The sequence below is a fragment of the Papaver somniferum genome, chromosome 5 (assembly GCF_003573695.1).
Source record: "Papaver somniferum cultivar HN1 chromosome 5, ASM357369v1, whole genome shotgun sequence".
Lineage (NCBI taxonomy): Eukaryota > Viridiplantae > Streptophyta > Magnoliopsida > Ranunculales > Papaveraceae > Papaver > Papaver somniferum.
The window spans coordinates 49249700-49321788 of record NC_039362.1 but is presented as its reverse complement, the minus strand read 5'-3'; the positions used below and the strand labels follow the sequence as shown (position 1 = coordinate 49321788).

The 72089-nt window shown below is 38.2% G+C and overlaps 2 protein-coding genes, 1 long non-coding RNA gene and 1 pseudogene across 4 annotated transcripts; 3 read left to right on the top strand and 1 right to left on the bottom strand.

Moving 5' to 3' along the window:
- The first annotated feature begins 22179 nt into the window (after positions 1-22179).
- LOC113277416 lies at positions 22180-24726 on the top strand. 2 transcript variants are annotated; one of them, XR_003324904.1, is made up of 6 exons: positions 22180-22402; positions 22495-22550; positions 22777-22885; positions 22967-23021; positions 23154-23223; positions 24487-24726. It is a non-coding gene; the product is annotated as an uncharacterized LOC113277416 (long non-coding RNA). The 2 variants fall into 2 exon arrangements; XR_003324903.1 differs by having other exon boundaries at positions 22495-22885.
- A 2535-nt stretch (positions 24727-27261) lies between these two features.
- LOC113279031 lies at positions 27262-29733 on the bottom strand. Its single transcript, XM_026527749.1, has 4 exons — positions 29650-29733; positions 28282-29555; positions 27665-27866; positions 27262-27465 (listed from the first exon to the last, which is right to left on the bottom strand). The coding sequence occupies exons 1-4, from the start codon at positions 29731-29733 to the stop codon at positions 27262-27264; spliced, it is 1764 nt and encodes a 587-aa protein (XP_026383534.1).
- An 18611-nt stretch (positions 29734-48344) lies between these two features.
- LOC113277415 lies at positions 48345-50451 on the top strand (annotated as a pseudogene).
- A 103-nt stretch (positions 50452-50554) lies between these two features.
- LOC113281547 (peptidyl serine alpha-galactosyltransferase-like) lies at positions 50555-54631 on the top strand. Its single transcript, XM_026530326.1, has 8 exons — positions 50555-50990; positions 51517-51687; positions 51769-52012; positions 52105-52305; positions 52389-52864; positions 52988-53152; positions 53270-53513; positions 53652-54631. The coding sequence occupies exons 1-8, from the start codon at positions 50692-50694 to the stop codon at positions 54348-54350; spliced, it is 2499 nt and encodes an 832-aa protein (XP_026386111.1). The 5' UTR covers positions 50555-50691; the 3' UTR covers positions 54351-54631.
- The last annotated feature ends 17458 nt before the right edge of the window (positions 54632-72089 follow it).

Genomic DNA, 72089 nt, shown 5'->3' with positions numbered 1-72089 from the left:
GGAGGAACCACCACCCAAGGACGGAAGTTGAACTCAGACTCATCATCTAATACGTCGATGAAGCGTGTCTTGGACTGAATTTGCTTCGTAGACCAACGCATAATCCTAGCGTTGTCTTTCTCATGGAAGATACGTCGATCATCATCAGTTTTCAGACTTTGTAAGACACTACGGGGAATGGGTGCATAGTTTCCGAAACGCTCCCACATCAGAGCTTGGAGAAACACCATGTTGGCGTAGCAATCAATCTTCATGAAGCCGTTCGAAACACTGGAGTCTACGACTAAAGAGTTCAGGTTAGAATATAAAGAGCCCAAGAATAAGCTACCTAGCGTAAGTTTTTCACCTTGAGCCAGCTTAATAGCGAAAGGAATTACAAACGGCTTCAACAAGGTACCAGCATCTTCAAACACATCCCTAGACATCCATAAGCACAAGAAAGCAGCAATAGACAACATACCGTCGGGTTCATCAAGAGGGATGTCTCGTGGCCCCCAATGTGTCAACCAATGAGCGTAACAACCTTTACCAAAAACCTTGTTGATTCTCTCCATCTCAGTTGTTAAAGTTTTGGAAACTGCTTTCTCTTCCACTGTCCAAAGTTCTTCAGGAAAGTTACCTGTAATTGGAAGATGCAATAAAGCAACTACATCTTCCAAGGTAATAGTGAACTCTCCCCAGCTGCATATAAACGTGTGAGTTGGGATGCACCAGCGAGCAAGAAGAGCTACAATACCTCATGCGTCATGAAAGATATACAAATCTCCATATGTTTGAACGACCCTGGTAATTTGTGCTCTATCCAGCATAGCTCTAACACGAGGAAATCCTAGCATGTGTCTAGACTATCCCGAGAACTTCTCTAAGGGGCGTCGAGAAAGATTGAATTCAATCATTGAAGCCTGGAATAGTCCTCGTTCAAGACAGAATCGAATAGCAGCACGAGGAGCCACCAATTTCTTTTGAGTAACCTTCCTGGGATTGATCAGAAGGCGATATACCGGGGACTTGAGACGATTTTCGGGCTCCTGAACCGCAAAGAAAGCGTCATCTATGTTTGGGACATTCTTGACTCCAGGTGTTTCGTCTTCCTCACCAACGGAAGTCTCATCCGTGCATGTTTCCTCTATGGAGATATCATCATTTGCACACCTTTCATCTCTGGAAGCGTCATTGGCTGGAGAATCAGACATCCTCGCAAAGCTACTGCGAAATCCACACAATGTTTCAGTCATCCGAGAATTCAATAAGATGATGAAATCATGCAAATTAAAAAGCCGGTGTCTACAAACGGTAAATCTTGAACTCTTACCTCTTTCAATTTCACTAACAATAGTGGTTGCAATACAAGAGTTAACACACGAAATCAATTCGTTCCTTGAAACCTGCAATAACGAACAACACTTCATTAGTTCATGAAAAATGATTTTCTCATACAATCATAGACATAATTTTCATAATGTGAACATTCACACAACTGACCTCATGAAATTTACAACAAGACACTATTTCATCGTAAATAAATTGTCTAGTTTGAAGGTTACTCAAAACCCACGTCTTGGTTTTACAAAGCAACAATTAGTGCAATTTGTTCACGTAAATTTTCAGAATTTATCTAATAAGAACAAGTCCATGTGAATAAGATACGTCGTCATGTTTCACGTAAAATATGTCACGGCTATATATATAAAAATCTATTTTCCTTCGTATTAGTGTTTTATTAGAAAAATGAAGGTTTATGCTAGTTTTGTGAAAGCTCACACCTCTTGTGATAAAATACTAGTTCACATGAAAGCTCATAAACAAATTTTTATCACTGGACATAAATTTACATACATAAAATTACATGTATCTATTTTCCTCGAATGAGCATAATCTTTTAAAACGAGGTTTGTTTCGGTTTTGTGAAAGCTCACATCTATTAGGGTAAAATCTTGGTTCACATGAAAGCTCATACACTAAGTTTTATCACTGGACCTAAATCCACATATATAAAAAAAAAATCTCTCATAAATCAGGGATTTTTATTAGTTTTCAAAACTAACGATCGAACGAACATATGTTTAATAAATAAGTGTTTTTCCACAAAAGTCACATCAACATATACCCATGTATATAATTTTAACATGATGGAAGCATGAACATCTCATGAAATCAGCAAAAAAAAAATGCACGTACCTGGTCGGCGCCGGCCGGAATTTGGCCGGACAACGAGCTAACGGCGCCGGTGGGTGGAAGACTGCCGAATTTTCTCCTGCTGCTCTTTCTCGGCGTGAAGATGAGAGGGAGGTGAAGGTGGTGGTCGGTTGTGGGAGAAATTAAAAAAAAAAGAAGGATTTAATTCCTTTTATACCTAATTTTATCTCCAAAAGCTAATTCCTTAAGGATTTCCCTTTTGGGCCTGGCCCGTGAATCCTAAACCAACCAAGGTTCCACCATCGAAACATCGGTTCTACACCAATTTATGTTCACTGGATGATGCTCTATTATGCCGCCGCGTTTCCGCTCAAACCATGGATTGCTCATTCAGTCGAAATCCGGAAATATCTTATCTTATGACTAAGTTCAATTACTTATTTTGTTTATACCTAGAAAATCACCATTCAATGCTGACTGAGGAACATGACTATTCCTCACTAAGCAGGGGACTTAATGTAGATGGTGGATTTTCGACAAAGGGTAGAATTGTAAAACTGTACTCCAAATTCGCCAATCGGATGAGTATTGAGACTCATGTCTCTCATTAAAGCATGAAAGCTCATGTCATAAATCTCTGACTGAGAAGGCTGTCTCTCAGAGTACGTGTAGATGTGTAGTCTCTCAGCTGAGGCCACGACACATCTCATGAATACTGAGAAATTTCGGTAATTACTCCGGATCCGACAATCGGATGAGTATCGAGACTCATGTCTCTGTGCATGAAAGCTCATGCCACCTCTGATGGAGAAAGTCTCTCAGAGAAGATGAAGATGTGCAGTCTCTCAGCTGAGACCACGGCACATCTCATACTGTATAGAATCGAAAGATTGGGCGGCTCCTAGACAGCATGTCTGCTAGTATAGAGCGACAACGTCTTCGGGATGTAACCAGATTTTCCTCGACTATGCAAGAGGAATATGACACTCCGGCAAGTTCATATTGCTCAACCTTCAGATAATTAATGCTCCTAGACATGAAGCCCTTCTAGCATAGAGCCGACAATTAATTATCTTAAATCGTCTGAATATCCAGCACTATTCTACGAGCCATCGTCTGAATATCCAACAATATTCTACGAGTCATCAATTAATCGCCTGAATATTCAGCAATATTCTACGATTCCTCGTTATATTTCGTTACTTCAATCTGTGGTTCTTCCCAGCAGAATTCCACAGGTTAGTAATAAATATTCAACGAAACAGGCATCTAAGCATCGAATAAGCCCTGACAAAAATGGTGCAAGTGTACTTAACAAATAATGCACAGACCAGCATTTTGAATGCGCCAACGAACATTTCGGAAAATACGAATGAACGAGGAACCTATGCAAAATAGGAAGAAAAAATAGTAAAAATATTAGCAGAGGCGCCAGGGGACTGGGCTCACCAACCGGCCGGTCATGCCGTGACCAGTCCCATGCCCAATTTTATATTTTTATCATATTTTACTAATTTTCCCTAAAATCATGAAAATTACCTAATTTCATGTATTTTTATCTAAATCACATGATTTTATCAAAAAATAATAAAATTAGGGAAAGGTGTCGCGGGACCGCCGGCCGGCCGGTCATGCCTTGGCCGTGTCCGGTCCCACACCTCATGCCCCATTATTTTATTATTTCCTCTTAAATTATGAAAATTCTCTTGATTTCATGAATTTTCCCTAAAATCACCTAATTTCATGTATTTTTCTCTAAAATCACATGATTTCATAAAAAAATAATAAAATTAGGGAAAGGTGTCGTGGGACCGAGCACCAGACGGCTGTGTCTGGGCCGTAGCCGGTCCCACACCTCACGTCCCATTATTTTATTATTTCCTCTTAAATTATGAAAATTCCCTTGATTTCATGAATTTTCCCTAAAATTACCCAATTTCATGTATTTTCTCTAAAGTTATAGAAAACATTAAAAAATTAGGGAAAACTTGTGGGACCGGGCTCTAGCCGGCCGGCCATGCCCTAGCCGGTCCCACACGCATATTATTTTATTATTATTTGGTGTTTTTTTTCCTGATTTCATGAAAACTCCCTGATTTCAACAAAATATCTTGGTTTTCAACAAATCCTTTTGATTTTGTGAAAGTTAGCTAAAATCATCAAAAATTACATAAAATTGGGAAGAGTGGCTTGGGACCCGCACTCATGGCCGACCGGCCATGCCTTAGCTATGCCGGTCCCACACTCCCATTCCCTATTTTATTTTAGTTTATCTCTCATGAGAGTTCCCTTATTTCACCAAACTCTCCAGTTTCATGAAATTTCCCTCAAATCAGAGAAAACACATAAAATCACATAAAACTGGGATAAACATGTGGGACCGCGTCTGTCAGCCGGCCGGCCATGCCTTAGCCGTGCCGGTCCCACACCTTGAAATCTCATGTTTTATTTATTATTTACATCATCTCATGTATTTTTGCCGGTTTCAGCAAAACCATGGATTTTGCATATTTTCTCCAAATGTTGCTCAAACGTGCATCAGAAAATATCAAAATTCTCAGGACTGGAGCACGGACACTATGGTGACACGGGCAATCCCCTTGACCGACCAAGGGTGACCTTGAGGCTTGCAAACAGCTGGTCCCGCATGTTTTAATGATTTTAACCTAATTTGCTCAGTTGCTCATATTAGGTTCGAACTCTTTCCAAACAATTGGAAGTTCGCTCAAACGACCATATACTGGTCCCACGACCATGAAGAGCCGGTCTCATGACCTCTTGGTCGGACCCTCATATTTTTTACATCAGGTTTTATGATTTGTTGCTCACACGAGCATTATTTCAGTAAATGATTAAACCAGCATTTAATCATTTTTCACCAACTCGTCCTCAAGAGACTTTGGTATTTTTTGCTCATTCGAGCATCTGGGCGTTATATGGTGAAACCGTCATCCCATGCAGCCGGTCCCGTGTTGATTTGCAATAAATCATCATTTCGGTAAAATTAGGGTTTTGAATCCAGAGCTCTGCAGAAACGTGATTCTGTGCAGATTCGAACACTCTGGTAATTTTATGTTGATTCCATGATTGATATTCATATTTATTTTGCTCGACCCAGCAGTCAGTAACTTAAATTAATATTTTATTTGGTCCAGCTACCAATATTCAACAATTTAGCAACACAGTTTTGTTCGTCTTAGGTTATAATGATACCTCGTCTCAGCAGACACATTAAATTCATGAGTTTCGAAACATTTGCTAATCATGTTCAACTCAGCAATACATGGACTCATCATCCCATAAAGTCAGCAACTGACTCCACAATCACGAGATTTCAATCGTGTCACATGGGGGGATATTAACTAGGGTTTTGGTCTGGCGGTCTACGGCACGTGTGTTCACCCACGATGAGAATGTGAAAAAGTCGTGCAATCAGTTGGAAGAGTCAGCAAAGTAGTGGGTGGAAAGTTAACCAAGTCTCTGCACGATGAGTAATTGGTTTTAACACGATTTCCCTATTTCCCACTCTCTGATTCCAACAAGTGTCACACTTCATGGGATCATGGTGTTTTCAACTCCGGCATCATAAAATGTCTCTGAATCCTGATTGAAGAACAGAAGTTTTCGAACATTCGAACAACATTCGCCAAAACGAGCAATTTCTCATCAAAAGTTCATACAGACAATCTTTCGTCTACACGAACTCACAGAAATTACTCTCAATTGAGAAAAATTCAATCATTCAGAGCATTCACGCTGAATTCACAACACACCTACAATCTCATATCACCATTGATCTCACGCATTTCTCAGCTTCCCTCCTACAGATCAACCCATCCTCTCTTGTGACCGAATTTACTATGGAACGACCATTTTTCTTGGTTTAGGCCGGGGTATTACAGATTGATCTCTCGAACTTAAAGCACTCCCTTCTTGCAGTGCATCTGTGTGAGGTTCAACATTTCGCTTGGTTCAAGGAGTCTCCACACGGTCGACTCTTCAATTCCGTAAAAACCAGCAAATCGTTTTTCCCCAGTCACAATATGGTTTTCGGATCATTGTGTAAGGGGGAGTGGTTTCCATGATCGATATGGAGTATTGACTAAGGGGGAGTGATACATATCACCATAGTATTATTGTTAAAGTCGTGATACAATTGGAATTTGATGTTACATAATAGTACTATGACACTGTATAATAATAATCGAGAATCTCGATTCCTCTCATTGTTATAGCTACGGATCTTCAACAACGATGGTGCTAAACTTATAACCTTTGGGATCATTGGAGTACTTGGAAGGACGAAGATTTTAAGGAACGTTGAAGACTAGACTATGGAATAGGAGCCACTAAAGTTTATCCTTTTTGTATTACATATGTATTAATAGTTTTGTCACTAAAATTGACAAAGAGGGAGATTGTTAGAGCATAGCTCGGTCAACCTTGCATGCGTTTCTATCTCAAGCATGTTTGTCAATGTTAGTGATCAAAACTACAAGACTTGATTTCTAGCCTACATAGATAAGTCTCGGACTAGGATAGAAAAGTATAGTTGAGCTCAAGGACTTCATGGATATTCATCATACAACGACGAATATCTATACAAGGAACCGTGGAACTTCATCAACAAAAAGGTATGTGGAGACCTGAACTTATCTATCACTCAAAAGTCCATCTCTTCTATCTCCTACTTCTTATGAGACAAAAGTCGTATGCTATATAGACTAGATCATACACATTTCATATTTTGAGCCGAGTATATCTCGCCTATCTATATCTCGAAATCATGTGTTGGTAAAGCGTTTCGTTTTGATCAAGTTTATCTTCACCAGTGACGAAAGTCATGAAAAGTTTCAATCACTTTGAGAATTGCTCTGATGTGAATCGGTCTGTGAATAACTGCTACATAGCGTCCTCTGAGAATGTCTCAATGATTGAAATTAGAGTTTAGATTACATAACCATGTATTCCTTGAACCGAAGTTTTCGAACTTTGTTGATCAAGAGAAATCGGGAGGATTGTGGAATTGGCTTGCCAAGTCCGCGAACCCAGTCCGCGAACTGACGGAAGTTCTCGACTGAGAATTTCTGCTGGATTTTCCAAAACTCGTTTGTGTGCTAAGTCGCGAACTCAGTCCACGAACTGGCGGAAGTTCTCTTTCCGAGAATTTCTGCAGAGTTTGGAAAACTCAACCGATTAACTTAAGTTCGTGAACTTGTTTGTGAACTTAAGAGGTTATGATCTAAATATGTGCTCTAAACATGAAACTTAAATTACTAAGGAATGCTTTATGCAAACCGTGGCTATAAAGTTCATGAGCCTATTCAATCGAATCGAATCATCTTTGTTTCAATTGTGTCTTGTGTAGTTACATAATATCTCATAGCAATTGAACAAATCTTTAACTAGTTCATTTGAGTCAATTGAACTAGTTCTGGTGGAGAAGAACAAGGATAATATGAAATGCTCATATGGTTGACCTTTTTGGGTTACTATGTTGAACCAACATACACGTACACGTTTGGGCATGGTTTTCACGAACCCAATAAACGTTTACCAAAATGTGTGTACAAGCTAGGTTTTTCGATCTAACGGTTGAGAAATATTAACTTGAATCTAAATCAGGTTTTCATCTAACGGTGAATATGGATAGCTTTGTAACTAATGCAAAACCCTAATTTGAAGGCTATATAAAGGAGACATCTAGCATTGTGCAAATCCCCACACGTCTGTGTGCTACTAGTGCGCCCGCTAGAGTTGATCTCCATTAACCTTTGATTTTCTTCTCTAAAATCAGGTTAACGACTTAAAGACTTCATTGGGATTGTGAAGCCAGACCGATACTAATTTATCGTAGTTGTGTGATCTGATCTTGCATCTTCTATCGTACGAGTACAATCGATTGATTGACTTGAGATCGTGAGAGTTCTTCGATAGGCAAGATAAAGAAGTCACAAACATCTTCGTCTCACTGTTTGTGATTCCTCGACAATCCGCTTGTATAGTCAGGAAGGATTGTAGAGAGGCGATTGATTAATCAAGGCTGTTCTTCGGAAATATAAGACCGGATTATCAATTGGTTCCTGTTCACCTTGATTTATCAAAAGAGGGAACAAAACTAGGGTTTATCTGTGGGAGACAGATTTATCTTTTGATAGACTTTTCTGTGTGAGACAGATTTGTTTATTACCAAGTCTGCGATTTTGGGTTGCAGCAACTCTTGGTTGTGGGTGAGATCATCTAAGGGAATCAAGTGCGCAGTATCCTGCTGGGATCAGAGGCGTAGGAGTGCAATTGTACCTTGAATCGGTGGGAGACTGATTGGGGTTCAACTATAGTCCAGTCCGAAGTTAGTTTGCAGTAGGCTAGTGTTTGTAGCGCCTTAATACAGTGTGTATTCAATCTGGACTAGGTCCCAGGGTTTTTCTGCATTTGCGGTTTCCTCGTTAACAAAATTTCTGGTGTCTGTGTTATTTCTTTTCCGCATTATATTTTTATAATTGAAATAATATATGTTGTGCGTTCGTGATCATCAATTGGAAATCCAAACTTTGGTTGTTGATTGATATTGATTGATCCTTGGACATTGGTCTTTGGTACCGTCCAAGTATTCCTTGTATTTGATAAAGACTCGCTATTGTTTTTAGCTTGAGTAAAAATCAAATCAAGAGAGAGATATTAACTCCTTGAGATACTTTTATCTAGATTGAGTCTGACTGTCTAGTTGATTCTCTAGCAAAGTATTTCGGAGTTAGTCCATACAGATTGCTAAGCGAAATATTGGGTAGTGTTGTTAGACCCCCGCTTTTTCACTTAGAGGACGTTATATAGTTGTTACACCATTTCTCGTCAAAGAATTTTTCAAAGTGATTGAAACATATCATGACTTTCGTCACTAGGTAAAGATAAACTTGGTCGAAGCAAAAAGCTTACCAACACATATTTCGAGATATAGATAGGCGAGGTATACTCGGCTCGAAATACCAAATGTGTGTAATCTAAGTATATATATAGCATACGACTTTTTGTCTCAAGAAGTAGGAGATAGAGTAGATAGACTTTTGAGTGACAGATAAGTTCAAGTCTTCACATACCTTTTTGTCCAGAAGTTCCACTGGTTCCTTGAGTAGTTCTTCTACTTGTATGATGAATAGCCATGAAGTCCTTGAGCTCAACTACACTTTATATCCTAGTCCGAGACTTAGCTATAGTAGACTAGAAATCAAGACTTATAGTTTTGATCACTAACATTGAAAAACATGCTTGAGATAGCAACGCATGCGAGTTCGACCGAGCAATGCTCTAACAATCTCCCCCTTTGTCAATTTTAGTGACAAAACTATCAATACATATGGAATACAAAAAAGATAAAGAAACTTAAGTAGCTCCTATTCCACATGTCTAATCTTCAACATTCCTCGAAATCTTCGTCACTTCCAAGTACTCCAATGATCCCAAAGGTTGTAAGTTTAGCATCACCGTTGTTGAAGATCCGTAGCTATAACAATGATAAAGCATCAGTCTCGATCATTGTTATACAGTGTCATAGTATTATTACACAGTGTTAAAGTTCAATTGTATCACAACTTCAACAATAATACTATGGTGATATGTATCACTCCCCTTAGTCAATACTCCATCTCACATGGAAACCACTCCCCCTTACATAATGACCCGAAGACCATATGTATTTGTAGTGTGAACTACATATTAATTCTCCCCTTTTTTGTCAATAAAATTGGCAAAGGTACAAGAACGAGATCATAATGAAATTTCTGTAAGAGATATTTCATGACTAAAAAGAAAGAACACACATCATCTTATTTAGATGCAATCATATAGCCAAAGCTAATAGCATTCATTAAGGAGTTTAAAGATACAAGATAACCCCTCTAAAAATTTCACAGCCGCACACCCCTCAAGATATGACCATTAAGCACAAGTTCAAAAGAACTCTCCCCCATTTGATGTCATTCCCGAAAAAAAAACAAGAGCGACCTTAATTTCGAAAGAAAATAAGGATTTTTGAAACAAAAATGACACTAACAAGACAAAGACAACTCTACAGAAACTGAACTAGAGTAAACCTACTGGAGTTTCAAACTCAATTGCCCAAAAGATAGAGACAAGCATAGGGGCAAGAGTTATAGAAACATTTTAATGAACCAGAACAACACCAATAGACTGCTGCAAGTGTTGAAACGTAGCAGTGTCTAATGGTTTGGTAAGAATATCAGCCAATTGTTGTTCGGAAGGCACAAATTCAATACTTATGATACCATTTTCATAGAGATCACGAATAAAATGGTACCTTATGTCAATGTGCTTTTTTCTTGAGTGCTCAACGGGATTCTCAGTGATTCGAATCGCACTAGAGTTATCACAAAATATCTTCATTATTCCAGTATCAACTCCATAGTCAGCTAGCATTTGTTTCATCCATAGGAGTTGAGTACAACATGATCCAGCAGCAATATATTCTGCCTCACATGTAGACAAGGATTGAGAATTTTGCTTCTTGCTATGCCAAGCTACAAGATTCAGTCCTACATAGTAGAAACCCCCTGATGTACTTTTTCTGTCTTCTACACATCCTGCCCAATCAGCATCTGAATAAGCAAATAGATCAGTGTTATCAAAAGTGTAAGATAAACCATACCCGGCAGTGTGATTAATATATCTAATGATCCTTTTTGCAGCTGCAAGGCGAGATTCCTTTGGATTTGCCTGAAACCTGGAACAACAACCAATACTGAAGGAAATATCAGGTCTAGTAGTTGTAAGATACAAAAGGCTGATAATAATAGGTCGATACAACTTTTGATCCACTTTTGCTCCTTTCTCATCTCTATGTAGTTTACCAGTAGTGGGCATAGGTGTTAATTTTGGGGAAGACTTATCCAGACCGAACCTTGTCACAAGGTCTCGAGCATACTTCTCTTGGGATAAGTAAATTCCATCTTATGTTGTTGAATTTGTAATCCTAAGAAGAATTTTAATTCACCAACATTGCTCATTTCAAATTCCTTACCAAGAGAGACTTGGAAGTCCTTTGCAAATTTTTCAGAAGTTGATCCATAGATGATATCATCTACATAGATTTGAGCAATAACCACATCTTTCCCACTCCATTTGGTAAACAGAGTTTTATCAACTCCGCCTCTTGAAAAACCTTTTCTAATGAGAGAAGTAGTAAGTTTTTCAAACCAGGCTCTAGGTGCTTGTTTCAACCCATACAATGCCTTTTTGAGCTTTATCACATGATCTGGGAATTCAGGATTTTCAAACCCCTTAGATTGAGCGACATAGACTTCCTCCTTTAAAATTCCATTTAGGAACGCGGATTTTATATCCATTTGAAACAGCTTAACCTTAAGAAAACAAGCATGAGCTAACAATAGACGAATGGACTTAAGACGTGCCACAAGAGCAAAGGTCTCATCAAAATCAATCCCTTTAATCTGTGAATATCCTTGAGCGACAAGTCTAGCTTTGTTTCTGACAATCGCGCCAAATTCATCAGACTTATTCTTGAATATCCATTTGGTACCAACAATATTGATATTGGAGGGACAAGGTACAATTTCCCACACATCTTGTCTTTGAAATTGATTTAACTCTTCATGCATCACATTCACCCAAAATGGATCGTTCAGAGCTTCATCAATATTCCTTGGTTCTACTTGTGAAAGATAACAACCAAAATTGCATATATTTTGAAGTTGTCCTCTTGTTTTGGCTGTAGAATCTCTTCCTCCAATAATACTGTTGGGATCATGATTCCTTTGAACCCAGAGATGTCATGGAGGGACACGTTCTTTTTCGTTAGGAATGGCTTGATCAGTGCTCTTCTCCTCGTCACTAGAAACGTCAGGATCAGTAACCGTTGGGATAACTTCAACTGATTCAGGAATTTCTTTGAATTTCTCAATTGTCTCGGTTGGAGGAAACTCAGTAGGAGGATTATCATGACGAAAGTTATTAATGTCGTTGATGATAACATTAGCAGATTCCATCATGACTTGTGTTCTGAGATTAAGCACTCAAAAACCACGACTATCAGAAGCATAACCAAGAAAGATACCTTCATCACTTTTGGTGTCAAATTTCCCTTTTTGTTCTCGATCTTTCAGAATATAGCACTTACTTCCAAACACCCTGAGATAGTGTAGGTTGGGTTTCCTTCCGTACCACAACTCATAAGGAGTGTTAAGGGTTTTAGACCGTAAATACACACGGTTGATCAAGTAACATGCTGTAAAAACAACTTCTCCCCAAAATCTTAATGGTAAGTTTTTGTTATGGAGCATTACCCTGGCCATTTCCTGAATATTCCTATTTTTTCTTTCAGCAACTCCATTAGCTTGAGGAGTAATAGGTGGTGAGTATTGTTGAATGGTTCCCAGTTCGTCACAGAATTCAAATACTTTGGTGTCTTTGAATTCAGTTCCACGATCGCTTCTAATTTTCTTTAGCTTGCGACCTTGTTCGTTCTGGATCCTTTTAACAATAATCTTGAATTCACTAAGAGTTCCATTCTTATGAGATAGGAATGCAACCCAAGTGAATCGGGTGTAATCATCTACCATAACTAAAGCATACTTCTTACTAGCAACAGTGGGTTGTTGAATTGGTCCGAACAGATCCATATGAATTAAATCAAGTAGAGCTTTAGTCAGAATATCTCGGGATGATTTGTGGTGGACCTTTGTTTGTTTACCCTTTTGACAGGCACCACATACACCTTCAATCTTTGCATTGATTTTTGGAATGCCTCTAACAAGTTCTTTGTTAATGATCTTAGTTAGAAGACGATAATTGATGTGACCAAAACGCTCATGCCAAAGATGTGTAGATTCCACCTTAGTCAAATTACAACGGTTACTGAACTGAGTATCGAGAAGATAACAGTTGTTTTTACCACGAGTTCCTTGAAAAATTACTTTCCCGGTTTTGTCTACAATGTCACATCCGTTTGCATTGAAGACAACTCGATGGCCTTTGTCATAGATTTGACTAATAGAAAGAAGATTAGCAGTCATACCTTTTACGTATACTACATCATGGATTTCTGGAACACCGGGCAGTTTGATCGTTCCCTTATTATTGATGTAGCAACAACTCCCATCTCCAAACGTTACAGGACCTCCTTCATAGTCAATAGACGAAACAAACCATGTGAGATCGCCTGTCATATGTCTACTACATCCACTATCAAGAAACCATTGAAAGGGAGACGTAGATCTTAAAGCAAAGGCACCCATACTATTAGTACTTCTCTGTTTAGAGTTTCCTACTAGTTTTGTATGTCCTTTCTGAGTATCAAAAAGTTGTTTAGCTTTCTTACAAAGATCACTTGCAATATTTAGGCTCCTTTGAAACGACATACAAACTTGTTGACGGTGATCGGAAGAATCACAACACCAACATGTGCCAAGAATTTCAAGTTTGTCTGAGTGGTTCCTAGTCATATCAGTTTTCATAACAACAGGTCGTTGATTACCATCTGATTTACGACTATTCTTTAAGGAGGAACAACTGGAGTTACTCAGATTCATCAAGGGACTTTTACAAGATATCAAATCCTTAAGAATTGCAATTTCTGCAACAAGACCAGAGTTGATCCGGATTTGTTCATCCAACCCTTTTTGAAGAGTAACCAGTTTATCAGACTTTTTCTTATGTTTGGTTTTTAAACCTGGTGAGGCGTCAATTGAGACTTTATGGTCCATATATACTTTGAACGTGTTTGCCTGCTCTGATACCAATTGAAAAAGTGGGTGTACAACAACCACACCCAATATTTCGCTTAGCAATATGTATGGACAAACTCCAATATACTTTCTAGAGAATCAACTAGACAGTCAGACTCAATCTAGATAAAAAGTATATAAAAGAGTTTATATCTCAATCTCTCGATTTGATATATACTCAAGCAAACAGAAATCTGCGAGTCTTTATCAAATACTAGAGAGATAACTTGGATGGTACCAAAGACCAATATCAAGTGTCAATCAATTTAAATCAACAACCAAAAGGTCGAACATTCTAATTGATTGAACAACGCAAAACCTGTGATATTTCAATTATATAAACAAATATAATGCGGAATAGAAATAACACAGACACCAGAATTTTGTTAACGAGGAAACCGCAAATGCAAAAAAACCTTGGGACCTAGTCCAAATTGAACACACACTGTATTAAGCCGCTACAGACACTAGCCTACACCAAGCTAACTTCAGACTAGACTGTAGTTGAACCCCAATCAGTCTCCCACTGATCCAACGTACAGTTGTACTCCCTACGCCTCTGATCCCAGCAGGATACTGCGCACTTCATTCCCTTAGCTGATCTCACCCACAACTAAGAGTTGCTACGACCCAAAATCGCAGGCTTTGACAATAAACAAATCTGTCTCACACAGACAAGTCTATCAAAGAATCAATCTGTCTCCCACAGAAAAACCTAAAGTTTTTGTTCCGTCTTTTGATAATAATCAAGGTGAACAGGAACCAATTGATAATACGGTCTTATATTCCCGAAGAACAACCTATATTAATCAATCACCTCACAACAATCTTAATCGTATGGTAGCGAAACAAGATGTTGTGGAATCACAAACAATGATAAAAAGATGTTTGTGATTACTTTTTATATCTTTCCTATCGGAGATATCAAATCTCAAGCCAATCAATCTGATTGTACTCATATGATAGAAGATGCAAGATCAGATCACACAACTATGATAAAAGTAGTATCAGTCTGGCTTCACAATCCCAATGAAGTCTTTAAGTCGTTAAACTGGTTTTAGAAGAAGAAAACCAAAGGTTAAAGGAGAACCGACTCTAGTACGCAAACTAGTATCACACGAAAGGTGTGGGGATTAGTTTTGCACAATACTAGATGTCTCCTTTATATAGTCTTTCAAATCAGGGTTTTGCCTTGGTAACAAAGCAATCAATATTCACCGTTAGATGAAAACCAGATTTAGATTCAATCTAGTATTTCTCAACCGTTAGATCGAAAACTTAGCTTGTTATACACACATGAAATGCACGCTTCTAGGTTTGTTAACCGTACCCGAACGTGTACATTGTTGGTTCAACAATAGTTAACCAAAAGGTTAGCCAAATGAGCATTTCATACCAACCATGTTCTTCTTCACCATAACTAGTTCAAATGACTCAAATGAACTAGTTAGAGAGTTGTTCAATTGCAAGGAAATTTTATGTAACTACACAAGACACAATTGAAGCAAAGATGATTTGATTCACTTGAATCGGTTCATGAACTTTTATAGCCACGGTTTGCAAACTGCATTCCTTAGTTTTTTTTAAAGTTTAAGTTCAGAAATCATCTTCAGATATATAACCTTCTCAAGTTCGCAGACTAGGTTCGCGGACTTAAGACACCGGACAGAGTTTACAAACTCCAGCAGAAATTCTCGGGATGAGAACTTCGTCGGTTTTCGGACTGGGTTCGCGGACTTAGCTCACGCAAGTAGTTTGTCAACTCCAGCACAAATTCTTGGGTTTGAAAACTTCGGCAGTTCCCGGACTGAGTTTGCGGACTTGGCACTTGTCATTCTTCCGGTTCTCTTGATCAACAAAGTTCGAAAACTTTGGTTCAATGAATAGGACTTATACATAAATGTGTTTCCACAATAATGCTTATGTCCATCATTGGTTATGTAATCTAAACTCTCATTCCAATCATTGAAACAATCTTAGAGGACGTTATATAGTTGTTACACCATTTCTCGTCAAAGCAATTTTCAAAGTGATTGAAACATATCATGACTTTTGTCACTAGGTAAAGATAAACTTGGTCGAAGCGAAAAGCTTACCAACACATATTTCGATATATAGATAGGCGAGGTATACTCGGCTCGAAATACCAAATGTGCGTAATCTAAGTCTATATATAGCATATGACTTTTTGTCTCAAGAAGTAGGAGATAGAGTAGATAGCCTTTTGAGTGACAGATAAGTTCAAGTCTTCACATACCTTTTTGTCGAGAAGTTCCACCGGTTCCTTGAGTGGTTCTTCTACTTGTATGATGAATCGCCATGAAGTCCTTGAGCTAAACTACACTTTCTATCCTAGTCCGAGACTTAGCTATAGTAGACTAGAAATCAATACTTATAGTTTTGATCACTAACATTGACAAACATGCTTGAGATAGCAACGCATGCGAGTTCGATCGAGCAATGCTCTAACATATAGTCTTGGTGGTAATGGAACTTAGGACCTTTGGGTCTCTAAGAGCTCTTACTCATTTTCGTATGAGTGAATGAAATAGGACCTTTAGTCCCACATTGGGTATAACTAAAGATGAGATCCACTATATAGCTATTCCATTATGGATAGTTAGTAAAAAAATGTGGGTAGAACGAGTGGGGAGAAATATTTTTGCTTTCACTAAGGCTTGGGCTTAGGGCTCGGGCTCGTGCTTCCGTCGTGGACAGGTCAACCAAGATTTATCTTTTTGGACATAATTCTTTTGAATTATTTCCTAAAACGTTTTGAAAATCAAAAATATTTTATCACAATGTTGTGCATGTTTTGGGGGCGTCTGACCTGTGCAACATTAGTTTGTTACCAAGTTTAAATTATGATGACATATTTTCGACATTGATTTCCTAAAATCAAAATATACTTGCATAATTTCGAGTTAATGTATTAGCTGTTTTCTGTCCATTTTATTCCTTATTTCCTGGCATGGCGCAAGGAATTGATTCTCCATCAAATACATTTATCGCACCTCTCCCTTTTCTGCTATAAAAGAGATTCGAAAATTTCATTTAAATTTGTGTCCACAAGAAGCTACTATCATTCTTCTTTTCGTCTCTTTCCCTTTGTGTGGTATTTTCATTTCTTATGTGTCATTGTTGTTGAGTTCATAAGAGTGGACAAGTACTGTAGTGCTAACAGTGCTTGCAACGGGCAGTTTTATCCTGGATACGACTTGACCACAGGGTATATGCGTCACTCATTCTTGAGGCGTACCGGTCAACTATTATGTTAAGGACAGCTTGATGATCAAGTGATTATGTCCTCTGTTTGTTGTCCATTGAGTGTTTATTTAAGATTTCTAGAAATTTATTTCTAACATTTTTCTTTGAGTATTTTATCGTTACAGTTGCAACAATCTTAACACGATAGTTCTTTTCTGTCTGTAACAATGGGTAAGAACGATGTTGAAAGGCCAACAAAATTTTCCGGGAAAGACTTTAAGAGGTGGCAGTCGAAAATGTTATTTTTTTTGAGTTACCATGAGCTGGATTCTTATGTTCTGAAACCATTTGATGAATCTTTGAATGATGCAGGTCGTGAGTCTGTTTTAGAAGAATGGAAGAGGAATAACTACATGGCTAAAAATCATATTTTTAATTGTTTAGATGATGCTTTGTATGACTTTTACAATGCTAAGGAGAACTTTTCTGCTTTTGATTTATAGGCTGCTTTGGAGGCAAAATACCAAGCTGAAACTGCTGGAAGTAAGAAATTCTTGGTAGCTAGGTTCATGGAATTTAAAATGTCGAATGACAACTCTTTGGTTGATCAATTCCTTGAATTCCAGCAAATTATCAATGAAATTCTTGCGGAAGGTGAAAAAGCGGGGGTCTAACAACACCACCCAATATTTCGCTTAGCAATCTATATGGACTAACTCCGAAATATTTTGCTAGAGAATCAACTAGACAATCAGACTCAACCTAGATAAAAGTATCTCAAGGAGTTAATATCTCTCTCTTGATTTGATTTTTACTCAAGCTAAAATCAATAGCGATTCTTTATCAAATTCAAGGAATAACTTGGACGGTACCAAAGACCAATGTCCAAGGATCAATCAATATCAATCAACAACCAAAGGTTGAATTTCCAATTCATGATCACGAACGCACAACCTGTATTATTTCAATTATATAAAATACAATGCGGAAAAGAAATAACACAGACAGCAGAAATTTTGTTAACGAGGAAACCGCAAATGCAGAAAAACCCCGGGACCTAGTCCAGATTGAATACACACTGTATTAAGCCGCTACAGACACTAGCCTACTGCAAACTAACTTCGAACTGGACTATCGTTGAACCCCAATCAGTCTCCTACCGATCCGAGGTACATTTATACTCCTACGCCTCTGATCCCAGCAGGATACTGCGCACTTGATTCCCTTAGCTGATCTCACCCACAACCAAGAGTTGATGTAACCCAAAATCACAGACTTGATAATAAACATATCTGTCTCACACAGAAAAGTCTATAAGAGGATAAATCTGTCTCCCACAGATAAACCCTAGGTTTTGTTCCGTCTTTAGATATAAAATCAAGGTAACAGGAACCAATTGATAATCCGGTCTTATATTCCCGAAGAACAACCTAGATTAATCAATCCCCTCTCTACAATCCTTCCTGACTACACAAGCGGATTGTCGAGGAATCAAAAACAGTGAGACGAAGATGTTTGTGACTTCTTTATCTTTCCTATCGGAGAACTCTCACGATTTCAATCCAATCAATCGATTGTACTCGTACGATAGAAGATGCAAGATCAGATCACACAACTACGATAAAGTAGTATCGGTCTGGCTACACAATCCCAATGAAGTCTTTAAGTCGTTAACCTGATTTTAGAGAAGAAAATCAAAGGTTAATGGAGATCGACTCTAGCTGGTGCACTAGTAGCACACACACGTGTGGGGATTAGTTTTGCACAATGCTAGATGTTTCCTTTATATAGCCTTCAAATCAGGGTTTTGCCTTAGTTACAAAGCAATCCATATTCACCGTTAGATGAAAACCTGATTTAGATTCAAGCTAATATTTCTCATCCGTTAGATCGAAAACTTAGCTTGCCATACACACTTGGGTAGACGTTTATTGGGTTTGTGGAAACCATTCCCAAATGTGTAGGTGTATGTTGGTTCAACATAGTAACCCAAAAGGTTAACCATATGAGCATTTCATATTACCCTTGTTCTTCTTCACCATAACTAGTTCAATTCACTCAAATGAACTAGTTACAAAGTTTTCCAATTGCTATGAGATCTTATGTAACTACACAAGACGCAACTGAAAGAAAGATGATTCGATTCGATTGAATCGGCTCATGAACATTATAGCCACGGTTTGCATAAAGCATTCCTTAGTAATTTAATGTTTCATGTTCAGAGCACATCTTTAGATCATTAGTAGTAAACTTTCCTTGACTCCAAACAACCTTATTTCCACAAAGTCCAATAGAGATATCATCATATGAAGGATGTTCATCACTTGGTCTAGGTAACCGTACGTTGCCCAACTGTATTTTGGTGACCCTTGAAATTAACTCTCTATTAACAAGAAACCTTTCTCTATTTATCATGGATTTGAATTCCATCTTCTTAAAATCAACATCATGAATGTTGGCATAGAAAATCCTTGTTAGAGAATCAAAACCTTCACCGAGGCCATTAAAAATATTCCCAAGATTGAAGTTTTTGAAGCAAGTTAAATCCTCTTCATATCCACTAAATGTTTCCAATTTCTTTTCTAGAATAAAACCTTTGGAAGCAATCCTATCAAAAGTTCTAGCACAAGAATCATTCACAAACCTAATTCTAAGAGAATTTTGATCACAAGGTGGATTCAAGCTAGATGATTTTGAGATTTTAGAACTCCTTTTCATGCTTCTAGAAATCATCATAAAGAGATACTCAAAAGGAGATTACTTACTTGAAAAGAACCTCAAACACCCTTCCTTTTGATTTCTTCAAAGAAGCTTTAATGGTGGAGAAGCACAAACCCTAGTTCATGTACGCGGACGAAATATGAGAAAGGAGAAGGTTCGCGGACCACCAACATATATATATATATATATATATATATATATATATATATATATATCCCTCATTAATGGGCTTGGGATGTACACGAACCGTGATCCACAAGACTTAAGGAAGAATCTTAGCCCTTTCCACATAAGTGGTAAACAACCAACAAAAAGTGGAAGAAAACAGAGGTAATAGAAAGTTAACCAAACAACAGCACAACTGTACACAACTCAAGCCATTTCTTGCCCCACATCAAGATATGTACAAATGGAGACAAGCCAGTCTTGTTACCAAGAGGCATAATGCGCAGAGGAATTCTCATGCGACACATCTGGTTGATAGGTGTGAACATTCCCTGTAGTATAATCAAAATAATGATGATAGTCAGGGTAGCTGGAGCTTTCTATCCTTCGTTGGTTCGGGCTAGAATAAGGATATTTACGATATGTGGGTTGTTCAATATTAACAGTTTTATGACTTGTATCAGAATGTGGAACTCGCTTGCGAAATGCAAGCTATGACTTGTTCAGAGCACATCTTTAGATCATAAATTAATTAATTAATTATTATCATTCCGCAAGCGAGTTCCACATTCTGATACAAGTCATAAAACAACCATACCTTCAGAGTTAACCATTCTGATTTCAACACCTTCTTCGCTTCCCTCCCTAAAATCAACCCTTATCCTTCATTTTGTGACCGAAGCAAGACTGGAACGACCATTTCTTGGTTTAGGCCAGAATTGTATAGATTGATCTCTCGAATCTAAAGTACTCCCGTGCAGTGCATTTCTTTAGGGTTTAGCTTCGTTTCTCGGCGGCACATCCAAATTTACAATTTCCAGCAGAATCAACTTTTACCCCAAAACACACGTGCACCTCCTTAAGACAAGAAAAAAAGAAGATAACCATTTCATTCCGTTTTTCTTTCTCCTCTCTAAGAAAAATGAAGATAAACTGATTTTGACTTTGTGAACACAGATCAAACCCAGTTACAGAATCCTCTGTTACTTACCGAAATCATCAAAGTCATTAACTGATTTTGTAAATGTTGGGATACCAACAACAATCTAAAATACGGGTGCCTTTAGTAATTATTTTAGGGTTATTTACTTGTTTCCAAAGATATGTTATCTATAAATATATTAGTTTGTTCTAGGGTTTTAATTATCCAATGAATATATAGAGTTTTGAAGTTTGTCAATCGGTGGATAATCCCCAATCAAAGGATTTTTATCGTATCGGTCTCGGATCTCAACATCTGGATCAGAGCATGTACATTCTATTTCATCTTCCGCTGCAAAGAAAAAAAAAACGAACGGGTGTTACTGACGTTATCTATCGAAAAGCATCAAGCCAACGAAAAAACGAACGATTGCTGCTGACGTTATTTATCGGAAAACAACAAGTCAACGAATAAAAAAAACAAACAATAAAAAATCCAAACGATTGTCGCAACAGTCTATCAAGGAAGTAGCATCATCCATCTGGGAGGAGCAAAGTACGACGACAAACAAATTGGTTGGCTTGTGTTAGTGGAAAGGTGAAGTTGTTGGTTATTCTTTGTTGGCTACATACTATACAACAATAGCTGACAAGGTGCCACAACAAAATACAAGGTCTCGTCATTATTGGTTTTAAACATCAAAGTCAACAACAACCTCCACAATCAAGCACGTTAAAACAAAAGACTCCATGGTATTTGTCCGCAAGCCATCAAGGTCCACAATCAAACCCAACAACATCATCTTGGCGGTTCTTGTTATGGTTTCGGAGTGAGAGTTGATTTTCCAAGTGCATCGTATAATAAGAGCATGTTTTCTAGGCCATGGTAACGTCGTTCCGTCATACGGTTCAAGCTTGACAAGGTTATGGAAGCCGCCTTGGCGAGGAGTTACAATGCACGAAGAATACAAAATATTTGGGCACCTTTAGGATTTGTTAGTTTAAGATTTTTATTAGCTTTTGGATTTATTTAAAAATAATGTTTTTAGAAACTTGGTTTTTTCCGAATCAAGGGTTATTACTTTAGTCTTAGGATCCAACTCGAGGATAAATTGTGTTTCAAGAGATTGGGGATGTTGGGATACCAACACCAATCTAAAATACGGGTGTCTTTAGTAATTAGGTTAGGGTTATTTACTTGTTTCCCAATATATGGTCTCTATAAATATATTAGTTTGTTCTAGGGTTTTAATTATCCAATGAATATATAGAGTTTTGAAGTTTGTCAATCGGTGGCTAATCTCCGATCAAATGATTTTTATCGTATCAATCTCGGATCTCAACAGTAAACCTAGAAAGCGGTATAAAAAAAACCTATTTGCAAAATTCAAAATCTTTGATTTTGTAAACCTGGAAATTAATTTTCACTCTTAGCTCGAAACTCTTAGAAAAAGATTGAATTTTTAGAAGTAAAAACCCTTGAAGATCTCTAACCTCAGGTATAGAAAAAACCCTTTTACTGAAATCAAAATTATCTTTGATTTGTAAACCCTAGAAATTTGATTTCTAATCTTGTGTTTGAATTTTGCAGAAGAAGAACTAAATGCAGATTATAGAAGATTCATGTACAAATCCTTGAAGATTCAGGTATACACTCTAACCCTATTACATGTTGTTTCCGATCTATTCTTTTTTGTTGATCTGATAACTCAAATATTTTTTAGGTTTTATTTTAGGTGATTCAGTAAATGAAGCTAAGAAGTTTGGGATTTGTAGAATCCTCAAGGTTCTACTGTGAAAATAATATTCCCCCTATATTTTGGTTTTTACTGTCCTATGTTCTTTACTGGGTTTTTTTGTTGTAGGACTTCAGGTTTCATGTTCTTTTAGTTTGATCTATATCAATAACACACAGTTTTTATTTTTCAACAACTTAAAGTGGGCATGCTTCAAAGCTTTTCATGGATCTGTTACGGGATAAGGTTCATGCAATCAATTTTTTGGCTTGCATTTTACTACTGATTTGGATTATAGGTCTAAATTGCTACTTGTTTGATTGCAAGGAAACCCATTGGAATCACTAAAGCAACAATCTAAATTACTCATCGTTATCCTAGTGTAAGTCTTATCTCATTCTCAAATAAACTACCAACTGTTTAGAGTTCACTCTTATCGTGTAGTTAATTGATGTTATGTATGTTTGTAAGTTTAATGTATCCTAATTTTGTGTTTCAATATGTTTTTGCGCAGGTTTTTGCCAACGATAACAACATATACAGGAAGTTATAGGAGCTTGAGGGCATGGGACAATGTTTTCATGGTAATCATCACTACACCTTATTCGAGAATTTTGTAGCACGGGAAAGTCACATTTGTACACTTTATGTCGTCTAAGTGTTTGTTGAATGTTTATGTCTCAGTTTAGTAAATATTTGTGTCCTAGCAACTATTGATGTAAATTAACCATTATGTGTCCTGTACACAATTACTCCTTGCCAATAGCTTATGCAAACAATAGTACTAGTGGTACCAACATGAGATAATGTACATATACTTGTAACATTGGAAGTTGTTTGGAAATTATATTTGACCATGTTTCAGTTTAACTCTATATGATAAGTTTCTTGACTTTACTGTAAAGCTTTTTTCCAAGAAGAGGTAACTTTACAATACCAACATCCTTTAGTTTTCTTGCCAGTACTTTATTCTAGATATTTTTATTGTGGTTCTCTAATGTTAATGGGCATAAAGAATTTTTTTTCGCACAATGCGTTAGAAAGATTCATATGATATTATTGATATTGTCGCTACTCACCTTTGTGTTTTCATTGCAATTGTGGTGTTATTAGTCATTGTGTTGTTAACTTATTATTCATTTGAGTTGATAGTAGTGTAAACGTTCAATTTAGTGTCGATAGAAAATATTTATGTTTCACTTCATTTTGCATGCTAAATGAAGTGTCGATAGAAAATATTTTCTTGCCAGTACTTTATTCTAGATATTTTTATTGTGGTTCTCTAATGTTAATGGGCATAAAGAATTTTTTTTCGCACAATGCGTTAGAAAGATTCATATGATATTATTGATATTGTCGCTACTCACCTTTGTGTTTTCATTGCAATTGTGGTGTTATTAGTCATTGTGTTGTTAACTTATTATTCATTTGAGTTGATAGTAGTGTAAACGTTCAATTTAGTGTCGATAGAAAATATTTATGTTTCACTTCATTTTGCATGCTAAATTGAATCATAGATTTAATACTAAATACTCCTAGTTGATCGTAACAACTGTCCATGTTTCATTGCAACTGTAATGTTAGATGTCATCGTGTCAACTAGAATTTTTGTTGTCGGTATGCCAGTCTAAGTTGTGCGGCTCAATTCATCATTGGACAATTTACCGTTTTACTGGTTTGCACTTACTTTTGACAAAGTTTAAAATTGTAAGAACATTATTGGTGTTAATTCAGGTTTTGGTTACAGCTTTTTGGTGATTCTGATCTCAAGTGTCAATTGAATTCAGCTAATGATTATTTTGTTGTTGGAAGTAACTCGTGTGTTCATTTGCTTGTTTGAACTGCAGTTGAGGCTGAAAAAAAAGATCAAGTAGATGCTATCCTGAATTTTGGTGGATGCAGAGCCAGAAAATTTGTTTTATAGCTTCTTAGATGGTACTTTTACTTCCAAACAATTAAAATTTTGTGTTTCTATTGAAGGGATCTTGTATTTGAAATTAGTGTAACACGTCTAGTTTCACTCCCTTGTACTGGTCTTATAGAAAGATCGGAACAAGATGTTCATGTGCAGAAAATGAAATGTACAGGTGCAGGAAATATGATTCTGGGAATTCACAATGAAGAAACTAGTTTTTTATTTTTTTTAAAAAACTAATTTAATTTTCAGACGTATATAAGAGTAGTAAACAAACACCTATGTGTTGCATATAAAGCGTCGCTAATTAATTTTAAGAGACGATATATATGTCCCTTATATTAGTTAAGAGACACTTACAAGTGTCTCTATATGTGCCTCACAGGATTCCGGACACACAATTTGAGACACTTATATGTGTCTCTTAAATTCATAGCAACAGAAATAACTGTCCCAAAATCGTTAATTTGGTGTAGTCATAGTGACTAAAAAGTTGGTTAAGAGGTGTCCTAGAGCAATTACAAAACGTCTAAGTTACCCTCCATCATATAAAACCTAATAACTATACAAAGCTTAATCTAGTTTTATTTCCAAATAAACTTCTTCTCCTCTTCCTCTCCATCTACCCAACCGTAAAAAAACCGGAACCTCCAATCGTTATCGAAGGTCTTATCGATTAAGAAAAAGTATTTCAAACCCCTCAACCACCGAACGAATCAATTGGCATAGTTTATCTGAGGTAATATTTGAGAAACCCGTTTCTATTTGTTACTTTTATGTTTCAAATAGGTTAGATTGATTGAAATTAAAGTGAAAAAAATAGGGTGCAAAGGGATTTACGGTTGGGAGTTCTTCATTCCCAATCGTAAATTCTTCTAAATGTGTTACACTTTGGTCATGGTTGGGTTATTTTAATCTTAATTACTCTACGATTGGTTAAGACTAAGGTAAAACCTAATCGTGAATAATCCTGGAAGTCCAAAATTTGAAAGGTTTTTACGGTTAAGTTTGATATTGAATAAACTAACATAACTATTCTGCGGTTGGCTTCGTCTAAGCTAAAAGCTAACCGTGAATAATCTTGGATTAGAAAAAAAAAATAACAAGTTGGTTTACGTTTGGGTTTGATATTTAGGAAACCAACAATGATGCTTTTACGGTTGGGTTTTGGAACAGTAAAACCCAAACGTGAATAATCTTGGGATTCAAAAACTTGCATTGAGGTGTCGAGATTCAGCTCGATTTATTGCTTCTTGTTGGGTTCTGCCATGTACATTTAGAAGACTATGCACCCATCTTATAAGCCTTAACTTGTTTTTATTAGCTTTTCTGAGCACCCTTATTGCTTCTAACCTGCAGAGATGTAAACAAACATATGGTATATATTCCAGAGATTCGTGAAACGGGAGAATACATTGTAGAGCTGAAGCTTCACCCTGATGTTAATGCTCAAGTAAGGTTGAATATCTTGGCAAACTAAGGACATCATTCTGGATGAGAAAAAAAAACAGTGTCGCACGAGGTATATACTTCCACAATGAGTTGCTGAAATTTTTGAATACGAGTTACGAATGAGATTGTATGCAGGTGGGTTGGTGATGTGACTGGATATTGTCTAAAAGGGGTAAGCATGGATTAAAGTGTGTATCAGTTTCTCCTTTAATTTATCAGGTGATTTGGTGGCATTTTTTTTTTGGTTTTGTTCACCTATGATGTGAAATGACAGCTATTGTTATGCACTCAAGTTACAAACATCTTGGAGACAGATAACCTTAAACTTGACGTTTTTGTGTGTTACATAGTACAATATATCGGAACATTCTGAAGCATATTTCTTACTTGAAATGTCAATCTGTCAATCTTTTTTTTTTCCCTGAATCACACATTCATTAATTGGAATAATTGGAGTTTAAAAGATTACAGCCCACACAAAACAGGAATTAAAAAGCCCATTACACAAAATAGGAAATTAAAAGCCCAATAAAAGAAAACAAATCAAAGCCTATTACTTTTAACAGAATCTGAAGTACTCCAGATCAGGCATCTCTACTCTAATCAAGAAATGTGGTCTTCCAATTATCAACACCTTTCTCCAGCTGCCAAATTTGCTCCTCTTTTGGCAACAGTATCAGCTGAGAAATTGATTTCTCTAAAACAATGTTGAAAGATGATTGAAGATATTCTGCTTACATCCTTCAGCCATCTCTTCTTTATAAACCATGGCACCTTCCCTTTAAGGAAACCATCAATAACTGTCTTAGAATCTGAGTTAATGACAATGTTCTGAAGTTTCCATTCACCTTCCAATTCAGTAGCATAAAGCACAACAAAATTTTCTGCAATATAATTAGTAGCAACACCAATTCCTCCTGATAATGCACCAATCACCTAACACTCATGATCCCTAAATACAACACCAAAGCCAGCTGCCCCTGGGTTACCAAAAGATGATCCATCACAGCAAAACATGGTATAACCTATAGGAGGAGGGGACCAGTAACAGCTTTTGATACACTGAAACTTTCTGGGTCTAATTCCCAATTTAAAGAAGGTTATTACCTGAAGATCATAAGATTGGTTCCACTTATTACCCTTCATTGTATAACCTCCTTCAAATACCAGCTTTTTAATTCTGTTTTTGAGTTGGAGTTCACTTGGATTTATTTCCTCAAAAAATTTCTTATTTTTTGGAACCATAATTCTTTTATCACTGAACATGCTGCAGTAATCCATGCTTCTCTGGAAATGGGGCTTTTATGTTTTTCTGAGTTCCAAATGTCTTCAAATGAGCTTGGGGGTTTAGTAGAAAAAACAACACATAACCAAGACCAAATGTTTCTACTGAAAGAACATTCCCAAAGAAGATGACCCATGCTATCTTGTTCTTTTTCACAAATGCAACATCTGGAAACTATTTCATACCCATTTTCTAGCATGATTGTATCATCCACATAAAGACCATGTATAATTTTCCATACATTACTTTCTATACTAGGGTGAAGAAATGTATTCCATATATGAGATGAACAATTCCATTTGGGTTCTTTGTGCCTTAATAATTCAATTGCAGAAGAGGTTATGAACTTACCATATAATTCACCAGTCCATACCAATAAATCTTGCCCTCCTCCTATATCTGGTAAGTTTGATGACCTGGAGCAAGGTTGAATTTCATTTGGAATACACCATTTTCCATTTTGAATAAGATCAGCTACTTTTAGGAATTGCATATTATTTATGGCATAAGAAGTACTTCCAGCATTTCCACTAAGAGGAGCATCACCAATCCAGATATCATGCCAAACATTTATTCTGTCCATCCCCAATACACCATCTCAAGTTGTCTTTTAATGCTTCCCAAGCCCATTTCAGACCAGGCCAAATAGATGAGAGTTTCCAATTTTCATTCCATTTTCCATTTTTGTGCAAATATTTAGCCTTAAAGAATAATGCCCATTCATCTTCTGAGTTTATAATTCTCCACATCATCTTCATCAAGAGTGCTCTGTTGATTATTTCAAGTCTTTGAATTCCTAATACACCTTCACTATATGGAGTGCAGACTTTTTTCCAAGCAAGAATGGTATATTTCCTCACTTCTCCATCACCAGACCAAAGAAAATTCCTTATTATTTTTTCACACACTTTGATCACAGATGCTAGCCCTATATACACAGCCATATTGTAAATAGGAATACTTAATAAAACTGATTTTATAAGCACCAACCTGTCTTGAAAAGATATGAGTTTCCCCTTCCAAGCTGCAAGTTTTCTTTGAAGTAACTCTACCATAGGCCACACAGTAGACACTTTAACTCTGCTAGCAGATAGTATGACTCCAAGATACTTTTCAGGAAAATTACTAAGTTCCATTTGTAAATTTTCCTTTATCTGATTTTTCCTTAGCAATGAGGTGCCATCAATAAACAGTTTTCTTTTCATTTTGTTGATCAATTGACCAGAACCTTTTTGATATTCATCCAACAACTTCATGAGATTAGTAATACTCTTCTTTGCCCTATTGCAAAAAAGGAACACATCTTCTGCAAAGAATAAGTGTGTTGGGTGAATTCCTTTTCTAATAACCATTGGCTGAATCAAACTTTCTGCCACCCTCTGATGGATGCTTCTACTAAGAATGTCTTCCATGATAACAAATAAGGTAGGAGATAATGGGTCTCCTTGCCTTAAACCCATACCAACTGAGAAAAAACCATGAGTCCCACCATTCACCATTACAGATATTCTAGCTGACTCAAATAAAATTTTTAACCAATGACACAAAGAATTGGAGAAACCATACTTGCTTAAAACCTTGAATAAAAAATCCCAACTTACAGAATCATAAGCTTGAGATATGTCAAGCTTTAAACCAACATTTCCACCCCTTTTATTCTTCTTCATCTCATTGACCATTTCTGAAGCTAACATAATCTGTTCTTGTATGCTTCTGCCTTTGATATAAGCAACTTGCTGATGACTGATTAGTTTAGGCAAAAGAGAGCTCAATCTTGTATTTATGATCTTTGTGAATATCTTAAAACTTACATTGCTCAATCCAATGGTCCTGAATTGGTTAGGAGTTTTTGCTCCATCTGTTTTAGGCAAGAGAGCCAAAAAGTTTGAATTGAGTCCCTTGGGAATGAATTGTCTCCTCCAACAAAACTGCACAGCTTGAACTACATCATGTTGAATAATGTTCCAGCAAGCTCTGTAAAAACAACCAGAGAAGCCATCAAGCCCTGGAGAACTGTCAGGATCCATACTAAAGATAGTAGATTTTATCTCCTCTACATCTGGTATGGCATCCAACATTTGTTCATCCTCCTCCGTAACTACATTTGGAATTACTTCCAGCAAAGAATCTACTTTCTCAGTTTGTTGATATTGGAATTTTTCTTTAAAATGGTGCACTAGAGTTTCTGCAATTATTTTCTGATCTGAAGCAAGATTGCCATTGAGATCCTCCAATTCACTTATCAGACTTTTGGACTGTCTGATCTTCAAATTAGTATGAAAAAACCCAGTATTAGAACAACCTTCTTTGATCCAATTTATTCTTTCTTTTTTACTTAAGCATAGTATTTAGTTGAACTTCTATGCTATTATAACCATTTTCAGCAGCTACAAGGTTATTCAGAGCATCAGTGTCTTGAGGGTTTTGATCTGAGATTGCCATAGCTTTGATAACTTCTTCTTCAGCTTCTTTGATTTTAACATGAATATTACCAAACACAGACTAGTTCCACTGCTTGAGCACATTCTTTAATCTTTTAACTTTTTGTTGAAATACATAAGCTGGATCACCTACAATATCTTCAGCCCAACTTTGAGATACTACTTCCATGAACTCTGGACGAGTTAACCACATTTTCTGAAACTTGAAGGGAGCATTTGAAGGTTTAGGAATAGTTGCACCCCCACCTAACAAGGTAGAGTGATCAGAAGCAATCCTTGCTCCCACTTTGTAGCTCCAATCCTCATGCATTTAAAACCATTTATGATTATAAACAGCTCTGTCTAAGTTACAAAGAATTCTCTTGTTCCCATGTTGACAGTTGGACCAAGAATGAATTAAACCTGATTTAGGAGATTGTATCAATTCACAATTATTTAAACAATCATTTAATTCTTGCATTGATCTTCTATTAGATGCTGTGCCACCAATTTTTTTCATCCTGAGAAATAATAGAATTGAAATCTCCAATTCCTAACCGTGGTTTATTTAAGTCACTGATTAACTCCATTTCAGCCCATATATATCTTCTTTGGACAACACCTACATATGCATGAATACCAGAAACCAGAGCTCCACCAATATCCACAGTAATCATTTGGCTTGACATAGAAACTACCTCAGGTTCTGGTAATGTCTTATTCCAGAATAACCAGATATTCCCTTTTTAATTAGAAACTGAATTATGAATTACTTTATTTTCCATTTCAGGCAAATTAAGCTTACTACAGAAAGAAGCACTGCAAACTACTTTTGGTTCAACAATAAAAACTAAAGAAGGTTTAAACTGATTTATTAAAGTCCACAACTTATTTTGAGCCATAGTTCTTCTAAGGACCCTAAGATTCCATAATAGAATTTTCATTGCAAAGATTGGAGACCTTTAGTGCCTCCCTTTGCATTATTTATTCTAAAATTATATTAACAACAACTGGTTGAGATATTACCTTGGTATCCATTTTCAGAATAGATGCTTGCTAGACTGTTGCTGGTTTTTGAACTGCTCTAGACCAGGAAGGAATTTGTTCTTCTGAAATAGACCCATCTTTGCCATTTATATATTTAATAACACTGTGTTCTAAAGAATTGTCTTCAAAAATCTGTAATATTTTTGTTGGTACAACATTTTCTTCCACCATGTTTTTTCCTTGTTCTTCATCAATTACATTTTGTAAGGAACCAAACATTCATGAAGTTACTGTAACAGGATTCTCTATTTGCTGAAAAGTATTTGGTAAAATGTGAATTGAAGTAACTGGAGTTTGGCAAATGTCAAAAGGCTCACTGGTACTTGTTGATGTTGAAGTGTTATTACCTTTGACTGAATTTTTGATGTTTGTAGATGTAACATTCCCTCCTGTTTGATGGTTGATACCCTTGTCTTGAGATGAAGTATTAAGATTTAAGTTTGGAGAAGATTTATTCCTTTGTGGTATGCTGAACTCTTTTGAAGTAGTTTGAAATCCACATTCTGCTTGAACATGACCAATAATTTTGCATTTGCCACAAAATTTTGGTGGCTTAGTAAGAATTGCATTCCTCATAAAACCTCCATATTTAATTTTAATCCACAGTTTACTTGGTACCTTCTTTTCCAAATCAATGTTCACTAAAACTCTAGCATAATACCCACTCTCATAATTCACAGTTGCATCATCAACCTTTACAGGCTCCCAAGAGCCCTACAGATAGTAAATAAGGTTTTCTCATCCCAGTACTCCAAACTAAGACCTGGAAGATGAACCCAAATTGCTGCTGAAGAAGTTCTATGATTTTCAGGATGGAAATTCGGAATCCAATTTTTGATCCATAATACTTGATTAGAAACTTCCCATTTGCCTGCTTTAATCATGTTCTTATATGCTTCATTGTCCAATTTGATAATGAAGAAACCTTTTCCTAATGGAATCATCTTACATTCCCCTTTCACTTTCCATTGACTTTTCAAATTTATAACAACATCAGAAAATTTTAAATGAAGCAAATCTAAACGACCAATAAAAGAGAATTTCCAAACAACACATCTAACTTCTATATCATTGATCAGATCTATCGATGGAGCTTCTTGATAAGCCTTTTCTAAATCAACTACTAAATCCATTTCTAGATCCAGATTTTTTTCCATGAAAGAGTAACTAATACTCTAAATAAAAGATATGAAAACTAAACTAAAACAAAAAATGAAGAAAAGTAACGTCAATCATAAGGTTAACCTGAAAAATCACCTGAATTAATGTTGCTTAGCACTGAAAACGAAGAAGAACGAAGAATTTTTTTTCCTGAATTGGTCGTCGATCCTCAGAGCGCAACTCGTTCCGATTCCTCAGCCAAATCAATCAATCTGTCAACCTAGTTGTTCAATAGTTTTATGAGCGTGTGAGCATGACTTGCTTTTTTTAGAGCATGATTTGGCACAAGAGGCTAAACGAGCAATGTGTTAGGATATTATTTGCTGTTTTTGACTAATCCCTTAAGGGGTTTGTAACCAGTGTCAAATTGTGTTAATGAAGACTATGAAGTTGCTTTTTTGACTCTTGAGTTGAAATATCATCCACATTTCTTGCTGATGACTCGTACTTTGATTTATAAGTAGTGCTTATCATTGCATTGCGGCTTTGAACTTTTATAAGTAGGAATTCCTTCAAGATATACTTTCTTGTTTTGACTATTTTAATTTCAAAGTGAAGTTGTTAGGTGGTAAAGATTATCATCAGACGATTACCAGTCATAATTCAGTCATGGAATAGATTAATCATTGCTTTTTAATTTGTTTCTCTCATATTTGGTTAGCACGCAACACCAAAATGACACTTCCTATTCCCTTACATTATGTTAATGTTAAAAAGAGAATAAGAGATTATGATACTCTAATGTGCTACTTTTTTTAATTGGAGTTTCATGTTGTACTTGTGAGTTCCCGTTCTAGATTGTTCAAGACATTGTAGGGTCATACAATTCTAGGTGTTGTGACTGAATTCTTAAACTAGTTTTTTTTTGTCGTGTCATTTATGAACCCAGCAAGGAATTCGTTAAAAAATTGTTTCGTATCATATTGCATGTTTTTCTTTTCTACCAAGACACATTATTCTCATTTTGATTTGTACATCACTTTATCCTTATTTTTTTTCTTTAGTTTAGGCGAGTTTGTACATAAGGACGCTAATACTTGCATGCCTTAAAGGCCAATTTTGTTCACCAAGGTTAATAAAACCTCAATAAGGAATTGTCGTTGCAACTTGCAACATCCTGATTCCTAGGGATTTGATTTGAAAAATTGAGCTCATACTATACAGTTTCTGGTTACGTACATAAGTAAGTTGACACTTGGCATAACCTTTTCATCAAAGCAGCTACTTTCTAGATGAGAGTTGCGGGTAAATTTTATTATTATTTTTACTTCTAATAGCCCTAAAGCAATCTTGTAATCCATATTGTCATGGTGAACTTTTAGGCGCAATCATAGGCAGAGAGCTCAGAAATCTGCTCATGCATGTGAGTGAACAAATGAACTTAGAAATAGTATTTATGCTCTACATTATATTGTAAGTTCAGTTTACATTTAAAACATTTGATTGAAGCGTGCTTTGGATGCTTATTTTTCAGTTGACCACTACACATAGTATCTAGTTTCCTTTAGCCTTTAGTATATCAAAATAACAATAAGCTTGATGTATTGCAGGAAGGATCGAGCCGAAGAGTTGATTTTTGCTAGTGCACAAAGTATCTATTTTTGTTATTGATATTTTGTTGCCGGTGCAGACTTTCTCCCTGCCAACAGAACCACCAACTCCATCTTCTTCTAATGCTAGTGCATCTACAACCAGTAGCCGGTTTAGATGATGGCTCTTTTCAGCAATAGGAAATCAAGCTACTTATGGTTTTTTTATGAGCATTCCACTTTCTTTCAGTGGATGCATATTTTATCTTAAAGATAGTTATCAATGTTGCCTCTTTTATGAACTCCCTCACTCGATTTGATCAGTTGTTATATCAACGTACTTTTATTTGATGATGATAATCAGTATAGAGAAATCACTTTTTTATTTATATGCTAAATTGTGTGTGCATATTTCATCATCAAACACGTGTGTATAGGAAAACACGTGGAGAGCATGCGGACAAAGTCATCAAAACATGATGACACATGTCCACAGCCAAGAAGCCCATTCCGTCGATGTCGGATCTTTGCCCGAACAAATTTAAGGGCAGAAGTTAAAAGATGTACCGAAAACACGATGTACCGCGGAGCACCAAATAACTCCCGAAGAGCTACTTTATCTCATCCCCAAAAGAAGCCAAGATCAACGGTGAAGAGAAGGTTAACTGACATGGACGTGACAGGGGCAGAAGACACTTTTCTGACACGAGCATGCGTCTCAACTACCCGCATTAAACACTCTGAGCAGTATACGTGTCGATCAACCCGTGGAACGAACGAGGATGACTCTGCGTGATTAAGTAATGAACGAAGACCTCCGCGTGATGGACACAAAGCACAAGAAGATAAGGTTCCAACGGCCCTCAGAAACGGGTCCCACACTCTAACCCTACAAATACCCCCTCTCCACCAAGAGTAGGGGGATCGGAAAAATAAGGAAAAAAAGGAGAGAGAGAAGGATTGTGAGTGTAAGTTTATCTTTTACAATACACAGACCTATGTAAACTCCAAAGTCACTCGACTATCTCTGTAACCATCAAGTATATAGTGAAACAACAACCCCGTGGATGTAGGCCTTAGTGCTGAACCACGTAAACCCCAGTCTTATTTACATTTCAGCACTTTGTATTCGTCTAACACTCCGTGAGTTTTACTTTTATACTTCGTTTTCTTTATCTTCCTCTATGTAAACATCTCTGGCGATGATATTAGATGAGGCTATGATAAACCCGAAGGTTTTGAGCCAAGGAATCAATGTGATTGTCTCTTCAGAACGAGTATGTACCTAGAGTGCGAACATTGTTTGTGAACATATAGATGCCTTCGTGATTTACGTGTTCATAATTTGGCGCTAGAAACAGGGACTTTGTCCCGGTAAAAGATTTATCTTATCCTGTGATTTCATCTTAAATTAGCATATGATTGCTCTGCTTCATTAGCTCTAGCAGTATTTACCTCTTGTTAACTTTACCATATTCAAAAACGCACCCGTTATCTTCGATAGCTCTGGCAGTATCTGTCGAAGCAATTTAAACTGGTTAAAATATTTATCGCTTAGATCCATGGATTCATATTTTTTAGATCTCGTACGGACCTGTCTTTCCGGTGGGTTTTCGAAAATTTTCAAAAGATCCACGTGCATTTTTAAAGGGATCTTTTCACGTTTCCACGTACTTTCAATAAATCCGCACTTTTAATAAGACTTTAACCCATGTATTTTAACTCATACGTTTTAATCAAATGAGCCTCCCTAAAAGTTCTCTGTGGCCCTCGGGCAGTTTTTCCCTGTCTTGGAGTAAGGTATTTCGCAAGCTAACCCGATCCGCACGGACATTTGTGTTTCTCGCTGTTTGAAATTCCCTTGTGCAGAAAGAAAGAGACAAAAGGACCCACGATGGAAAAGATGCAGGAAGCAGGAAAATCCAAAGCCTCGTCAAAGGAAGCACCAAGGACAACCCCGGTCATCACCCGGAGCAAGCAGAAAGGAGACAAAGCCAAAATGACTAGTCAGAGGCAGGATACTGCGGAAATCACTTCTCCTATGAACGCTAACTCCGTTGCAGCCGCGGCTCTCAGAGCAGCGGCGACAAAGTACAGTACGGCAGCGGCAGCCTCAAAGGCTGCGGAAGCCAGCAAAACTTTTGCTACGAATCAATTTCACCAACCAAAAGAAAGGGTGGATGAATCCAGAACACATCAACCTGCGCACCCGCCAACCTTCGAAATGCCATCAACAAACGATCATAATCAAACTGTGCCGGTGTCTCTAACACCGCAGATGGGCACTCCGCCGGATTTGGAAATTCCAACAATCGAAGCTGAACCTCCACCACCTTTAGTGCAAACCATAGAAGAAGGCAGCACCATGGCCGTAGTAGCACGAGCTGGGACTCCCAATCAGGGGTCAAACCAATCACATCGATTGATGGATGAGCTTGAAGAATTGAAGAAGAGCCAGCAGGTTTACGCAGATGCTGTAGCTCTGCTGGCCAGAGAAAACAAAGATTTAAAAGACCGGATTGCCCTAAGCACGAAGACCAGCCAGCAACTTGATGAAGCAAATTCAAAGGCACCAGAACCAAATCGAGACCGAAGAGTCGTCGTAGCAGCTACTGGAGACGCGGCTAGGGGAAGTAGCGCATCCGACCCGGATTATAATGACGGAGAGTCAGACTATCACGAGCAGAAGAGCGTAGGGAACCACCGCGCGATGGAAGAGATGCGTGACGAAATGATGGCCGAGATCAGGCAGTTAAAGAGTAGACAAGGCGGGGGAAGATTAGAAGAGGTCATGAGAGAGGCTAATTCCACGCTCCTAACTCATCGCCTGGCCAACACCCCTATTCCGCTGAAGTGCCCTGTCCCGACCTTCGAAAGCTATGACGGATCAAGTGATCCCGCTGCACATATTCGGTATTATAACCTTGTTTTAGCCAGATGGAGTCATAACGACGCCGTACTCTGTAGATACTTCCCATCAAGCCTGAAGGGATCGACATTGTCTTGGTTTGATAATTTGCCGCCGGACTCCATCCACTCCTACGACCAACTCGCAGAAAAGTTCTTAAGAACTTACATGTAGAATAAGGCTGGTAACACCGGAATGGATAAGCTCTTTTCGCTAGCAATTGGCTACAAGGAAACCACGAGGGAATACACTAACAGATGGCACAAGATCTGCCAAGCCATAGGAAGTGTGGACCCAGTGGTAAGTATCAACTTCTACAAGTGGGGATTAGACCAAATGAGTCCACTATTTGTTGAGATTCATGGAAGCGTGCCTAAGACAGAGGGAGATCTTCGAATAATTATTGAAAAACACGCTCGTCTTGAAGAAATCCAGCGTGAAAACCCGAGGGCGAATCAACAGAGGTCTCACCGTACCAATTCCGCAGAACAAACCAATGGGGCCAAAAGGAATAGTTCAGTGGAACGGCCTCACGAAGATAGGAAGGAACGAAGGGATGAACGACGAAAAGACGATCGAAAATTCGAAGATCAGGTTTACACGAAGCTCAATGCTAGCTATGCTCGGATCCTGCGAGAGATCAAAGGAAGGGAAAATTTGGAGTGGCCATGGTCTAAGGGAAAACATCCCCCAAGAACCGAGAAGTCTAAAGATTACTTTGAATATCACTGCTTCAACGGACACCAGACCGAGAAATGTAAAAACCTCAAAATAATGATCCAAAAACTGATTGATGCTGGCGAACTCCACCATTACATACGAAAGGATGTCGCGGAGGATATATCCAAACGGACCAAGCCAGTCCAACTTCCAGAGGGGAACCACACAATCAACACCATCTCGTAATCTGAATCCGCAGGGCCCTCACTTACAACGCAGATAGGAAAGAGGCTACGGAAGCAGTTCGAGGACCGCTGCGAATTGTATAAGATTGATGGTGTAGAGGTGGATGAGCACGAAGAGTGGATGGACTCGCCTATTATCTTCGATGCTGAAGATATCGAAGAAGATATGGAAGACCATAGCGACCCCCTGGTCCTAACACTACCAGTGGCTGGATGTAACCTCAAAAAGATCCTCATAGACGGGGGAAGCTCGGTAAACGTCCTATTCTATGACGCATTCAAACGAATGAAGCTCCATGAAGAACATCTAATGACCTCTTATTACACCATCTACGGATTCAATGGAGCACCCACGAAGCCATTGGGAGACATCATGTTGCAGGTTAACGCCGGACCCATGAAAGTAGAAACACGATTCAGCGTGGTTGACGCCCCATCCCCCTACAACGCCATTATTGGACGAAAGTGGTTACATAAACTCAAAGGAGTGGCGGCAACATACTACCAATATCTCAGATTCCCTACACCCGAGGGAGTGATGAAAATCAAGGGAGACCGGGTCTCTGCAAGAGAGTGCCAAGCCACTCAGGATCGTATCAACAACGAATAAGAAGAGCAGCGAAGAACCCGAAGAATTAAAAATAAAGAAGTCGCGAAAGAAAAGGCCATAGACCTGTTCCTCAAGGAAACTATAGGAAGGGGTTTGACAAAGGGTGATAATGTCCTAAACACAGAAACAGGTACTTCAGCAGCCAACGAAGGACAGAAACATACCAAATAGCAATCAAAGAACGTCCCAGTCCTCGGGGATCCGAAGCCGGTGTTCACACCAGTAGATCCCGTGAAAGAAATCAACATAGGAACGGAAGAAAACCCGAAGATGATCAAAGTAGGGACCATAATGGACGAAAGAAGAGAAGATTCCTTAACCAAATTACTTAACGAATACGCGGATGTATTCGCCTGGAAGCTAGGAGATATGCCGGGGATTGACCCGAAAATAATCCAACACGAGCTGCGCATCAAACCAGGCACGCCACCTTTCAGGCTATAAATAAGAAAAGTTGCACCGGAATACCATAAGGCAGTGGAACAAGAACTTCGGAAACTACTAGAAGCGGGATTCATCAAAGAAGTCAAGTACCCTACATGGATCTCCAACATGGTCGTCGTTCCTAAGAAAAATGGAGGGGTCAGGATATGCATCGATTTTACTAACCTCAACAAGGCATGTCCAAAGGACAGCTATCCCCTGCCAAGCATAGATCAGCTGGTTGAATCGGTAGAAGGATACGAAGAGCTGTCTTTCATGGATGGATATTCTGGTTACAACCAAGTAGCCCTGGAGGAAGAAGATAAACTACACACAACATTCTACATCCCACATGGCCTTTATTGCTACATTAGAATGCCCTTTGGACTTCGAAACACAGGGGAAACATACCAAAGAATGGTCGATGCTATTTTCAGGCCATGGATCGGTAGTACCTTAGAAGTCTACGTTGATGACATGCTCGTCAAAAGTAAGCTGCGCAAAGATCACCATCAGGATCTGAGAGATATCTTCGAAGCAATGAGAAAGCATCACATGGAAGTAAACCCAGAGAAATGCACCTTCGGTGTCACTTCAAGGAAATTCCTCGGATATATCTGGTAACAAAAAGGGGCATTGAGGTAGACCCAGCGAAGATTCAATCCATAGTAGAAATGCCATCCCCGAAGAATTTAAAAGAGGTGCAGAAGCTCAATGGGTCCATAGCAGCCTTGGGCAGATTTATTGCCCGATCCTCGGACAAATGCAAACATTTTTTCAACATTCTCAAAAAAGGGAGTAAGTTTGAATGGACCGCAGAATGCGAAGAAGCATTCCAGAAAATCAAAGAACACCTGGCTTCAATTCCAATCCTGCAGAAGCCTGATCCTGCTGAGGTTTTGGCATTATACATAGCAGCGACGGAAGACGCAGTTAGCGCAGTGTTGGTCAAAACCAATGCGAAGATAGAACAACCTATTTATTATGTCAGTAAGACCCTCAATTCTGCGGAAAAGAACTACACAAAGATCGAACAACTTATCCTAGCATTGGTATGGGCTACTCAAAAGCTGAGAACCTACTTCCTAACTCACGTCATCCGGGTCCCATGCAAAGCACCACTGGAATCAGTCCTTAAAAGCACAGGAAAAGTGGGCAAAATAGCCAAGTGGAACACCCACCTGGACCAATTCAACATCATTCATGAAATTCAACATTCCCGAAAATCCCAAGTCTTGGCGGATTTCCTAGCAGACCTCCCCCTGGACAACGACGAAGAGATTATGGGAATGCCAGAAGCCGAGGAAGAAAGTAAGGATCCAATGGATATCCTCGAACCCGCGAGTCAAAGACAATGGGAAGTCTTCGTCGATGGTTCCAAGAATAAGGAAGGAGCAGGAATAGGCATCGTCATCACCACCCCAACCGGAGAAAGGATCGTACAGGCACTCAGGTTAGAATTCAAAGAGCATACTAACAACATCGTCGAATACGAGGCAGTCGTACATGCCCTCCGTTTAATAATAGAGATGGGGGTAACCGATGTAAGACTGAAAGTGATTCGCAGCTTGTCATACGGAAAATAGGGCTCGAGTACAATATGTACGACGACACCCTCTCAGCTTACATGGCCTTGGTCCAAACATTGGCATCACAAATTCCGAACATCAAGTTCCGACACTTATGCAGAAGGGATCTTAGGCACGCGGATGCCCTAGCATATATATCATCCATGCTGAAGGACAAAAGCGTCGAAGCTATTAAAATAACAAGGGTATACGAGCCTTCGATTGCATCACAATTCTCCTTCGCTACCAATCAAGATACAGTGGAAGAAAATATCGAAGACCAGGTAGGAGAAGACATCCATAACGATTTTGACGAAGAAGATATCCTGTCAAGAGCAAATCAAGACGAAGATTTCAGCAACGAAGATGATTGGAGAATGGTGATCCATGCATTTCTGAAAGAAGGAACCTTACCCGCGGACCATAAACAAGCCAGGAAAATACTCTCCAAAGTAGGAAGATATGACCTTCGGGATGGAATCTTGTACAAGAAATCCTTCATCGGACCGTTACTACGCTGCTTGTCCAGGAAAGAGGGGCATCGAATTCTAAAGGACATCCATTATGGTGACGCAGGAAATCATAGCGGCATGAGATCACTAGCCGACAAAGCAAAAATACAAGGATATTACTGGCCCACAATGATACAAGATGCCGCAAGAATGTCCCGACGATGTGAAGAATGTCAGCATTTCGCCAAAAAGATACACGCGCCAGCAACAATGTTAAATTCAGTAGATAGCCCGTGGCCATTTGCAAAATGGGACATAGATATCGTCGGGCCCTTCATCGAAGGATCAGCGAAAAGACGATTTTTGATAGTAGCCACGGACTACTTCAGTAAATGGGTGGAAGCTAAAGCCTTAGCCAGGATCAGAGACGTGGATGTGTTTACCTTCATATTCCAAAACATCATTTGCAGGTTTGGCATACCCGCAGAAATCGTGTCCGATAATGGTAAGCAGTTACAGGGGAAAAATATAGACATGCTCTTTGATACTTTCAAAATAAGGAAGAACAAATCCACCCCCATATACCCTCAGAGCAACGGACAAGCGGAAGCCACTAACAAGACCCTCGCCCTTATCCTCAAAAAGTAATTAGACGAACATAAGGGGCGATGGTGTGCACAATGTGCTATGGGCATACAGGACAACACGAAAATCTGCCACTGGGGAATCCCAGTTTCTCCTCACTTATGGAGACGAAGCAGTCATCCCAACAGAGATCCTCATGCCAACCACAAAGACCGAAGCAAGGGAGAAAAATCTCACAACGGACATGATGTTAGAGAGATTGGACGACCTGGAAGGAAGAAGGGAAGCAGCATTGCAGAAGATGGAAAATTATCAACGAAGGCTAGCAAGGGAGTACAACAAAAAGGTAAAACTTCGGAATTTTGTAGAGGGGCAGTATGTGCTAAGAACAATCCCACAGTATCAACGAGAAAATAAATGGGGAAAGCTAGCACCTACATGGGGAGGACCTTTTATAATACACGACATTGCGGGAAACGGTTCCTACTATCTTCGCAATCTGAAAGGAGAGGTTCTCCGGCATCCTTGGAATGCTAAGTGTCTCAAACCGTACTACCCATAGGAGCAACGCAGCTTTGCATCTGCGTGAAGAATACCAGAAGAAGAAGGCAGCGTAACCGCTCTACATGTTTCTATATCTGGACGAGGAGTAGCAGGCCTCAACCTATCAATCAAACAAGCTTTCTGAAATTCAAGTAAACAAAACTTATCAACATTATTGGGGAAAGTATTTAATCTACAATCTCTCAGGGCTCCCCCATCAGTGTCCATGAGTGTAAGACCAGGGGGAAGGCACCCAGCAGAAAGAGATACCCAACCAATCATAAGGCAACGGATCGACGGAATGGGTGTATGTAAATATTTTTAACCCCATATTCTAGAACGTTGCCTCGGCCCCCACCGTCTGGGAATCCTCTGGCCAAGGGTTCGCCAGCGGGGTGACAGGTCTCAAGACGATCACGAAGGTACCTCCCTTCGGTATCGCACCCAAGCACTTAAAATACTCTTCTTTCGTTTTTAGTGTCCTTCCTCACAATGCTTAAAATAAACAACAAACTGATATTGCAGGTATATCAAAAGAAGGATTCATTTCATAAAGGTTGGTTACAAAAAGCGGCAAGGCCAATTCAAGGAAAAACACATCAAAAATATTCTTTTTACAAAATATTAGCAAAACCTAACGGAAGGCTAATGCCGTGGTCTCTACTTAGAAGAGGCCGCCCCATCAGCAGGGTTGTTCCGAAGAGTTGAAGGGACGCTCCTACCAGAAGAGGGTCCCGAGGATCCAGGAAAGGAGGCAGGTACAGGACGACGCGGATAGATCTTGACGAGGCCATGCTCGGTCTTAAGGCCAAGCTCAATCTTCTCCAGCATCTTGTTTGTCTCCTCAGCCAATTGACACCGAGCCTTATGCATAATAACTGTCGTCCGCTGGTGGGATTGAGTTAACAACAACGATAGACGATTCACTTCTTTAGAAGCAGCACCAACGGCCTCCTCGCGGGATGCCGCCAGACTCTTAAAATAATTCGTCTTTCCTTCCTGCTGCGCTAAGGAAGATTGAGCCTTTTCAAATTTTTCATTTGCAGCGCGGAGTTGTCCCTCGAGCTCTGAAAAAGACAACAAAAGGGAGTTAGCAAAGAAAAGACACAATCGCACTCTACGAAATAAGGTTATACCTTCGACACAAGCCGAAGCCTCTTCATACTCATTAACAACCGCATCTCGCGCTTCGTCAAGATAGTCGTATTCCTCGGATAATTTCTTATAATCTAGTCGAAGGTTGGTGAGAGTAAATTGACTGGCATCTAATTCTACCAGCTTCATCGAATCCATGTGACGAAGGTGGTTGACTTCGTTGTTTATCTCTGTTACCCCTTTGCTAAGTCGGTACATACATACTTCGGGATTCCTCTCAGACTCAGACTGGTGGGCTACTTCAGCACGAGAAGCAGCAAGGGCTTTGCTGAGAGCCCCAACTTCGGCTCTAGCATCGTCCCTTTCTCTGGTAAGACATAGCATAATCTCCTTAATTCCCGGAAAAGGAAGGGAGCGAGCCTTTTGTAATTCCTCTTCCAGAAGATATATTCTAGACTCCAACAACGAGGTACGCTCACGGGATTCCCGCAGATTCTCACGTGTCCACAACAGCGTACCATGGAACAAAGTACGGTCATGATTATACAGATTCTGCATATCAACCATCTGAACATGCCTTGCGCGCCATCCCTCAGCTCGAGCGTCCCACTTTTTGGCTTCGCTCTTAATTTTTTCGACCAACTCTTTGATACGAGATTTTTGCCGTGCCTTTCGTTTCGAAGCCATATCAGCTCGGGGACGCCACCCACTGGAGATAGGGTGGGGAGACTCAGACAGAACAACTAAGTAGTATAGAGGAATTACGAGGGTAAAAGATGAAAAAGAACCAAACCTGTGAAAGCTGAGACTTGGCCGCGAGTTTGCTCTAACTCAGCGCGGACAGCGGCAAGCTCTGGACGAAGACCAGCCTCCGCTTCACCCAGCCTTTCTTTCTCTTTAAGGCTTTTCTTCAGTTCTTCTATTTCCACCTCAGCCGCAGATAATGCCTTTTCTCTGTGACGGAGCTTAGCCTCCAGCTTCAAAGATTTCGCCTTAAAGAATTGATACAACACATGGTTACAATGCTCACTCCTCATCATCTACACATCAAACGACAAACATTATTACACCGAAGGATTCAATTGTCACGAAGAGATATGTACGAAGACTTACCTCCAAGACATGCTGCTGGGGAAAACCATATTGATACCCATCGGCTATGGCCATCATGTCAGCAACGGAAGTGGGAGTCTCCGATACGAGGGTAGCCTCTGGAACACTCAAGCTTTTCCCCCACATCTCAGCAACACGCGCCTCGGAAGATAGTTCCATCATCCGACGGGTATAAGCATCAAAATCCTTCTCACCAGCAACCACCGGGGCAGGATGGGGGACAAACAACAGACTCTTTTTCTTGAGCCAATCCATTATGGCATCCTCACCCTCAAACGACAGCGAATGAGGGAAATCCTCGGAAGTCGAGTCAACCACAGACTTCCCCTTTGTGATATTGCCCCATCGGCACAAGTTTCGGCATCACCACGCGTGTTGTGATCATCCGCGCCCTCATTCTGAATAGCAGCATCTTCCTTACCAGAACCCCCGATCACATCCCAATCATCATTGGGGGAAAGCAACGAAAAGTCTTTGGGAAAATCAAGGGCATCGTCAAAGAGTTCCCCTGCGGAATATATCCTGTCAAAGGAGAACTCTTGAGAAATGGTGGGGAGAGTTTCCGCAGCCTCACCAGCAGGAGCAGACATGTCCGCGATAACACTGTCGTCAGCCACCGCGGTATTATTTCTCCCTTCAACACCATCACAACCCGCACCAATCTCTTCCTCGACGTCAGGAGGGGAAGTATCAGTGCGTTCTTCCCCATCAGACATTTAATCCTCGGCAAACTCTTCGTTCACCGGACTGGTAACTTCTTCATGAACCTCAGCCTCACCCGTTACAATGGTAGAAGACTGCTTGGGCCCAATCTTTTTCTTTTTCGACACCTACAAACCAATACACATTCCACAAAAAGAGTTATTTCCCCATACAAAAGTTTGATTTTCAAAAAAGGAGGGGCGCGGCCAGAATCTGCAGTAACCATACCTTGGCAGTAGCGGCACTCTTCGGTGGAAGTATAGCACCAGAACCTTCTTCCTCGTCTCCTTCAACGACATCGAGAGCATAAGGAAAGTTCATGCCTTCGAAATTTAAACGCCAGGGACAGAAATCTCCATAACGAGCAGGAGGAGATTCACGAGGTCTGCTACTCTCAGAAGGACGCCAACCGCGCGGACCGGGAATCCAACCATACGCCCAAGGTCTAACAATTTCAATAACAGTGGCGTGCCATTCATAATCATGGTCACGCTTGATCCTTTCGCGCGCGGGAAAAAGTTTCCGCTGACTCGACCCCTCGGTGCCTGGAACGTACTTCAGTTTGGCATCGCTCACCTCACTTAACAGACGAATTTCGCCTCGAGGAGCAGCAAGGTTCCGCAGGCTAACACTCCACGGTTTACGGTTCCTACTATTGACATAATCCCCAAAGGAGTTATTGAAGTTTTCAGGAGTATACCATTCCCTCTCAGCGGGATTTGGAACGTAACATGTCATCGTCGTCTCCCCCTTACTCCGCAGATAACATTCCCTCAGTGCACGAAGATAATTCCCCGATAATTGCGACACGAAACGACTGTGAGTATTGGTGGAAGAGCCTTCCCGACCATCCAGCTCATCGTAATAAAAGGAATCACCAGACTTGTACAACAGTAGCATAAGACCCGCCTCGAAGGCTCCAACCGTAGTCAACAGGTGAAACTCATCAAACTGATACTTCGAGATGAACTCGTAAGTAATATCATCCTCAGGGGCATAAAAACGAACCTCGAAGGCTTGAAGCTCATGCTTTTCCTTGAAAACTTCAAGGTCAATGTGCTTGAACGTGACTTTCTTCTTGCTGACCGAAACGCTGCGTATCACCGGGGCGGCCTCATCCTCTTCCGCGGGGTCGGACGAACCAACAAAAGCTTCGGAAGATCTTTTTTTCAAAGGAGGATTCTTAGACGATTCAGCTCTCGGCACACCACCTTTGGAGTTCTTCCCTTTAAAAGAAAGTACTGGAGGCGGCGACATAGGGTGCTGCACGGGCATTACAGAACGAAGAGGAGGAACATCGAAGGCGCCACCACGAGGAGGTGTCTGCGTACACCTAGAGTCATCACGAGGACGAGAAGCAGCACGACCGGCAGCGTATCGAGACCCGGAAGGACTCTTCGATGGATCCCCTCTCCTAGGAGGAGAGGCCTTCGTCCCAGAAGAAGACGAAACTTTACTACCGCGGGGATCCATTTGAGACAATATAGAGAGATCTCCCCCAGGTGGATATGTATCATACTCTCTACGCGGAGGGGATCTCGGTAGACTGGAAGCCGGAGTTTGATAAGGAAGCCGCGGACGGTCAGACATGGCTGCGAAGAGGTACAACAAAAACAAGTTAGAAGCAAACACGAGGGCATCACCAAAGAAAAAAAAAACCACAAAATTAGCAGTCCATCTCAACATAGCCCAGAAACCCTAAAACTAGCATACATGCTTGAATTCCCTAAAACCCTAAACTTAAAAGTTCAATCAACACAAGTGAAACAATGGCCTCCTCGACTTGAGAAGAAGAACATGGGAAAACTAGCATACATGCATCAAAAGATGTTCTTCATCACAAACAAGGGACGACAGCAGCAGAAAATTTACAATCAACACAACTTAAAACAACAGAAACAAAGAAAAGAAACCTTACCACCATAAACAAAATCCCGAAAGAAGACAACAAACCAGAAACAAAGAAGAAACGAGCGTGATAAATGCTAGGGCAGAGAGAATTTAATGGTTGAAGAATAAAGAATGAAGACTGACAGGGAGAATGAAATTAATTTTCAAGGAGAATGAAATTAATTTTTCTCTCCTCTCCTTAATATACTCGAAAGAAAGAGAAGTAAGTTAATGGAGGAATGTGAAACGTGCCCATTAAATGAGCAGTTAATGCACGAGTAAGAAACATACCCAAGTATCTAGGAGAAGTTATTAGGAGAGAGGAAGAATATGTAACGTCTGTTTTCTTCAATGCTCCCACTAAACACTCAAGCCCGAAGAAAAGGGGCAAATTGTATGTACATATTTCATCATCAAACACGTGTATATAGGAAGACACGTGGAGAGCATGCGGACAAAGTCATCAAAACATGATGACACACGCCCACAACCAAGAAGCCCATCCCGTCGACGTCGGATCTTTGCCCGAACAAATCTAAGGGCAGAAGTTAAAAGATGTACCGAAAACACGATGTACTGCGGAGCACCAAATAACTCCCGAAGAGCTACTTTATCTCATCCCCAAAAGAAGCCAAGATCAACGGTGAAGAGAAGGTTAACTTACATGGACGTGACAGGGACAGAAGACACTTGTCTGACACGAGCATGCGTCTCAACTACCCGCATTAAACACTCTGAGCAGTATACGTGTCGATCAACCCGTGGAACGAACGAGGATGACTCTGCGTGATTAAGTAATGAACGAAGACCTCCGCGTGATGGACACAAAGCACAAGAAGATAAGGTTCCAACGGCCCTCAGAAACGGGTCCCACACTCTAACCCTACAAATACCCCCTCTCCACCAAGAGTAGGGGGATCGGAAAAATCAGGGAGAGATGGAGAGAGAGAAGGATTGTGAGTGTAAGTTTATCTTTTACAATACACAGACCTATGTAAACTCCAAAGTCACTCGACTATCTCTGTAACCATCAAGTATATAGTGAAACAACAACCCCGTGGATGTAGGCCTTAGTGCTGAACCACGTAAACCCCAGTCTTATTTACATTTCAGCACTTTGTATTCGTCTAACACTCCGTGAGTTTTACTTTTATACTTCGTTTTCTTTATCTTCCTCTATGTAAACATCTCTGGCGATGATATTAGATGAGGCTATGATAAACCCGAAGGTTTTGAGCCAAGGAATCAATGTGATTGTCTCTTCAGAGCGAGTATGTACCTAAAGTGCGAATATTGTTTGTGAACATATAGATGCCTTCGTGATTTACGTGTTCACACAAATCTTTATAAACAACTTAAGTTTGTTGGTATAAATCTTTATAGTCACATGGAGCCACTAGGCCTACCACCACCTGTTTCTTCGACTGATATTGTGTTTTGCTCCATTTTCGGATCAAACATTAAAAGGGAACACAACTAATGAGTTACGGTTGGGTCTTGATAGAACATAACCGTAACCGACTTATAAAGTGCTACGATTTGTTTCGAAAAACCAAAAAACCAACCGTAATGATTGGTTTTTCTCAACTTTTCTTTCTCTGACTACAAATCAAAATCACTAATCTAATTTTATTTAATTATTAACACTAAATAAATAAGAGTTATTTAGTCATTACGAAAATATTTTAGATATGGGGTTTTTGAAATTACTAACGGGTAATCTATTTTTGTCATATTAGTGAAGCCCTTCTATTGAAATGTGAAGCCCTTATATTAGGTTTCCTCGTTTAATCAACAACTATCACGACCAACATTTTTGTATGTTTTAATATTTAGGCTATTTTATTTTGGACTGGATTTCGGTTTTAAGGCTTAGGATTTTGGAGAAGACGATGAGGAGGTAATGCTCAACGTGTGTGGAGAATTTATATGATCGCAGGGTAATTTAGTCTGGCTAGTACAATTATACTGAATCATTAATGGTTAATGAGTCTGATTAGGATTTACGCACTCCTCGAATCAATTTTCGCTCTCCCTCTAACAAAAATCAATATTAAAGAGACGAAAAGATGTATTCCTCTTTTATTTCGTTTTGCCTTTTTTCTATAGGTAATTTTCGTGCAAAACCCGAGAACTCTTGTAATAAACTTCAACTACTGGGTTCCATTTCACTGAAAGATAAACACGAATCATGCTCAAATCAGCCTTGGCACCTATTCTTTCAACCATTCCAATGAAACCAAAATATCCAGTTGCGCGTCTCTCACTTTGTAAAGCTTTTCGTCCATCAGCTGTTCGTGATAATGTCTCAATAAACGCGGTTGAACCCCTTGAACCACCACTTCATTCATATCCAACTTCAGCTTATATTCATCTTCCTTTCTGCAGAAAACGTTGTCATTACTGTGACTTTCTCATTGTTGCTCTCGGTTCATCATCTGCGAACCTACCCGATGACATTGATGATCCGCGCATTCTGAACTATGTTCAACTCCTTTGTCGAGAGATTGAAGCAACAAAGGTTCTGAAATCGGATGACAACTCACCTCTTAAAACGGTGTTTCTTGGAGGGGGCACACCTTCTCTTGTTCCTCCAAGACTTGTTTCGAAAATATTAGAAACGTTGAACTCGAAATTTGGAGTGAATTCTAATGCTGAAATTTCTATAGAAATGGATCCTGGAACATTTGATGCACAAAAATTGAGTGACTTACTGAACCTTGGTGTTAATAGAGTATCTTTGGGAGTTAAAGCATTTCAGGAGGAGTTGTTGAAGGCTTGTGGCAGAGCTCATAGTTTGAAAGAAGTGTATGAAGCTATAGAGATTATTGGTTCCTGTGGTGTAAGTAATTGGAGTTTGGATCTTATTTCATCACTCCCTCATCAAACCTCAGAAATGTGGAAAGAGAGTTTAGAATGCGCTATAATGGCTGAACCAACTCACGTCTCGGTTTATGATCTGCAAGTGGAGAAAGGCACCAAATTTGGATTATTGTAAGTAGTCTATAACCGTGATAGTCAATGTGGCGTGTCTCTTTGACAGTTACGAGTTTTTATAGCCATTAACCGTTGTTAATGATTTTGAGTTTTAAATCTTAACAGGTATAAACCTGGTGAATTTCCTTTGCCAGATGATACTCTATCAGCAGAGTTTACAAAATGGCTTCAAAGACACTCTGTAATACTGGTTATAATCATTATGAGATTAGCAGTTACTGCAAAAAGGGTTACGAATGCCAACACAATCTTACATACTGGAAGAACGGATACTACTATGCATTTGGTCTTGGCTCTGCAAGTCACCTCGACAGGGTAAGATTTTCACGGCCAAGGAAAATGAAAGAGTACACAAGTTACGTCCAAAATCTGGAAGATGGAGTATTAATTCAGCATGAAAATGGCCATAAGGATGCAAAGGACTTGGAAGTGGATGTTGTAATGCTTTCTCTTCGAACTTCCGAAGGCCTAGAATTGAAATCTTTCAGAGAATGTTTTGGTAGTTGTCTTGCTTTATCTCTTTGCAAGACTTTTAGACCATATATAGAGAGTGGACATGTACTTCTATTAGATGATAAAAGAAGAGTGTTAGTGGCAGAAGAATTCAGGTCAGTGCTGTCTAACGAGAGTAAGATTGAAGAGGAAGTGGCGTTCATTCGACTTAGTGATCCAGATGGTTTCCTACTATCAAATGAGTTAATATCCATTGCATTTGGCGTCATATCCCCATAACAATGATATTACTGTTGCAGCTCAGACTTTTGTAGGTGAATCAAATACTCTAGTAACTATAATTAGAGTTAGCTGAAGATCCATCCAATCAGAATGTAAAGGGCAGACACATTTGCAGGTGCATCATAGTGGTCTAGTTCTAATTCAGCACAACTCTTTTCATTTCAGCACAACTCTTTTCAGTTGCTGTTAGTTGTATTTGCTCGCCAAAGTCGGATACACTTATTCATCTGGCTGAATCGCTCTTGCCTTCATCCCGAGTCGGATATTGACCCTGATTCCGCTAAAAAAAAAACAAACACTCACTCGCACTCACCAGAGAGAGAAGACCTTTCCCAGTGGGCGTCGTCATATGGATCTGGGTCGTGCCAACAAAGTTGTTGGCTGCCAACGCCTTTCCATGTGTTGACTTTTAAATCTTCACTGTATCCTGTAACACCAACACTGGAATCTTTTAAATACATCCTGATGTTTCATCCATCGATCACACTTCATTGTCTATCTAACGGTTATCTGGTTAAGATGTCCTAGAAATCTTTACACGACCCTCTAAATCTCATTTCTTACAAAGCTTCTGTACACACCTTTCTGGGGAAACACTGTCAAGACCAACACTTTAAAAAATTCCAATACTCTCCAAACCAAAATTAAACCTTCACATATGAAATTCAGATCCTTAGCACAAAACCCGTGTCTAATGTCTTCATGAATTTGGTCTAAATGGAGAAATTTGTGATTTTTTCGTTTCTAATTTGTATAATTAGTAATGGGTTTTGCGAGGAGTTAAATCAAACAGCTGCTCCATGGAGAATTCATACTTTGTTTTCTGTTGAATGTCAAGATTATTTTGATTGGCAAACAGTAGGTCTCGTTCATAGTTATAAGAAAGCTAAACAACCAGGACCAATTACTAGACTTTTAAGTTGTACAGATGAAGAGAAGAAGAAGTATAAAGGAATGAACTTGGCACCTACTTTTGAGGTTCCTTCTATGAGCAGACACCCTAAAACCAAGGATTGGTATGTCTTTAAAGCTTTGAATTTTTGTTTTTATTGTTTGCATTTCTTTGATGTTGAACCCTGAAATTGATGCTTCTACTATCTGTGGCATGTGATGAATCTTGAATCAATGTTCGTTTCACATTTCTCATCTATGATATTTCTTTTTCTTTTAGCATTTGTTCTTATGGTATATGCTGTTTTATTTGCTTTCCTAATCCCCATAAACACTAAATGTTATAGTTAAGACGGTACTAAATTACTAATTATTGAGAAATCTATACATTTGGATAACACAATTGAAGTGCGGGGATGGGATGCCATGTTGATACGGCATGCTAAGCATTTTAGATACAGGGAAATGGCTCTATGTGACTAATACCTTAAGTATAGCTATAGCGCAAATTTGCTTCCAGAAATTTTGCTGTGTTTACCACCTTTCCTTGCTCCATGTTTCACGAGTTGGTAAAGTGTTAGTGTTCTCCGGAGAATAATTTTAACGATGGAACTGTAGCTCTCAGCTGAGGTGAAGAACTATTTTCTGTAGGTATCCTGCAATTAACAAGCCAGCTGGAATTGTGCACTGGCTTAAGTATAGTAAAGATGCACAGAATGTGGATTGGGTTGTAATTTTGGATGCAGACCAGATTATAAGAGGTCCAATTGTTCCCTGGGAACTTGGTGCAGAGAAGGGGAAGCCTGTTGCTGCATATTACGGGTATTAAAGAATATTTTCTTGTTAGTAACTCTTTTTGTATGGATCGTGATTATTGAATGTAAAGGTTATCTGTTTTTTTAGATACTTGGTTGGGTGTGATAATCTTCTTGCCCAGTTGCACACGAAGCACCCAGAACTCTGTGACAAGGTTGGTGGCCTCTTAGCTATGCATATTGATGACCTTAAAGCATTGGCTCCTAAGTGGTTATCAAAAACAGAGGAAGTACGAGAGGACCGTGCACACTGGTCAACCAACTTAACTGGTGATATTTATGGCAAGGGTTGGATCAGCGAGATGTATGGATATTCATTCGGTGCAGCAGAAGTTAGTACTTTCAATTTGTTCCTTTTGTAAACTCAAGATTATTCACAATATTAATTCATGTTTGTATGTACTGTCTATTCTGTTTCATTTAGGTGGGGCTTAGACACAAGATTAGTGATGATTTAATGATCTATCCGGGTTATGTACCACGTGCTGGAGTTGAGCCTATACTTTTTCATTATGGCTTGCCATTTACAGTTGGAAATTGGTCTTTCAGCAAACTAGATCATCATGAGGATGCAATTGTTTATGACTGCAACCGTCTTTTTCCTGAGCCTCCTTATCCTAGAGAGGTACAATCATATAATAACTTCGGATGCATAATAAAGAAAGTTAGACAACTAAGTTTAATGCAGTTTTTTTTTTCCTACTGTAGGTTCAAGTGTTGGAAGCTGAACCAAATAAAAGGCGCGGCCTATTTTTGAGCATAGAATGCATTAACATTTTAAATGAGGGTCTTGTGATACACCACGCATCACGTGGGTGCTCTAAGCCAAACTGGTCAAAGTATTTGAGCTTTTTAAAAAGCAAGACTTTTGCTAATCTTACTCGGCCAAGATATTTAACTCATGGCAATCCACGAATTGAGAAAGCTGAGGTACAGCAGTATGCATTTGACAACCCTGGGAAGCCATACCCAAAGATTCATACAGTTTTCTCCACCGAATGTACCACATATTTTGACTGGCAAACTGTAGGCTTTATGCACAGCTTCCGTTTGAGTGGGCAGCCTGGAGATGTCACACGGCTTCTCAGTTGTACGGATGAAGATTTGAAGCAATATGCTGGTCATGACCTAGCTCCTACTCATAATGTTCCATCTATGAGCAGACATCCTTTGACAGGCGATTGGTAATACTCCATGTTCTTCGAGTTTAAGGATGATTTTACTTGTAGCTGGACCCAAATTATAATAATTAGAACCTCTTACAGGGATAAAGTTCTGAAACATTTCTTTTTTCTATGCCGCTTCAGGTACCCAGCAATCAATAAACCAGCTGCTGTCCTTCATTGGCTTAATCACGCAAAGATCGATGCTGAATACATAGTTATTTTAGATGCTGACATGATAATGAGAGGCCCAATTACACCATGGGAGTTCAATGCTGCACGTGGTCATCCAGTGTCAACCCCTTATGAGTAAGAAAAAGTTTTTTTTTCTGCAGGGTGACCAAAGTGTTTTACTAACATACATCTCTGTGTGCTGTTATCTCTGCTAAAGAAGTTCACCATTTGACTTTTGCTTTTCGATGTTAGCTACCTTATTGGCTGCCACAATGAGCTTGCAAAGCTTCATACTAGCCATCCTGATGCTTGTGACAAGGTTGGCGGTGTAATTATCATGCACATAGATGATCTACGTAAATTTGCTCTTTTATGGCTGCACAAAACAGAGGAGGTACGAGCTGACAAAGCTCACTATTCAAAAAATATTACTGGGGATATTTATGAGTCTGGGTGGATCAGCGAGATGTATGGTTACTCCTTTGGGGCTGCAGAGGTATGTTATACATGGAGGCTGCCACCATGACGTCCTCTTATAGTATAATAAAATATGAATATTGAAATTGGACCTCTCATATTTTGTTTACACCCTTTGCTTAATTAAAGACACTTTTGAATGTTCTCTTTGATGCAGTTGAATTTGAGGCACGTGATAAATGATAAAATATTGATATATCCGGGTTATGTTCCTAAGCCTGGTGTCAACTACAGGGTGTTCCATTATGGATTGCAATTCACTGTTGGAAATTGGAGTTTTGATAAGGCTAATTGGAGGAATGTTGATATGGTGAACACATGCTGGGCCAAGTTTCCTGACCCACCAAATGCTTCAACACTGGATTTTACTGATACAAACATCATAAGCCGTGATCAGCTAAGCATAGAATGTGGCAGGACACTAAATGAAGCTCTTCGTTTGCATCACATAAGAAGGAACTGTTTGGACCCGACAAGAAAAGCTCCGCAGACAAAGCAAGAGATTATTAAAGAAGTTACATATTCACGTAGAATCGGCAGAATAGATGAAAGAAGAGATGTGGTAACAGATGATACACCACCACAGGACACTAGGACCAGGGAATCAACTCATCCTAATATAACAGATCCCATATTTAGTTCTTTCAGGTTTTGGATTGTGGTTCTATGGGCATTTTCAGTGATGGGTTTCTTAATAATCGTGTCAATGGTACTTTCTGGGCGGAAAGGAGAAGGACCAAGGGGTAAGGGTAGTCACCATAGAAACAAGAGAAGAGCTTCTTACTCTGCCTTCCCAGACACTACAGGTAGGCATGATAAACATCCTTACAATAATGCTTCTGATATGCTCTTGTAATTGTAGAAAAATCCAAAAGAAAATTCTAGTAACAGAGTAGACGAAAATAGTCAGCCTCTTAAATGTGTGTGGCTGGGATTGCCTTAAACTTTTAGAAGTTCGTTGGGTGAAGAGCAGAAGAGAACAGACAAAGATTTACCTATGACATCGCTTTTAGTTTCCATGTAAGATTTGTTCTCCAGTTAAGATTTGTTCTCATTTTTCTTGTCGATATTTTACTTACTCATTGTAGTTCAAGATTAAATTTACGGGAGATAATTTTAGCTGTGAGTTTTTATTAAGAATTTGAGACGTTGATTGTTACTAGTTTTACAGCAGTCAACATCTGTAAAACACAAATGTACAATTGCTCTTGGTTAATGAAATGAGTACCAGTTGGTCCTATGCAAAAAAAATTCTATATAAGCAGTGTTTGTCCCATTAAAATGGTGCACGTGCATACTGTACAAGCTATTCCATAACTGAAAAATGTGTTTTATTATAGAAACTCATTTTCATTGCAGAAAACCGTCAGTTTATCGTAGAAACCCAATTAACTTATTTTGTAAGCCCACTCGGTTATTAAAGAATAACGATTTTTTGGGGACCATGGTTTTTTTGGGGACCATGGTCCTATTAGACCATCTACCCTATAGTTATAAGGGGTGTCCTAAAGCATTGAAATGACTAACCTACCCTTAACCTAATTTAATTAAAACCAACCCAATAACCACCAATATATATATATATATATAAGCATCACCTCCTCCTACCACCACCTCCCACCATCGCCGATTACCACCACCAGCACCTCTGATTATCACCATCACCAACCACCGATTACCACCACCACCACCGCCCACCACCGCCGATTACCACCACCACCTCCTCCGATTATCACCACCACCAACCACCGATTACCACCACCACCTCCGATTACCACCACCACCACTATATATATATAGCTTAATTTAAAATATTAACAAACATATTCTCACAAACCCATTTTGGTTGAATAAATGAGAAGTAATCACTAAAATGAGTTGAAAATGGAAGTTGCAGAGAGGTTTAATGGAGGGTTTTTTTTCACAGAAAAGTTCGGTTATCAAGAATTAATTTTTTATTAACCGAACTCAGAGTTCGGTTGATTCGCAAAAAATAATTTTAACCGAACTCCTTGTATTAGAACAACACAAGTCCATAAGTTCGGTTCCTTCGCAAAATAAGGATATCACCGAACTTTAGTTTACGAAAATAATGAGAAGTCCACAAGTTCGGTTCTTTCGCAAAAATGTTAAGTTTTCTTTGTAACCGAACTCTACCTTTGAAACTTCGTAACCGAACTCTACCTAATTCGCCAAGAAATAAATTTCGTAGTAACCAAACGTTTGCCTAATTGCATATATGCATATATAAGCCCAGTTCGGTTGATTCGCAAAATATGTTGAAGTTTGCGAACCAACCGAACTTCTAACACTAGGTTACTTTTAACCTGCACTTCGGTTGGGAACTTGGTTGCGTTGAAGTTTGCGAACTAACCGAACACACAAGATGTACCCAAATAAATTGTTAAGTTCAAAGTTCGGTTACCTACCATTTTATCCTAGGTAACCGAACATTACACTGTACAACCAAAACCTCCATTAACGAGCGAGTTCGGTAACCTGCGTGTTTGGAAAACGTAACCGAGCTACACTTTCAGGTGTGCTCGATTACATGTTCTTGACATATGGTAACCGAACTGGCCCAAATCTACATAAAAAATTTCATTTTTTTTGAAAGTTTGGAGCAATTCAACCAACATTATCTAAGTTTGAAGCCTACCTGGGTACCCAAATACCCTTCTCCGGTTGTGGTTGGTAAAATCCATCGTTTTTCATGTTTTTCTTCTTCATCTTCTCTAACTTTACTCTCTCAATAATTCTACTTCTTTAAAAAAAAACCATCTGATTTTTTAATCTCACTAATTATCTTTAACTTAATCATCTCACTAATCATTACACTAACTATTATTAACACTAACTAATTATCATCCAAAATTAATCAGGAGGGTAATTTAGGTATTAATATAAATATCTAGATAAGGGGTGACCTACATTTACTTCTAATGTCTTTACCCAAAATAAAACCATGGTCCCCCAAAAAAAACCATGGTCCCCAAAAAATCGTTCTTAAAGAAACCCATGGCTTATTATAAAAGCCCAGTTAGCTTATTTCGGGAACCGTTTTTTTGGGACTACTCAAAAATGGTGGGGGACTACTTTGTGATAGGAATATCTACCCTATAATTATAAGGGGTATCCTAAAGTGTAAGAAATGACTAACCTACCCTTAACCTAATTCAATTTAAAACCAACCTAATAACCACCTATATATATAACCACCTCCTCCCATCACCACCGCAGCTCACCACCACCGACCACCACCTACCACCTTCGCTACCACCACCACCGACCACCTCAAACCACCACCGCCGCCACCTCTACATATAGCTTAATTTAAATCATTAACAAAATCAAAATCAAAATTATAACAAACCCATTATTTTTCATTCGCTTTTGGTTGAAAAAATGAGAAGTAATCGTCAAAATGGGTTGAAAATGGAAGTCGCGAGAGAATTTCGGCTAGGAATTTTGGGAAAATTTTGTCGAACTAGACGAACCTGATGGAAACGAAGAACATGAAGGAAAGTTCGGCTATTTTGAAAAAAAAAAGTTTCTAGGAGCAGGTTGTCGAACTTAGTTTTAATGGAGTTTTTTCTTTCAGAAAAAATTCGGTTACGTCGCAGATTGTTTTCCTAGCCGAACTTTCGGTTCAGTTACGTCGCAAAAAAAAAACTCCTAGCCGAACTTTTGGTTCGGTTACGTCGCAAAAAAATTTCCTAGCCGAACTTTTAGTTCGGTTACCTCGCAATTTTTTTTCCTAACCGAAATTTTTTCTGAAAGCAAAAACTCCATTAAAGATGAGTTCGGGTACCTGTGTCTTCAGAAGCATTAGCCGAACTACACTAGCAGAACAGTTCGGCTACCTGTTCTTCAGATTTCGTAGTCGAACTATACTGTCATAGCCGAACTCAGTTTATAAAATTTTCATTTTTTCGAAAGTTTATGCCAATTCAAGCAAGATTAAGTAAATTTGAAGTATACCTAAGTACCCAAAACCCTCATTTCCAAATCAACCATCTTAAAAAAAAAAAAAAAAAAACCTTCTTCTCAAAAATTATTCTTTTAAAAACACCCAACTAATTAATCTAACCTCACTAATCACTATTTAATCATTACACTAACACTAATTAATCATCACACTAACTAATTTAATTACCAAGGTAAGTTTGGCATTAAAAAAAAACTTAGATAAGGGGTGACTCAATATTACTTCTAATATCCACCCAAAAAAATGGAGAGTAGTCCCCCACCATTTTTAAGTAGTCCCCTGTAGGATCAGAATCTCGCAACAGCGAAATTATCAATGACACAGCATAACAACGTCGCAGAACAATTTCAGCAAAGATCACGAGAAAGGTATGATAGTTCTGCGAAAATTAGAGAGTTTGCGAAATTAACATTTGTAAGATTGCGAGAATGTCGCAAACCATACCCGAAAATAAAGGACAGATTAGCTGTCGTCCACTATGTATTTCTTTATAAATAGTCGTTCGAGTTGTAAAGAAAGAGAGAGATCTTTTTGAGTATGAAACAAATAAATAGGAGAGAGAAAGTTCAGAGTAGAGATCATTCTTGATTTCTTTATCTTTTCTTGTAAGAACATTCAAAGATTAATCAATAAAATTAAGAGTGTAAACCTAAAAATGAGTTGATTAACAATGAAATCATATGAGGGGTGCAGTGTAGGATTTCCTGCAACTACATAATGGCGCTAGAAACAGGGGACTGAAGATCGAAAGTTGAAGATTGTTGTTGAAGATATTCAAATCAAGAAAGTGATTAAATAAATCAGTGAATCGGTTAGAAGAAAGATGAATAGAATTAATGTAGATGACAAAAGATTGAAGTGTAATATGATAACAAAAACGACGATTAATGAATTCCATGAAAACATCAAAGGAAGAATACATAAACGAAATTTTTAAGGAAGGAAAGTTATGGCGGTAGAAAAGATATCACCCTTGAATGATTGGGAAAAGCAAAAAATTACATTCATGGCGGCAGAAATACCAAAAGAAAATTTGAACCACACATCTCCATTGGTTGTCACAGTGCCAATTGTGCGAAAAAAGAGGGAGACAACGACAAAATCCACAGGAGAATGGATATTGAACAGAACTGTAATCGATACAGGAAGTTCAGTGGATATAATATTTTATCACGCATTCCGGGGAATGGGATTTAAAGATGAAGAAATGTCCAGTTCAACATATTTTTTTCACGGCTTTGGAAAATCCATAACAAAACCTAAAGGAGAGATAGTGGTACGAATTCCACTTGGAGAAATCGAGAAACATGTAACGTTGTCCGTGGTGGATATGGAATCACCATATAATATGTTATTAGGTAGACCATGGATACATGCGATAAAAGCTGTGCTATCAACGTTGCATCAATGTATTAAATTCCCCACACCAAATGGAATAGGTGAAATCAGAGAAGATGTTGACAATGCGAAATTATGTCATCAGATGAAGTAAAGCATTATGAAGGACAAGGAAAAAAGAAACAATTTCTCAGAAAGTTGGCAAAGGAAGCAAAGAAAGAAGAAGAATTTAGAGTATATATGATAAGGGCAAAAGAAGGCAAAGGAATACCCAGCGAAATTTCGGAAGAAGGAGAAGGACCTATGAAAATGATAAAAGAACCTACACCAATGGGAGAACCTAAACCCACTTACACTGCCGCAGAACCAACAAAAGAAATAAACGTTGGGACTATAGAAGAACCTCTAATATTGAGAATTGGAACCAAAATGGATATGAAAGAAGAAGAAAGAACTGTTAACTTGTTGCGAGAATATAAAGATGTTTTCGCAGGAAACATGGATGAGATACCGGGAATAGATCCATCAATTGCATGCCACAAGTTGGAGATTAACAAAAATGTGAGACCATTTAAACAGAGAATAAGAAAAATTGCAACAACTTATCATTCCCAAATAGAAGAAGAATTACATAAAATGCTTGAGGCGGGAATCATAAGAGAAGCTAAATACCCAGAATGGATAGCGAATATGGTCATTGTCCCAAAGAAAAACAAAGGAATCAGGATTTGCATAGATTTCACTGATTTAAACAAAGCTTGCCCCAAAGATAGTTTTCCGTTACCAGATATTCCTCAAATGGTGGAATCCGCAGCGGGAAATGATAGGGTATCATCTTTAGATGGATACAAAGGGTATAACCAAATACCTCTCGCTGAAGAAGATCCAGAACATACTGCTTTCTTTGCCCCTAGAGGTTTATATTGTTACACGAAAATGCCATTTGGTTTGCGAAACGCGGGAGCGACATACCAAAGAATGGTAGAGAAGGTGTTCTCAAAATGGATACACAAAACATTAGAAGTATACGTGGATGACATGTTAGTAAAGAGTAAAGAAGCTAAAGACCATGTACAAGACCTTAGGGAGATTTTTGAACAAATGCGGCAGTATAACATTAAATTGAATCCTGAGAAGTGTACTACTGGAGTTGCATCGGGAAAAATTTTAGGCTACATTGTATCAAAAGAAGGAATACAGGTTGATCCATAAAAAGTGCAAGCAGTTCGTGACATGCCAACACCAGCAACAATAAAAGATGTACAGAAGTTGAATGGGATTCTATCTTCGCTGGGGAGATTCATTTCGTGATCATCATACAAATGCAAATATTTTTTCGATATACTCAAGAAGGGTGCGAAATCTAAATAGACTGATGAATGTGAAAAAGCTTTTCAAGGAATCAAAGAACATCTTATGAATACAACTATTTTACAAAAAGCAGAATCAAGAGAAGAATTATTGATCTATCTTGCGACGATGTCGCATGCATTAAGTTTTGTGTTATTGCGAGTAGACGCAGGAGTGGAGAAACCCATTTATTACATTAGCAAAACTTTTAATACTGCTGAGAAGAATTACTCAAAGATTGAAAAGTTAATCTTAGCATTAGTTTATGCATCATTTAAGCTTCACATATACTTTCAAGCACACAAGATAAAGGTATTAACAAAAGTACCAATTGAATCAGTGATGAAGAATTCTAAAAGATCAGGAAGAGTGGAGAGATGGAATGCACAAGTAGGCCACTTTGATATTAAATATGAAATTTTTTCTTCACCAAAATCACAAGTTGTTGCAGATTTCTTGGCAGAATTTCCTTTAGAAGAAGATGAAGCAGTAGAAGAAATGATGGATGTAGAAGAAGAACATGGAGATCCAAAAGATTTATTAACAGAACCAAATAGATGGGAGATATTGGTAGATGGATCATCAAATGGAGAAGGAAATGGAGTTGGAATTGTTTTAATTTCGCCAGAAGGAATAAAAATGGCCTTTTCATTCAGATTGGAATTTGCATCCACTAATAATGAAACAGAATATGAAGTTGTGATACATGCCTTAAAATTCGCAATAGAAATGAAACTTGAAAATGCCAGGATCACTAGTGATTCGCAGCTAGTTATTCGCCAAATAAAGGGAGAGTATACTACAAATGAACCATCCTTGAAGAAATACAAGAAGCTGGTTGAAGAATTGTCAGCAAAAATCCCAAAAATAAAATGGAGGCACATTTCAAGAAAAGATAACAGACTCGCAAATGCTTTTTCTTTCATCTCAAGCATGATGACAGATCCAACTGCGAGATGCATAAAAATACAAACACTTTTGTCACCATCAATCAATAAAGAAGAAGAAGACGTGGACGTGATGATAATAGACAATGAAGAATAAGAACAAATGAACAATATCGCAGACTGGAGAATGGAACTTCATGCATATTTGGCGAAAGGAGAAACACCAAGAAATAGATTAGAAACACACAAGTTAAAAAGCCGTGCGACGAATTATGAATTAAGAGATGGGTTGCTATACAGAAAATCCTTTAATGGACCATCACTCAGATGTTTGACACGAGAGGAAGGAGAAAAGGTGCTAAAAATGTTACATAGTGGGGATGCTGGCAATCATAGTGGAGGAAGATCTTTGGCACATAGAGCAAAAATGCAAGGTTATTACTGGCCATATATGCATGAAGATGCAAAACAAATATCAAGACGTTGCGAAGATTGTCAACGACATGTAAAGAAAATACATGCACCTGGAGCACCATTGTCATCTTCAACTAGTGTATGGCCTTTTGGAAAGTGGGGCTTAGATATTGTGGGGCCATTTTTACCAGGATCTGGACAAAGAAGATACTTAATAGTCGCAAGAAATTATTTCACGAAATGGACAGAAGTGAAGGCAGTACAACATATTCGCGACAAAGATATCTTTACATTAATATTCGAAAATATCATTTGCAGATTCGGAATTCCTGCACAGTTGGTATCTGATAATGGGAAACAATTTGAAGGACAGAATATAGAAATGCTACTTAATGCATTCAAGATAAAATGTGGAAAATCTACTCCTTTGTATCCACAAGCTAATGGGCAAGTAGAAGCAACAAACAAAATAATTGCAGATATATTAAAGAAGAAATTGGAAGGACATCACAGAGCATGGTGCGAACAAGTACATAATGCAGTATGGGCTTATAATACAACTAGAAGAGAAGCTACTGGAATGTCACCTTTTTGTTTAACATACGGAGTTGAAGCGGTGTTACCAACAGAAGTTGTTATTCCGACAACAAAAAGAGAAGCTTGGGAGAAAAATCTTAGTGCGGGCTTGGTTTTAAATAAACTTGATGAATTAGAAGAAAGAAGAGAAAAAGATTTATAACATATGGAGAATTATCAGCGAAGATTATCCAGAGAATATAACAAACATGTCAAAATACGCGAATTTCAACCAGGAGATTTAGTTCTGCGAGAAACACAAATATATCAGCGAGAAAATGGTGGAAAATTAGCGAAAAAATGGGATGGACCTTACATCATTAAGGAGATAGTTGGAACAGGAGCTTATAGATTAATGGATCCAGAAGGAAGAGATGTTGGTCATAGATTAGACAGACCATGGAACAGATTGTACTTAAAAAGATATTATCCGTAAGAAGCTTTGAGAAGTTATGAATTCTGAAAGAATAATTGCAGGATTACTCATATCAAAACAAGATCATGATGTGCGAAATTTACGCAGAGATAATCACAGAACAATGACATAAAAGAAAGGGGCGAACCTTTATGGCGTACACCCTAGTTCGCGAATAAAATTTCGCAAGAGGCAAATGTAAGACCTAAAGTACGTCATATTAGGGGGTACCTGTTACATGGCTCAGGGAAAGGCTACACCGCCACCGGAACCTGAGTCATGGAGATTTGGGGTCAATAAATCCCATCCGGGAGAGGCACCTTGGATTCTCAGCTTAAGCATATGACTTGGGTTGGGCGACTAAGGTAATAAGGACTCCCCCAAGGAGTGCAGATCTGATCAAGGCGCCGAGGTACACGGTTGAGTCAAGAGTGCCAGGGACGTTTGAAGCGTACCTTGCCATTCTTGACAAGTCTTGGCTTATACTGCACTCGACCTGAAGAAAACCCCACTTAGGGTGCAGTCTCGTAACCATAAGCCCTATAGGTAAAAGGGATAAGAGGCTGCGAAAACAACTGGTTGTTGTTAAGACTGGATGAGAGGAGCTAACCATGTATGGTGGAAGTACGCCTCCTTGAAGGGGAAACCAGGGGGAGATAAGGGCGGCACCCTCCATTAGGGAGATGATAAGTGTCTTAAGACGCAAATGTCATGAGGCTTTTTATTCGCAAGGATATTAAGGCTTGTCATATTTGTGCAACAATCCTGAAGAGGCAATAATACAAAAGAAAAGGATAAGACGAGATCAATGGGTTTTCGCATGAAAGTGCGAAGACGTCCTGCGATTTCGTCGCAAGACGGTAATGTCATGGGACTTTATTTTCGTAAGAATATTTAGGCCTGTCATATTGTCGCAACATTCCTGAAGAGGCCATAATACAAAAGAAAAAGTTAAGGCAAGATCAATGGGTTTTGCATGAAAGTGCAAGGACGTCCTGCGATTTTTTCGCAATGACAAAAGGTGGCATAATAAGACCTTTAATTAGGAAGGCAAAATAAAAGGCATTTTTCTTCGCAAGAGAAGAATAAGATTCTTATAATTTGGAATATTGTTCTTTAAGCTGATTCGCCATTACACTTAAAGCTATTCTACCTTGAATGAGTGTATCTCTTTCAGCGATAGATGACTCTGTTACTTCTTTAAGTTCATTTCTCAAAGAGCGAAGAGATTTCTCTTGGTCATCACATACTTTTTGAAGAATACTAAGTTGTTGTTAAGATATCGCCATCTTGTTTAAATAAGTTCTCTTCTCTTGGGACAAGGTTTTATTCTCATCTGATAAAGTTTCCATCCCTAAATTAACTTTAGTTAAAGAATAAGAAAGACGGGATACTTCATTACTTAATAAATCTTATCTTTGAATTAATTGGGTATTTTCATTGGTAAGATTATTTATATGATCAAGAGAATATGAATAGAGGTTATCTAATTGGTTATATTGATCCATCAAGATTTCTTTATCAACACGGGCTTCTTCAACAGCAGATTCAAATTGATATCTCTCCATTATTCGTTTCTGGTTTAAAGTTTAACATGCGAAAGAGGGATTTCAAGAATAATTAAATATGGGAAGGATAAAACCATTAAGAAGGAAAATTAAAGACACATATAAGAAAATTATACCTCTCAATTCATCATTCTTCTTGCGAAGATTATCACGATCCAGTAAAACATTCTGAAGCTTCTGATTTTCGAGATGAAGAGCATTACATTCTTTTTCCAAAGCTGTCTGCGAAGCAGCTCTGTCAGAACCCAAATGCTTTCTCAGAATTTCGCAAACATTAGACTTGATAGGATCAATAGAAGACTTCTTGACATCATCCAGAACTTCAGATAAAACTTTGAAGGCAATATCTATCCCTTCCACGGTTTCTTTCGAAAGAGGAAGAGACTTAGGTAAAGAACTGGTAGAGATAGAAGGTTGAGAAACATTCTCAATGGGAAGAGAAGAGGTTCCATTCACAGTAGGATCAACAAGGGGAGTTTCAATCATTGAGAGGTCAGCTGAAGAAATGAAGTCTGAGGCAGCTTTTTCGCTAATTGGAGATAAAGGTTTATTTTGCGAAGATGTCGCAGAAGATTTAGAAGGATGAGTAAATGGAAGGGAACAGAAGTTGGAACAGTTTTAAGGTGGCGAGATTTCTTGTTTGGTTTATTAACATCTTTATCACCCTGCGAATTACAATCCAGATAAGAAACAGAGGCAACAATATTGTTATTATAAAAGGATAGTGTTTCTTACTACCTTCTCATTCGCAGACTTTCTTTTATGCGCAACAACCTTATGCTGCGACTTGGGAATGTTAGGGTTCTGAACTGTAAATCTAGTGTTGGAAGCGCTTTTGCTGAAATAACAAGAGTATGGGAATCACATAAACAACATCAAATAAGGCAATAAACAAGATCAATTTCAGCAAAACTCATAAAGAAGAAAAAAGAATACTAACCTTGATGAATCCATGGAAGATAATAGCAGGGAGATTGTTTCGAAGAAAATTATGAACTATGAAGATTTGCAGAAGAAATAGTATGAAGATGAAGAAGAAATTAAAAAGATTGAAGAAGAAAGAAGAAAAGTTGCAATAATGGAATTTGCAGAAGAACGATGAAGTTGCAGAGAAGATAAAAAGAAAGAAGAAGAGAGTGAAAAGGAATATATATAGAGGGAATTTATCCCCGAGAGAATAAACACGATTAATACGGAAAGATATAAGCGGTTAAAAAGTAACGGTTACAAAAGACGTGTCGAGAAATAAATGGAAGAAAGAATACGTGTGATAAATGCAGAATATGAAAAGATAAGCAACTGCGGCATTTCTCACATCATTCTCTACTTTGCAGAGAAGATATGAGAAGAGGCAAGATGTAGGATCAGAATCTCGCAACGACAATGTTTCAGCGAAATTATCAATGACACAGCATAACAGCGTCGCAGAACAATTTCAGAAATGATAAAATAAATGACGTCAGCAAAGATCACGAGAAAGATATGATAATTCTGCGAAAATTAGAGAATTTGCGAAATTAACATTTGTAAGGTTGCGAGAATGTCGCAAACCATACCCGAAAATAAAGGACAGATTAGCTGTCATCCACTATGTATTTCTTTATAAATAGTCGTTCGAGTTGTAAAGAAAGAGAGAGATATTTTTGAGTAAGAAACAAGTAAATAGGAGAGAGAAAGTTCAGAGCAGAGATCATTCTTGATTTCTTTATCTTTTCTTGTAAGAACATTCAAAGATTAATCAATAAAATTAAGAGTGTAAACCTAAAAATGAGTTGATTAACAATGAAATCATATGAGGGGTGTAGTGTAGGATTTCCTGCAACTACATCCCCAAAAAACAGTTCTATTTCGGAAACTTATTCGGTTTATTAAAGAAAGCCATGGCTTATTATAGAAGCCCATTTGGCTTATTTTGGAAGCCATTTGGTTTATCAAAGAAATCCAGCTTGTTTATGGAAGAAACCTAGTTGGCTTATTTTGGAAGCCCGGTCTGGCGTATTGGAAAATTAGGCTAAGGCCCAACCCATGGATAACCCATAAAATGAGCCCCCTAGTTCAAAGAGTTTTAAAACCAGGCCCCGAATTAAAAATAAATTTAATTAAAGTTGAAATGACCAGATTAACCTTCACTATATAAGTATCTAATCTAGCTTTTCTCTCACACGAAAACATGTATTTTCATTTTAGGAGAGAGAAAACGGATCTCATCTGAAAAAAATTGCAGAGATTTTTTTTCTTCAGATTCAACAAACGAAAACCAAAACACAGGTAGGTTTTCGATCAAATCTTCTTCTGCCTGTTTAATCTTTTCTTCTTCTTCTTCCTGTTTAAATCTTCTAGCCGAAAAACCAGAAGAACAAACCTAGAAGTAGTTTTGTGATCTATTTGCTGAGAAAAACAAACCTAGAAGTAGAAGCGAAGAAAGGTCGGTTTTCTCTCTTCTCCTTTTCCTCTCTGGTTTTAGGTTTCGATTTCTGCTTTCACATGTTTTGCTTCATCATGATTGATGTTTTGATTTCATTTGTCTGTTGATTTTGTGGTTGTTTTTGAAAATTAGGGTTTTGCAACTAATTTTGACTGATTTAGGTTTCATGATTTAAAATCAACTAATTTGTATTCTTATAATTTCCACTACAAATTCAGATTCAGGAGATAATCAAATGGCGAGAGGAAGAAGGAATCCACCTGAAGAAGATCCTGCATTAACAGGTATTATGATTCTTTCACTTCAAGATGCCATTTACTGTTGGGGTATATGTTTTGTGATGTTTTTTCTGTGATAGATCCTGTGTAACTACAGAAATATAACCTGTGTAACTATAGAAATAGAGTTACACAATAGAAACTAGGTAACTATAGAAATAGAGCTTGTGTAACTATGAGTTACACATTCAAAATTTCACCACTGACTGTATTGGGTTTGTATACTGATTGTGTAACTTATAGTTACACATACAAATGAGCCTATATAACTGTAAGTTACACCACATATTAAAAATCTCACCACCGACTTGCCTTAGGTTATGTTTAACTTGTGTAACTAATAGTTACACATAAAAATTGGTTGTGTAAATTAAAGTTACACCTTCATAAGCATGTGTAAGTTAAAGTTACACCTTGTATAATGTCTAAGATTAAGTTGCGCAACACATTATAGCATGATTTCAGTTTGTGTACTTGGAAGATACACGTTCTTTGTACCATGCTTTTGACTTTGCAATTAAAAATGAGTGTATTTGATAAGTACACAACTTATTGATTCTTGCTATTTTATTATGTAATGTGTACAGGAAAGTTAAGACACTCATTCAATGCAGTTCAAGATTTGGTGAAAGAAATAAAGCCAATAGGACTATCTGACAGAGCTAAAACGTATCTTAAAAAAGCGCCTTATGGTGATCTTGTAATGTTGTATTACGATGAATTTGATGTTGCTGCTCCAAAGAACATGAAACAAATAACAACTAACAAGCATGGGGTTGTGAAGCTTTTAAACTGCTTTGATAGAGATTGTGAGGTACCATGTGCATTTAAATTTGGAGAAAACTTTATAGAGTCTACACCAGCGAAGTTTGTTGGTATAACTGGAATGAAAATGATTGGAAGTAGAAGAGGTCAAAAGTTGATAGAAAGGTTTAATTTAAAGAAGGTGGATGAAAATGTATTATACAACAAATATTTTTCTGATATCAAAGAAACACAATATTCAACGGCAGTGACCAAGAAGAAGATTATGGAGACAATAATAAAAGTTATGAAGAAGAAAAGGAGAAGAACAAAACTTGATGATAAGCATGTAGTTTGTTTGATAGGGTTTTATTTGTGTTGTGTACATTTTTTTTGCGATAAAAATGCTAGCTCAGTAAATGTTAAATATCTTGCACTCGTTGAAATTTATGAAACCTTCAAATTAACGTGAAGGTTTGTGTGCAATACATACTGGTAGGGATAATGTTTTTACTTGATTGTAGTTCAAGTAGTTTTACTGCTGAGTTTTAGATATTTTTTGATGATCGACTAATTAAAATGATTGATTGTTTATATGTTGCAGATCTTGTTTGCTGAGCACTCCCCAGCATGATTGATACAAAAAGGTGGGACATGCAAGTGATATCAGATTTCATAGCTGGTGCAAACATGATAGAGTTTACCGTAAGTGATATCAGATTTGAAGGTGGGACATGCAAGTGATATCAGATTTGAAGGTGGGACATGCAAGTGATATCAGATTGTTTATATCAGCGCCAATTTCACGACGGTCTGCCATCATTACCATTATTTTCCTCCTAATCTGAAAAGGAAAAATACTTATGAATATAAAAAGTGACAAAACAAGAAATAAAAGACAACAACAACAAAAAAAGCACTCTATTAACCTGATCAAGAAGAGCAGATGCAGGCATCTTCTTATTGAGCGCTTCTACTAGAGTACTAGATGTGCGTCTATACCAACAACCTTTGAAATAGGAATTCGCATATGATTCAGGTGGGATGGTCTCGATGTAATCAGCCACCCAATCGCAGTTCAAATCTCTAATTTTCTGTATGGCCTTAACATGGTTTTCATGTAAGAGTGCGTATGTCGCTTCTTGGAAAAGGTACAGCACAAGCGTGTACCTAGGATCTGAGCCATTGATGGGCAGATTAGTCTTCAAATGATAGTAGCAGAAGCTGTGGAAAGAATCTGGATAGACAAGTGGAACACCCTGCAAGATTCCTTCATGGCGATCCGAAAGGAAGGTGATTGGCCCCCCATCACCAACAACTTCAGTCAAATTCCTTAAAAACCACTCCCAGTTGTTGACATTCTCATAATCGACTAGTGCCACATCAAGTGGGAAATAAGTTTCACAAAAACAGAAAACAATTTGTAAATACAAGTTACACATCCTAAAACAAATGTGTAACTTAAAGTTACAGATCCTATTCCCTTAGTTACACACTGAGTAAACCAATGTGTAACTGAGAGTTACACATGTGTAACTCTCAGTTATTTGTCAACTAAAGTTGTTCAAAAAAAAACATACCTTTACCACCATTGATCCCAGTAGCTGCCATCAAGCAACCTCTGAATCTACCAGTAAGGAAAGTAGCATCCAAGTATACCATTGGCCGAAAAATCGGTACCCTTTGATGCATGCATCAAACGCGATGAAAATCCGTTGGAACTGTTTCTTTGCATGATCAAATTCAAACTTTATCACACTACCAGGGTTGGTTTCCCTTATAACATCAATATACCATACCAAGTGCGAGTATGACTTCACATCGTCGTCATAAATGGTCTCATAAACCTTTTCCCTATCATTATAGGCCTGATAGTACTCCATGGTAATCCCATAGTTGGTCTGGAAATCAGCTGCAATTTTCTTAGACTTCTTGTAAGGATTTTTCCGAACTTCTTACTCAATCAAACTAGACGTGAAGTTGGTGGAGTATTTTTGATTCAAGTTGCGCCCACCAGCTCCACAAATGTGCTCATGGTTATAAGACCTGACCTGAAGAAGTTTATACAAAATATAAACAAATCAACCAAAAACAATATGGTGCAAAAAACATCATGTGTAACCCAAAGTTACACATACTGTAACAAAACATAACATATGCTAAGCATAAGATGACAGAACACAGGAAAGCTACATGAAACATTTCGTTCCTTTCATCAATATAAGCTGCATGAAATTTCCAGCTGCATTCTTTTACTGCACACTTAGTCGTGAACCTAGAACGCTCATTGTGTGTTATAACCATGTTGAAACCAGTGCGAAGACGATACTTGGTGTAAGCAACGCTGACTTGCTTAACTCCTTCAACAAACACATGACCAATCTCACCAAGGACCTTGGGCCAACCATCCGATAAAAAAGGTTTTGCGGGCTTGCTTTTATCTTCCAAATACATTGCAACAGAACGATTGTTTCTTGACGAAGACATACTAGAACCATTAGAAATAGAAGAATCTGCCCTAGAGCTAGATGAAGAGGCTACATGAGTAACATTTTGCAAGAAAATATCAACACTGGTCTTCTTTTTGCTATGTGAGATGGATGCAAGAGATTGAAGGGAATAATCACAGTCAACCTGAAATTCTTTCCCACCTTCTCGGAAGAAGAAACAAATACCAAGTGGAGTAAATTGCTTCCATTCCTTGCAAACTTGTTCCTTAAACTCATCAGGTTTAGTTTCAACATTAACACGAATGGTAATGAAATCTGAAAAGTAGCGAACAACAACAATGCAACTAACAACATCCATGACAGCCTGGAAACTAGAAACATACAATAAAAATATCAAAATAAAAAAACGAACGCAATTCACTCGGGGGCGTTGCCCCCTCGTGAGAAGTATATTCTATGCGGCAAGCTAAATACAATGAGCAATCAACAAACTCAACAATAGAAATATGACTAAAAGATACAAATGATACAACTGTTTACAAATAAACATGCTATAGGATATATATATATACGTAACTTCAAGTTACACATGCTTAAAATACAACATGATATATATGTGAAAACTAAAGTTACACATGTTGTAACGAAAAAACATCATCTCTACATCAATTGTTTTCCTTCTGAAACAAAATTGTTGTTCTTCTGAAACAAAGTTGTATCTGCATCCTCCTTACACATGCTTAAAATACAACAAGATATATATGTGTAACCTCAAGTTACACATATTGTAACAAAAAACAACATCTCTACATCAATTTGACGTTGTTCTTCTGAAACAAAATTGTTTCTTCATACTCCTCTCAGTATCAACAAAAAAGTAAACAACAAATTCTCAGATCGTACATGCAAGAACAACAAATAATTAAAAAAAATTGAAAAAAGATTTGAAATCAAACCAAAATAAAATTCTTACCTAGATTTGTTGTTTTCTTTCTTCTGAAACAATGTTTTTTCTATTCCTCTTCTCAGTATCAACCAATCCTGTTGTAAGTATCAACCAAATCATGCTCAGTATCAACCAAATCAAAAAGTAAAAAAACTAGATCCAAATCATAAAATTTGAAATCAATGGAATTGAAAACTAGATCAATAACACACCTATGTTGATTTCTCTATTCCAACCTGTCTTCTTCCTCTTCTCAGAATCAACAAAATCGAAACAAAACAAAAATCGAAAATCAGTAGAAGATCGAAATCAAACAATCGATCAGAAAAACTAATGAATCAAACCTATTTGATACAAACAGAAAAGATAAATTGATACAAACCTATTTGTTGTTCTTCAATGCATTGTCTCAATCTTGTCAGATCTGAAATCCAGTGAATAACATCAACAAATTGAGAAAAATAATAACGAATCCTTGTTCTTCCTCTCATCTTCAAAACATCAGCAAACTAACGAATCCTTGTTCTTCAATGCAATGATTCGTGTAAAGGAAAAAATCTAATTCTGTTTCTGAAGAAAAAATTAACGAGAGCAGAGAGAAGAGAGAGCTAAAAGACTGATTTGATTTTCTGTTTCTGTTATAAAACGACTATAAATACTGGAGGTTAATTTTGGTATTTTTAAATTTATTAAAAAAGGTGCTGACGTCGGCAATCCAGAAGAATTCAAAACCTGGCCCCAAAAATAAAAGTTTTGGGCCTAGAAATATTAAAAAGTGAAAGTATGGAGTTGATAGTGAAGGATCCATTTAGTGGGGCTTCTATATATTGAACCCATATAGTAGGGGGTTCTAGTATTTTCACTTATAGAAACCCAAGAGACTTATTTTGGAAGTCATTTTGAGATAGACAGAAATCTTAGAAGATATATATGGATCTTCCAAGATATACACAGATCTTGGGAGATAGACAAGGATCTTTCAAAATAGATATGGATCTTTCAAGGTAAACACAAATGTTGTGTAAATAAATATAGATCTTGAGAAGATAAACATGGATCTTCCAAGATGAACACAAATCTTGAGAAGATAGACAATGATCTTCTAAGATAAATACAAATCTTGGGAAGATAGATATGGACTCCCACGATAGACTCAAATCCTGTAAAGATAGATATGGATCTTTCAATATATAAACATATATATGGGGAAAATAGA

What these genes read in the sequence shown, in the direction of transcription:
- LOC113279031 (XM_026527749.1), bottom strand. Translation starts at nt 29,733, where the DNA reads ATGGCAATCTCAGATCAAAACCCTCAAGACACTGATGCTCTGAATAAC. An exon ending in CTCATATCTTTTCAAGACAG is followed by an intron (nt 27,867 to 28,281) that starts GTTGGTGCTTAT and finishes GGGGATGGACAG; the next exon opens with AATAAATGTTTGGCATGATA. An exon ending in GAGGAGGGCAAGATTTATTG is followed by an intron (nt 27,466 to 27,664) that starts GTATGGACTGGT and finishes GGTATGAAATAG; the next exon opens with TTTCCAGATGTTGCATTTGT.
- LOC113281547 (XM_026530326.1), top strand. Translation starts at nt 50,692, where the DNA reads ATGGAGAAATTTGTGATTTTTTCGTTTCTAATTTGTATAATTAGTAAT. An exon ending in CACCCTAAAACCAAGGATTG is followed by an intron (nt 50,991 to 51,516) that starts GTATGTCTTTAA and finishes TATTTTCTGTAG; the next exon opens with GTATCCTGCAATTAACAAGC. An exon ending in ACTCCTTTGGGGCTGCAGAG is followed by an intron (nt 53,514 to 53,651) that starts GTATGTTATACA and finishes TCTTTGATGCAG; the next exon opens with TTGAATTTGAGGCACGTGAT.